The sequence below is a fragment of the Oryzias latipes genome, chromosome 10 (assembly GCF_002234675.1).
Source record: "Oryzias latipes chromosome 10, ASM223467v1".
NCBI classification, from domain to species: Eukaryota; Metazoa; Chordata; class Actinopteri; order Beloniformes; family Adrianichthyidae; genus Oryzias; species Oryzias latipes.
This window is the reverse complement of record NC_019868.2, coordinates 14,351,651-14,411,192: the sequence shown is the minus strand read 5'-3', so window position 1 is coordinate 14,411,192 and position 59,542 is coordinate 14,351,651. Positions and strand designations below refer to the sequence as shown.

Below are 59,542 nucleotides of genomic sequence, written 5' to 3'. Positions count from 1 at the left end.
ATATTCGTTCAAAAAAGGAACATGAAAAACAAAAATGATCACTTTATTACTGTCTTACAGAGCCCGTGTCCTGAATATTATTATTCCTATTCGACCCTAAACTACAATATCAGCTGTCTGACAACAGACCTGCCAGTTGCCCAAATGCCGGCATACATCAAAGAGCTCTGCGGCGGAGCTAGTAGTAGCCTAGCAGGAGCTATCGTATGACAAAGCAGCCTAGTTATCATAAATCTTTTGATATTTTTCTTATATTCATTGTGACGATAATAAAGTGATCATTTTTGTTTTTCATGTTCCTTTTTTGAACGAATATGGGTCACAGAGACACGGAAGTTACCGCTGAAAGCGGCTTTTGCCGGCGTACAGAGAGCATATCCGCGTGAATGACTTATGACGTGAATAATTACTGCGTTCGAAGGGATTAATTATTGCGTTCGAACGACATAATTATTGCGTTCGCACAAGTTAATCATTTCGAGGGAACGGAATAGTATTTTGAGGGAACGCAATAGTATCTTATGGGAACGGAATAGTATCTTGTGGGAACGGAATTGTATCTTATGGGAACGGAATTGTATTTCGTGCGAACGAGATAATAATCTGTGGGAACAAGATATTAATCTGTGGGAACAAGATATATATTTTATATTTTAATGTCAGGACACGGGCTCCGTAGTTGGTATAGCACAAAGTTAAAAAAAATAGATTTAAGAAAAGAATAAAGATGAGCAGCAAGATTCTAGGTGAAGCAGAAAACAATTGCAAATATTTTTCCTCAGTATGTGAGGGGGGGGCTAAAGGCAGCCAGGCATCTGCCTTTTTCAAGGAAATTCAGACTTTGCCCTCTAGCTGAAGGCTAAGCTTCCTTCTTGTTAAAATAAATAAATAAGTAAAAAACAAGGAAAACATATTTTATTTATATAATCATTTTCTTTTCATATCAGGTCAGGGGAGAAGTTAGCAAACCCTAACATCTTTGTTGTCTTTTCTGCCTATTCATTTTTCATTGCTGTAAATTGTTGTGCAGCTCAGCATGCCTATCTGGTTATACATTATATAACTGTGGAATTCATGGGTTTAAATTGTTTAATGTTTTTTCATGTTCTGCTAGAAAAAATGTTTTTTAAAAGAGGTGGTTTTTCATTTTTCCACGTGTCCTTGTTTTCAATCACGATTTTTTTCCACTCTAAAAGAATCATTGAAGCTAAAGTTAAATTTTTCTGTGCAGGAAATAGCTTTCTTTGAACCTTTATCTAGAGGTGACATTGAGTTCTGAAGCATAAATATATCATAATATCATATATCACTTTTTCATCTGTGGTCAGATGAAAAAGTTCTCTTCACATGTTGTCAAAGATAAACAGAAGCACAGTACTCCTGACCTGTCATAAGAAAAGAAAGAGCAGACAATTTTGAGACAAAATATGAAATATTGCAGACTTTTTCATTTTATGTTCTTCAAGCAGAAGTCAGAAATTACAACAGTAAAGCTGGTCATCTTTTTGCAAATGTATAGTAGACCTCATCAGTTAGGAAAATATCAAAAATGTATGAAAAACCAAGGGCTTGTTTGGTCTGCATACATAATCAAGTCGGATTTAGTGGAATCATTTGTTAGCACCACTTTTTTCCAGGTTTAAGCTTTTAAACAAGTCTTATAAGAATAAAGTCACAATCTTCTACTGTAACAATTTTGACAAGAAAATATAGCTTCTTGAAGTCACATGTTGTTTCTGTGATCTAAAACAGGAAAGTTAGATTTAATCATCTTGGCTGAGCCAGTTATTGAGTCTTTGTTTTCAGTTTATTCTTTCAGCACGACTTTGATTCGAGACAAAGGAAAAGTAACACTAATCTAGCTTTAAATTTAAGATGCTTCACCAGAAGCAAAACAAAAAATCTGGGGTCAGCATTTTTAGTTACTTGGATATATATAGCTTTTTTGCAGTTTTAGTTCTTACCATGACTGTATTAGAGAACTGGACTGAGTGAGTGTGGTCCCCCATAGAAATGGTTTGCTTCTGGCTCCACCAAAAGAAGTCAATTCCGTCACCATTTTTTAACAATTCGGACACTGAAGCCAGGCAAAAGCTGCTTGTTTCTAAATTGAAATATACAGGATTCTAGCTTCTTGGAGAACTTTGAAACACAACGTGAGAGGGGTCACTCAGTCCGGTTCTCATAATAAACCAAATGAATGGTTTATCCTATGGACATAGATGTACAAAATGAGAGCATAAAAAATACAATACTTTTGTCTGCTGCTCTGCATGTAATATCAGCGAACATTCACAAAAATGCAGCAAAAAATGGGGAGAAATTGTTAAATCTGGTAATTAGATTTTGATAAAAACAAGAGGGGAAAATGTATTCAGTATTTCTGTAACAACTCAAACGTGTTTCTGTGAGAGCTCAGCTGCATGCCAGCAGCAGATGGGTTATCAGTGTTTGCTCTGGATAGAGTTCAAAGAAGCAGTTGCAGAATGAACTATTTCATTTTCACGGCTATGGGTTTTTCAAGGCCAAGAATTAATTAAAGCCTTCTTTCAATTACATTTTCATTACAAGTCTAAATCTATTTGTTTTTGTCTTGATTTGCAGCCAATGGCTTTTGTTGTCAACATCCAAATTCAGGTTCTGACTTTAATAAGTTTGATGGCTTCAGACCAAGGTTGGCAAGTGTTTCATTATGAAAACATTCAGGAACAACATTTAAGAAACCAATTTACTCAAAATGAAATTAAATGAGTCATGGTTCTTCCATAACTTACTAGTGACAATTTGTTATTCATAGTATAACTACAAACATTGATTTTTGACTCTGATTAAAATATTTAAAAAAAAGACTCAAATGCAATTAGTTGTAAAATATAAAAATCTATTTTATTTCTAAAATAAATATTTGTCAAAAATTTGAAACACTACTAGGGCTGCACAATATGAGGAAAACTCGCGATTTGCGACATTAATGATCAATATTGCAATACATTAACAAATAGCAAAACATAATTTGCATTTCACTGTTACAGTTTAATTAAAATAAGAGTCAACATACCTTAAATGATGCTCCAAATTACCGTCGTCTACATAGGAGGCGAGCATCTAACATAAAAGGGATCCATCCAGTGATGTAAATGGGTCCATCCGATTGGTCAAATGCATAAAGGATTTATTTGATTGGTTAAATACTTCAAGCTGCCATGAGCTTGTTTTAGTACATTTAAGGTAACCATGTATCACAATCTTTGCCATCTTTTGCAATATGTGTATTGCACAGTTTGATATCGGAATAACAACAAATTTGGGATTTATTTTGCAGGCCTACACTCTACTAACATTTGCCTCTAATAATTAGACTTACCTTCTAGCGTAACCCTTTTGCTATCTTAGATGACCCCACCCTTACATTGACGTGTTCTCCCTACCATGACAAAGGTGGATAAAGGTGGAAAGATTTCATGTAATCCATGGACACCAGTGAAGATCACAAATCATTGAAGAAAAAAGGTTCAGCGCACTGTCTAGTGGGTCTAGATGACCCAACTCCCAATGTTACATTGTCTAGGATAGCACAAGGGTTAATATGATCAAAGTTAGATTGCAAGCCCACCTTTATACCCATGAGTGTAAACTTTTACACATTTGATTATGACAAAAATAGTTGAGAGCAAATGAATGACTTTCTGCAGAAAGAGTAAGGAAACCACTATTAGCTGAGTCTAAGAGCACATTAAAAGTCACAATTGTTTTAGAGATGTTCTGAAATGGTATGATTTATTTATTTCATTTATAATAGCTGTTTCATAGGATTGATTAACCCTTGTGCTATCCTAGGGACTGGTTACCCGTTTAGCCAGAAACCTTTTTTGCTATTTTTACTCTCAACACTGTGATCGTACGCAAAACTCACTCAGTCCTGATGTTCTTCACTTCCGGTCGGATCTCGTCAAGCCACCACTGGCAGTTGAGGGTTAGACCAATGAGTTATATCACTAGAGGAGACACGCCCGCTTTAGAAGCCTGGCCGACGGTGGCGGAGCGCGACGCCATCTTGCTGAGGTCTACGACGCCCCCATGACAATGATTTCTATAGCCTTTGGTGGCATCTAAGTAGCTTTAATATAATTTATATATATTCATATTTCTATATACATTTAAATAAATATATAATATATGTATATAATTTTATATATATATATATATATATATATATATATATATATATATATATATATATATATATATATATATATATATATATATATATATATATATATATATATATATATATATATATACATCATTTGTTGCTGTTAAATAAGAGAAACAGTCAGCCTTATAAGCTCAAACTTTAATGAAAAATGCATTGTTGCAGGACTTCTTGTAAATAAACAAAAATTACAAAGAATTTTTGAAAATAATTTTTAAACATTTCAAAGCTTTAGACCTCTTTGACATGTAATTTAAATTATTTAGAAAAGCCCAACAATGCGTCAATAATAATAAATAATAACAATACATAAATAATAAGTCAATAATAATATTAAATGATAACAACATATAAAAATATGTCAATAATAATAAATTATAATAATAAGTCAACAATAAGTCCAAAAGTCAAAACAGATTTTCCCCTTTAAAAAAAAACAAAAAACAAAAGAAAAACAATTGATTTACCCCACTGATTCATGTGAGTGAACAATTTGAGTAACATAGATGCTTTGGTGTCGGGTTTCAAGCGAACAGTCTGGCCATTCTTATCAAAATCTGTTTCCCCGAAATCTTTTGAACATAGCCAGACTGTATTTCTAGTTGGTAACCACAGTGATCCATCTGGGTTAGCTCTTTTTATTGCTAAGGCCCACTTTTTCCTTAAGTCTGAATCCATTGGAAACATGCAAGAAAAGTTCGGTCACTGAGTCAGAAATGTATAAATCTATATAACTATATTAGCCTACTCCTAGTATACTATTTATAGGTTTAACTAAATAAAGTTTACATTTATGTCGACAGCAAATTATACGTACATCATGCAGCATGTTGATAATAGCCCTGCAGCGTCATGCACTTCAACATGTGTTCTACTAATAAAGCCCCTCCAGCAGTAAAAGAAAAAAATATAGTTCTTACCTGTGAAATGTTCTGCCTTCCTCTTTTGTGGACTCTGATTTTGGCAGTTGAAACTTGCACAATGAACTGGCATTTTGCAAAAAATGAGTTCACATGCATGCACTGCAGCAGGAACTTGACCTCACCAAGATGGCGGTTCTCTTCTCCCATGAGGAATCACGTGATGTCTCCTCTAGGGATATAACTCATTGGGTTAGCCCGGTAACGCTGGCCCGGCGAAGAATTCACCTCCCCGGACTTTCTTCTGGACTGCCTATATTGTCCGGGCGTGCACGGCTTCAGCACGTCATCCTCAGTCCACCACTTTAAAAATTATGGCACTTTTTAAAGTTTTCAAAAACGGTGATGAAAAACCTACATGATTTCGAAATATTTCACAAAGCTAAATTTTTTTGGTATTTTGTCTTAACAAGAAAACATAAATAATTTGTATTCAAACAGCTGTAGTTGAGACATTTTTCAGGGTAAATAAAATGATACACAGTTTTTATTTTGACGCTGTCAATGACTTTTATGTGATGTTTGGTAGTATAAAGTAAGTAGTACAAAATAGTGGGATACATTTCAATTAAATCTAACGTATTCCCTTGAAGATTACCATACAAATTTAGTTTAAGAAACTAAATTTTAAAGTGACGTGACTCAAAATGTTGACTAACCTAACTGTATTTCTCATCTTTTGTCACTAGGTGTCAGTACAAGCATTGAAAATGATTTCTTCAGTGAACAAGCAAGTAAAAAGAAGCGACTTCTAGAGCCATGGAGGTGCTGGGTTGTCTCTTTCAGAAGAAAAAACTAAAAGCAAACTTCTGATGGATAAACTTAATGGATAAACACTTGAAAGTCTAATTCTTTTGGGATTATCAGAGCAAAAAGATAACAAGGAGTTTGGAAAAGCTAAAGCCTGGAGAATGTAATGCAAAGAAGATCTATGTTTCAAAACTTTCACTGAATATCTCACAGAAAATATGAACAAGCTAGAGCGTCAGTTTTTTTATAAAGTAAACATCTTTCAACTAATTAAAAAAGTCACAATGCCACCAGTGAAAAACCACTAATAATGTTGTCAAAAGTGGTGCTGGGTGTCATTCTGTCTCTCCTCATCCTCCTGACTGTGGGTGGTAATGTGCTGGTGTGTCTGGCTGTCTGTGCCTCTCGACGCCTCCGCTGCCTCACCAACTGCTTCATCGTGTCGCTGGCTGTGACAGACCTGCTGCTCGGCCTCCTAGTCCTCCCCTTCTCTGCCCTCATCCTCATCAGTGACGACTGGCCCCTGGGTCCTGTCTTCTGCAACTTCTACATCTCTATGGATGTCATGCTGTGCACTGCCTCCATTCTCACATTGCTGGCCATAAGTGTGGACCGCTACCTGGCAGTGACCATGCCTCTGAGGTATGGCTCCATAGTGGTGCCATGGAGAGTTGGAGTAGCCATGATGAGTGTTTGGATAGTGTCTGTGGCCTTGTCTTTCTTGCCCATCCAAATGGGCTGGAACACGGTTAACGGGACCGTGCAGAACCAAGGACCGTGGGCTTCAGAAAGGAGGTGTCGCTTTGAGCTGAACAGACCTTATGTCCTCACAGACTCCCTTCTCACATTTTACCTGCCGCTGGTTGCCATGTGCTGGACCTATCTCCAAATACTACGCATTGCACGGGTGCAGGCCAAACGCATCATCAACACCAGACCAACTTGCGTTACCAGCTACGACTGCAGGAGTAATCCTCCCACCAGCACCACTCTTGCTTGCAGTGTTACAGCCGTGGCACTGCGGGAGCACAAAGCCACAGTGACTCTGGCAGCTGTGATTGGCGCATTTGTGGTGTGTTGGTTACCCTATTTCATTCTATTCACAGTGTTGGGACTGAGGGAGCATCCAGACCCTGCCATTGTCCCGGCATACCCTGTTGTGCTGTGGCTTGGATATGCCAACTCAGCCCTCAATCCTTTCCTGTACGGCGTTCTGAACAGGGACTTTAGGGCAGCATACACCCATCTACTGATATGCCACTTCCATTCTTACAGTGGCTGTAGGATCAAAAAGTCATCGCCTACCACAGGAGCAGGTGATGGAGTTTAGTTAAACCTCATTAGAAGTAGCAGTACTGCTACCTGTTGTGCAGAAATATACTGTATATCTACTATAACACGGTTCTCTAATATTTTCCTTTCCTTCTTCTCATCTCAGCCAGAGAGCATCTCACTGAGATGATACTGCTGTGTGGCCAAACCCCTGCCACCTGCAGGGCAGCTATAACAGATCAAAATGTCATGCATGAGGGAAAAAACAGCAGGACAGCAACAACAGCTATCCACTTTGCAAATGGCACTGCTGTCACAGATGTCACTGGTAATGACAGGGAAACTGCTCTACAGTGTGTATTTATGCTACACTTCACTTACACAAACGGAAAATGTTGCAGAGTGTGCCCCAGTGGAAACATGAAGAACCACAACTTGGAGTAGGGAAATAGAAATTTCATTACCAATGGATGTTTAGTGTGAATCATTGGGTGAATGCCAGTTAGGAATAAAGCACAAGTTGGAGGTGAATCAACCTGAGTCCTTGGAGTGTGAAGCATGCAACGCTGCTGTAGTTTTGTGTCAACACCGAAGGATACAACCACACTTACGTACGTCTTCATGTTGTAGTGTGAAGCTGAGAAATGTATATAGATTCATTATGTAACTAAGGATTGAATGTATGGCATGCAACGTTCATTAAACAGAATTTTAAAAATTCACAACAATACTAATAAAAGCAGCTGAAGAAATAACTGGCGATAACACCATTCTTATGGGCTGTTAAGTGAGGATTTGTGTTACCACAGTACAGCGCAAACAATTCATCATGGCTGTCAACAAACACCGCTTTGCATTTCTGCCACATTAACACCTCACCCTTTCAGATTCCACTCTGCTTCCTTAGAGAACAAATGAAAGAGCCCACTTATACATATTTATGGTAAATGTTTCACAAGTCATTTGGCCTTGTGGTAGCCGTCCGTTTATGATATATGGGTCTATATTCACTCATTTTAAATATCAGGGAACATTGCTGGCATTGAAGTCAAAGGCAAACGCCTAACGTTTCCTAATTTTATTTTTGTGGTCACACCTCAGATGTTAGACTTTGAACAAAAAAGAATAATCTTAAGTATGACTCAAAAATAGGTGAAATAAATTACACTCCCAAGAAAATGCAAACATGGCACTGCTTTTATAGAGAAAGGAAAGGATCATCTCTTGCCCATTTGGTTCTGATACCAAGAGGACGGTGACATGCTGCAGGATCAGGCCTAAACTTCCATGGATCCTGATTAGTCACTTCACTCAGTGTATATAGACGATGAAGGGTAAGTTAATGTGGCGAGGTGTGAGAAAAACCTTCGGTTTCATCTATGTGGATTTTTCTAGGGAGCAAAAAGATTCCTGTCAAGAGGAGGTGTCCTTGGACTTCAGCGACAATCAGTGCCACTTGAACAATGCCAGGACCAAAGATTCCCCTGCAGAATGTATCATCTTCTTCATTCAGCAGTATCATGTCACAAAATAAACTACAAGTCCCAAATTGTACCAAAAAAAAGTACCACTTGACCGGTGTAAAAATGTTTTTGTTTTTTTAAATCCACTGTCATCCTCAGGATTCAGATTTATTTTTTAGGTTGCTTTCCATTCTGCCTTCCTTTCTTTCTTGCTTTCTTTTACTCATTTCTGTTTAAAAACCCCGGTCTACTGGAATTCTACAACTACTAGAAGTACCACAGCAGTCATTTTGTTTGCTTATTTGTATATAATTTGGAAAAAATAGATAATATCAAAAAGTATTTCGGAGAATTGGTAAAAACACACCAGGACACTAAATAAAAGCTGTAAAGATTGAATATATTATTGTTTTAAATGAAAAGTTCAGCCTCCTCCAACTACACCAAGAAGCAATGAATGCTGTCAAAAAGGCCAAACAATGAGAAACATAATGTGCTGATATATTTTTCTTTTTATCCTTATTCATAGATAAAGAGGAGAATGTGCTGCATTCAGGGTTGAAATTACTTCCAGGCTAAAAATAAATCACTAATTCTGAAGGGAATTCGGGTTTACGTTTTGCCAAATTTAGGAGTTACAAAAAAAGGCATGTTTCTGCTTAAAGTGGCACTAAACAAAAACAGCTACTTATTCCGTTGGACTCTGCAAAAACTGAATCTTAACAAAGTAAAAAGAACCTTTGTTTTAGAGAAACTGTCATATTTAGAAAGTTTTTAACAGCAAGATGGTTTGAGAAAACATGTCCTAGTAAAAATATGTTTTTCCTAAAATAATAATTCTTGATAAAAACTGCAGATTTTTTTGTTTATTTAAAGATTTTTTTCTTCATATTTTAAGAACTTTTGACTTATTTCTAGCGAGCATGTTTTTGCAGTAAAATAGTTCAAGTTTAAGCACAACGTCTCTGAAATGCATCATTACGATGTAAACTGCTCAATATTAATGTTAATAAATTGAGAAAACTGTGAAAAAAGGAGAAACATTCAATGGTAACATAACTTTTTTGAGACCAATAAGCCTGCAACAACTATAAATCTGTTATTAAAAACCTGTAAAATATACTAAAATGTGTTCACATTTGCGCTAGAATTCAGGATTTCTCCCCTCACTGATGTGGTGCTTTTAGGAGACATCATGAAGACTGATTGCGCTGCACAACTATTTTAGAATTGTATTAATAACAAAACAAACAAAAAGGCAGGCAGCAACATCACAGGAGCCTTTAAAAGCACATCTAATTATTTTCTGCAGAGTTTGAACAACTCAAGCATTTGCAGAAATTGCTAAAGTTGTTTATCCAGTCTTATCCGTGCTCGCCCTGTGTGGCTTCAATTGATTGAGCTCTTTTCATCCTCCCCGGAGTCCCTCCATTCCAACATAAAAATCATGTGTCCCCTGATAATCCTGGTCACTTGTTTCCCATCTTTATCTCCTCTTCAGTTTTTTCTTTTTTTTCTCAAAGTGACCGCTGACAGCCGAAGGCACATGAAAGCCATTCATCATTGTTTCTTTTACATCGGATTAATGTGGGGAAAACAAAACAGCACAGCCATGCACACACATAGACAGGCATACAGCACATGTACCCAACCAGCTCTGGATAAGCTATCAATCATGAATATTGTCATTATTCTGTGTCATCGACGAGGCCCTTTTCTCCTCTCTATCTTCTGTCTTTCTCCTGATCCTTTTTTCCTTTCTCTTGATTCTCCTTCTTGCACGCACACACACACATACAGTCAAAGACAGAGAGAACCATGAATCATAAATCTTATGAATGCCATCTAAAGACTGCTCAGCGCTATGAGAAAGACAGATGATTGATCGACGAGTGTGATGGTGGCAAAAGCGAAGAAGATGGACAGAAGGTTGAGGCTGGCGACAGAAATGTCTGAAAGCGCAGTTCAGAGGTCAAACGCATCAGCGTGCAATATGGCCTAGAGAGGAGAAGATGTTGAAGAGAAGGCGGGGGGGTAAGAGAAGAAGGGGAGGGAGTAAACGGTTGAAGAGGAAGGGAGAGAGGAGGGGATGGGGGATGCTGCCACAGTGAGGCTAAAGCCATAACTCATCTTTTATTAAAAATAATGAAAAAAACTTAATGAGTTAATAATATCTGGAGAAAGAGATAGGGAGTGAGACAGAAATGGAGAAAGGGACAGGAGGATGGAGGAGAGGAAGCAAAAGAAGATAGGGAATGAGGAGGGGAAAAAAATGACACTTAAGAGGGAGAGGAGGGTCAGTGCGTGTCTTATTTCTCTCTTCAGTCGTTTATTGCACTTTTTAAAGTTCACTGAGTATTCATTAGACAAAAAAAGGGGGGACGGTCGCACGGAAACCCCTCGTTCTGCAAATCTAAATCCCAAAGCCTGCTTGGTAATTAAAGGCACTTAACAACCAATTAACAATGATGAGGTAAATTAGCAGGATATTGTTTGCTTTGACTCAGCTCCTGCTTTATCACTGTACTGAAACAGTGGTGAACAAACCTCAGTGGCCTGCGTTTTTCATGTAGGCAAATGACTGATTAATTACTATTAAAACATCAGCATCTTAATGAGCTTGGAAACAATTAGAGCGGTCGTTAGCATGTGGGGAATGGTGGAGAAGAGAAAATGGGAGGGAGCGCAAAAAACAAGAGAGAAATCTTCATTGGGAGGCAATACTGATTAAATGGACGTACGGTCGCACTCATCGTCCAATATCCAAGGACTTATTAAATACATGACATCATCATTTGTCTTTTCCACCATCAAGCTACTTTTCTCCTGCCATTATCTTTCCCCCTTCTTCTCTCCGACTTCCCCAACAATGCCTCTGTTCCATCTCTCATAAAATGCCTTTTTCTTGCTCCTCCATTCCTTTCTCCACTTTCGGCTTTTTTAACTCCCATTTTCTTCCATCCCTCCTTCACGCTTAGGGGGCACAGTCCTGTGAAGGAATTTAATATGCAACTTTTATATGAGAAACCAATCGCATACGTCTGGGTCTATTGGGCTCGCAATCTATCGGCCCGGACGACTAATGCAATAGAGAGAGCCGGGGCTATTTATCACGCGGGGAGCCATCTTTTCCTCTATCTCTCCCACTCTGCCCTCGCTCTCTCTGTCTTTATTCAAGCCCAGATTCCTGGCTGCCACTAAATCAGGCCAACTATGAGCTATGGCTGCCCAGAGGGCATCTCCTCTTTTATAGGAGGATTTGGATTTTGTATCTACTGGTTCCTCAGTGGTCGTTGAGGCAGAGCTAACGGAAGCTATAAACATTCAACAAACAAAGGCAACAACTTAAATGTCCCTCCATCCCCACAGTAATGATTGAGCATGTGGAGAAATATGAAAGTAGGAGGATGAATAAACCTGATGAATAAGATATCAAAGGCATTTACAGTGATGCAGCAAGGACTACAGACAGAAACGGGAAAAAAAAGAGGTTACACGCGCACAGAGACGTTTACATTCAGTCATTAGGAGTTTGAATGTCAAAGCAATACCACGCTTTCAATTATGTTTTTCAACTGCTCAATTCCTCCCACAGAATCACTGGAAACATGCCTTTATTATAAGCTTAGGATGAGAAAAACACTCAGCAAAGCATAAAAATGCATAGCTTTTAATTGAGTGTCACTCTGCAAACTGTGACACATTCAAAATGAAATTTTGATGACATTTATTTGCAGAAATAAAACAAATGTCCGACATTTGCTTGTTCTCCATGTAGAGCTGGGATTCAACCTCTTAAGACCTGGCGTTCACACGTTTGGACATCACGTTTTTGGTTATGTCACCACAGTACTTAATTCTGCTCAGATAGGGCACTGTGACTACAATGTAAAAAAGAAATATCAAACAGGAGCATGGCTTTTAAGAGGTTAAAAGGTCTTATTTGAAGTTATTTTGAGTAAAATCCACAATTCCCACTATCTATCTACAGTATGAACAGGAATAGGAATAGGAAAAAAAGGACCCAAATCATGTTTTTGTCTTTCCACAGTGGTGCTTCAGTTGTAGTTTTTTGTTAATTCTTATAATGTTTTTGTTTGTGCCATCCACCTTCATATTTATTTTAGCAAATTTCTACCAAATCATGGTTTCTTTCAGGAAGTTTCTAGATCATCAAAATCCTTTTTAACCCTTGTGCTATCTTAGATGACCCCACGCTTGCATTGACGTGTTCTCCCTACCATGACAAAGGTGGATAAAGGTGGAAAGATTTCATGTAATCCATGGACACCAGTGAAGATCACAAATCATTGAAGAAAAAAGGTTCAGCGCACTGTCTAGTGGGTTTAGATGACCCAACTCCCAATGTTAACGTGCCTAGGATAGCACAAGGGTTAAGGAAAAGGGCAAATCGTATTTCTATGGCTTCAGTTGTTTATTTTTCCACATGGAGACATTTCAGATGACATTTGGACCCCAGATCATTTAGGAAACTCCATGGATCACTTTAAGGTCATGATGACCTCAGACATTACTGCAAAATATTCAACTTGTGTGCAATTTACGAACACTTAAACCCAGGAAAAGAGCTCTAGCATTGATGTGATGAGTTGTTTATTCAGCTCAGTTGAGCTGTAAGTACACATTTTGTACTACGACAATATTATTTAACTAATATGTATTATCTAAACCGCTACTTCAAAAGTTTCCTGGTAAAAATCAGAAGTGACGGTGTGTGGAGGAGGATGCCCACCTGCAGCAATTAAAATGCCTCAGAAAACCAAATTCATTTCAACAAATTAGCCACATTACTGGCCACTGTGTAATCGCTGATGGCAATTAATAAGAAATTAGTCAAAATCAGCCCTATATTAACATCTCACCCAGGGGCCGCGGCTGGAAATTAATAACCAGAGATTCATCTCTCTTAATGTCTTTCTGGCTCTCCCTCTCTCTTAACACACACGCACACGTGCACACACACACACCTTCACTCACCTATATTATTCATGAACCACCTCTAAGACACCAATTTTCTCTATGTGGATTGTCTCATATGATCCACAATCTGCTCATGTAAGCTAGCCAGCTTCCTCTTTACCAGGGTGTGAAAACCCCCTGAAAGACAGACGTGTGTGTGTGCTTGCATGCGCATATGTGTGCGCATATGTGTGCTTGTGCTGTGACACCAATCAACACATGAGGTCCGGGCACCATAAATGTCAACATACAGATCACAGGACTTTCTTTAGATTTGCTGTATATCTGTGAGAGCTGTACTTTGCATGAGTGTGTTTTAGGTGACACACACACTCATGGGGAGAGGGGACCAAGCCCGCCTCAAGGGGTCCTCACACCAATCAGCAAAGCGCACTAAGAATCAATTAACACCAGTGGGAGGGGGCAGAGGCTATGGCGGTGCACTCGCACAGGAGTGCGGTGCCCGGCGCACGCTGCCACACACATGGCATTGTCTGAGGAGATATCCATCAGATCGCTCTCTGCACAGTATGTGCATGCTTGTGTGTATCTTTGAGCCCCGTCCCAGTGAGCCCCGGTCTCTCATGGTGTGAGGTAGGGGAACAGATTGGGGGTCAGCAGGGGGGTCAGGCCAGGGTCACCCCCCCCCCAAGTCGGAGCTCTGTGGACGTGTGTGTGGAAGAGAATCTGACCACCAGTTTTTTCAGAGCTCACAAGCTGGCAGAAGTGAACAAGATTGATGGTGTTGATTCAAACTACAAATTCATAGTTGCGGCACAATCCACAGAGTAGAAATACATCCACCGGAATTATGAAAGAAGGGACCGAAATGAGTATCTCCCATTTCATACTTCTCTCTTTCGTTGTGTGGCTCTCTGTGGTGTGGGGACAGCTGCTGGCTACATGAAAACCATTCATCACCACATCTTTACAGGAAAACATTGACAGACAGGAGGATGGGGAGGTTTATTGGCTGCCCTGTTTATGGTTTGACAGAGAAAAGTCTCAATTGTGAGAACAGACTGAAAAAAATTGATCAAAAATGGGATTTAAATCTTTGTTTTCCCTCAAGGTAGAATGGAAATCAAAGATATTTCCACAAAGACAAAGATTCGAGGCCAAATAAAGTGATCAAAGAGTGTCTACAATTTCCTCTTCCTCCTTTCTGCATGTTGTCGTCTCCATCTGTTGGCCCCTTGCACTCGTCCGTACAGCTCCCCTCCCGTACTCGTTTCCTCTCCTCCTCGGCTCTTCTCTGGCCTTTCTACCCTGAGGGAGGTAAGGTGATCTCACCGTACTGCTGTAAGTGACTGGTATTAGTCTCCTTCTCTGTCTGTCTGTTTGATCCCGGCACTAATGACTCCACAGGGACTAAGAGCCTGATAATGGGAAATCAATATAGAGAATAGCCCTCTGGATTGGCCTCACTTAGCTCCTGCTCTTTCACGCCTCTCAGCAAAGTGCCTCTGAGTATTCCGGTGCGTGCGAGTGAGGATGGGCGCAGCGCGTGTGGAGAACATCTCTTTAAATATTTACCTGCTCAGAATGGGGTATTTTGTGGCTTGGTTTTGCCGTTTGGAGCCTTGCCGTTTTTAAATGCATGCATGGCTGTGTATATATCTGTGTCTAATCGGTCTCAACACGCCTGGGGCAAGACAGGTGGAGCTGGTGGCATGAGGCTGGTGACCCCCCTCCACCCTGAGGGGCCAGAAGGCCCAGCAAAGCAGGAGGCTGGAGTTGGAGTCTCTGCCAGGCTGCAGAGTACTATGCTGGTGGCAGCTGGTCTTCTGTCACTCCCTCCCTTTGCTCCCCTGCTGGAGCATCCCGCAGGCAGGCAACAGGAGGGGTGAGGAGGTCAAGAGGCAGGGGAGTGCGGATGACACGCACTATAATCTGCTTTTATGAAGTGCAGAGAACACAGACAGAAGGAGACGGGAAACTCAACTCTGACACAATGCAGCTGACTACAAGCAGTAATGAATTAACGCATTAGTGCTACGACCAGGGGCGTTCAAGAGCACTCAGCTGCTCCTAGACATACCCCCACCCCTGTGCTCTCCTGTGCTCCCCATAATCAGTCATATTCACTAAAACAATAAGAAACTAATTAATTGCATCAGTCATTATGTCAACTGGGATCCTTTTTAAAGCTGTACCATCAGCAACTAAAAGCTAAAGAACTTTTACTTAGCAGGATGCAATAGAGGGTAAATCTTACTTTTTAAAGAGGAGAACCAAACTTGCGTTCATTCATCATCATCCCCAAACGATCCCCATTAATGCTTAAACTCTTCCCCTCACGTCTCAGGCTTTCCTCCATCCCGGTTCTACTATATCATCTACATTTGGGCGATGCTGATTTCCCTTTCCCTGCCCCCCTCCTCCTCCTCCTCCTCCTCATCTCCTCCCTCAATTGCTGTCTTTTAACCAGCGTGAAGAAGCAGCCATGCGTTCAACCATCAGACAGCCGAACAAGGTCTGGCCTCACACACACAGAGCCAAAGCAAATTCTTCCTCAATGTTCAGTGAAACAAACGCACCTCAGGGAATCTTCAAATGTCAACATTAGCAAAGGAGGGAAAAAAGTAATAAAAAGAAAGCATGACTTATGCAAGGAGCAGAAAGACAGACTATTTAGGCTTTTTGTGAGAGAAAAAAAGTGCCAACACTTTCTGCAGTCAAACTTTTGCAGTCATCTGTCTTTTGAGTGGATGGCTTCCTATCATGCAAAGCTCATCTGCCTTTTATCCGTCGATCAGATGAATTGTTTCCACACAGAGTCAGAGAACTAATGCTCCAGAGACGGCCCCAGTGAGGATGATGGTCCTGTCCAGTCCCTGATGTGGGATCCCATTGCTCTCTTCTCATCCAACAATCCCACCGAGCATGTCAATAAGAAACTCAATCCCACCCCCTTCCACTCCAGACTCCAGACTCAGACAATGCCACGCAGTGAACATAGTGGAAAAAAAGCACATAAGTGTAAATTAGAATAATCAAGTCAACATGATTTGACTATAATGTGCTCAATAGCTGGATTTACAGCACGCCTTTTGTTGTATGTGGGCTGAGCAGGGAGCAGGCCCTAAAGCTTTGTTTACCCAACTTTAAAATATCCCCAGCCTTGTAAATGCTGTCAGATGGCCCATGCAAGTGTCTTTCAGCTTAATACCACCTATATTAAATAGTTTAAATATTTCATAAGGGCGGGTTTTTAGAGATGGAGGGGAAATCGTTAGCTGCGGTAAAGTTTCATTAACTGGTCCCCGTTTCGCTGCGAGGCAAACTCATCTCTTCTCATTGTAATAAAACAATCTCTGTCTTTCTCTGGGTGCTGCTCTCCACTCATCTGCTTCTCCCTCCTTCTCTTTTACATCATAATAATACACTACATCCCCTTTAAATGCACTATTACTTACCGCTGCCTTTTCATATTGTAACATCACGGGCACTTTAGCGACAATATAAAAGCGTGTCATTCATTATTCAGAGGCAGCCGGCCTCGTCCCCCCTTTTAAAAAGTCAGGCGCGCTGCTGAAATTGATAACAGCGAGGAGACGCGCAATAAAAACGCAGCCCCCGGGTACCGAGCTGCAGCCCAGAACCCCCCGATTATGCAGATCAAGTGGTAATTTCTCAAACAAATCGCACTCTTTCACTCTTTTGTTGTCGTTTCTTTTTGGACTTTTAGAATCATGGTGTCAGCTTTTTTATTGCATATGGAGAGGGTGAAAAAAGGAGGATTGATGTTCTTCTATTGTTCACGCGGGGCTATTGGATTTTTCTGAAACGAAATATTTTGATCTAAACGACATGACCTCCAGGCTTTTGGTATCAATTATGCTGTTTTTTTTCCTCTTGAATGAAAAGGTCCTGCTCTGTCCCCACACCTTCAATAAACCCGCAAAAGTCTTGCGCGTTTGCAGGTAAATTGATGCGTCATAATCGCTCATAATCATTGGATTACAGCGGATTAGTAACGCCCAAACTTTGTGTGTGGCCCCTTCTCCTGACAGAAACAGTCTCACTTTCCGTTTTACCAGACTTTTTTTGTTTTAAACAAACTCCTTGTCACTTATTTCCCCCCTTTTTTTATTTTGTTTTGGGAGAAAAAATAGGAATTTAACTAAAGTGTACTTCTTTTTTTTCCACGACAACAGTTCCAGCATGAGGGAAATGTTACTTGTAAGTGTCAGTAAGAGAATCACAGAAATGTCTGACATGATGACAGCTATAACAGACCAATTCTCCCCCATCAAAAGCCACCGGTGCGCTCACATATGGCAGCGCAAAGCGGCCAACACTCGGACTCTGTCCATATTGCCAAACAAACACCTCAGGCCTTGTCCCATCTCATATTGCTTCATAACATTTTATTGTGAAAGGAAAGGTGTTATTTTTTCTCCCCTTTTAAAAATATATAATAACTTTTATCAAAGTCTCCATGTATTTTTTGGGCGTGAGCAAATGCGCAATTTTTTTATCACCGATTTTTTCCCCCTTATGTCAAAATAAAGTCACATGGTTTTTTAAAAGAAAGAAATTCAAACTATGAACAAATATTCAGCTAATGAAAATGCAATTTTAAGAAAACCTCTTCGTAATAAATTGCTTAAAATATTTCAAAAGCTACCCTGTGTCAATACAAATTAATACGCAAGGAACTAGTTTGGTAAAGTACTGTAATGTGATAGCCCAGAAAGCCACCTGCCGCATCCTAGGCCGACGCTCATTTGTCTGTCCATGAGACAAGTTAGTGGAAATGAGATTACTTGGTCACTTTGGGCACTGCTTACATTGAATCTGAGCGGTTAGCAGTTCCAGAGCCCGGACACTTTATCTGAAGTAGCCCGTGGCTTTCCCTTGTCAGGTCATTTAATGTGGCACTGGCTACCAGAAACAAATAAGGCCACGCAAAGGGTTTGCCAAGCTCAATAGGTGTTGGTGACTCTGCCAGTGCTCAACGCAGCTGCAGTCCTTATAGGACTGTTATGGTTGTCACGTAAGGCACTTTCTGTGCGCAATTACGCAACTAATTGTCGTCTTTAGACCTAATGAAAATATGCTTAATTTAAATACTTTTCCACATCTCAGTTGGTCTAATCGTCTGTTCAAGTGTTTAACAAAAATTACTATAATTATTGGAGCCTTTATTTCAAGAGGCTGACATTTATGCTGCGGAATTTTAAAATGCTCGCAGTTTAAATGAACGAATAAAATCGAAAAATATGTTTACATGTTAAATCCCAAAGCTAAAATGAATAAGATCGACTTCCAAAAAGAAATGTAACCAACATTTTGCTCTCTTTTGCTTCTTTTACTCCTTTTTCAGTCAATTTCCCTTTGAATTTCGTGTCAGACATTACAAACTCAAATGTTTGAGACACTGCATCTGTACCCGGAAAATTCAGAATTAGAAAGGGCATTAATTAAAACTGGTGGTTGTGGGTTTTTTTTTCATCTGAAGCCTTTTTCACATGATAAAAAAAAACCTCATCAAAGTGTGTGCGTAACATATTGTCAGAGCTGCTAAAGCGCCGTTTGGCTCTAACGAGAACAATCACGGCTGAGCAGCAAGGAGAATTGCTCTTTCTCTCCATGTGTCATGTAAATGTCCTCTGAGTTAAAGCACGCTCCTCACTCTCTATTAGACTTACAAGAAAACATTAAATGAAGCACTGACTCACTCGAACGGCCTGAAGATGCCATATCTTACCATATATATAACTTGCTGACACCCGTAGTTATGGGAAATCTTGATTATTGTGCCTAATCGTGGGCCTACCCCCACCAACATTCAATCAGTCACTCCTGTGCCAGCCAATGAAACGTGGAGAGGGATGGAGGAAGGAAGGAGCTGCTAGACGGAGCGTTTTGACGCGCTGAGGGGAGGACAGAGCGTCACATCTCTCCAAACGCCCATCAAACTTTCAGCACAGCCTGTGGAGAGGACCCAGTCCCCACGAAGAGGCCCGACAGAGACAACGGGGACGCGCTGATTCAGGACCTCACGGGTGGACAGCAATGGAGGTTCTTCTAATGATGACTTTTCGTTCAGTTTGACTCTCCTGTCAGTCCTCCTTAAAATATCCCGTACAATTTTCGCATCCTTGTGTCTATAAATCGAAGGATGGAGCAAGAACCGAGTGCACCGAGCCCCCCTCCAAAACCAGTCCACCACGAGCCCATTAGCTTCGGCATCGACCAGATTCTGGGAGGCGGAACGGAGCCGGAGAGCGGGCGCACGCCGAGAAGACTCAGTGGATCCGATCTGAGCAGCGGAGACGTTTATTACAGTTTAGGAAGCCCGGCGGGGGCCAACGCGCCCTCATACACTGCGCTGTCAATCTCCCTGTCCGGCATAATGCCTCAAGTGGAAGCTTCAGATTCATACGGAGAGGGCAGGAGTCTGGGCAGCCGGGGAGTCATAAGAGTACCAGCCCACAGACCCGTGACAGCGCCGGGACCCCCAGCTCCCGTCCAGAACGCTGTTCCTGGCTTTGGAGGGCTGTGCTTCCCCTGGATAGGAAACAGGTTCGCAAAAGACAGGATATCAGGTAGGCCAGGTGGGAGAGCAAGAAAAGTTCTCTCGTGAATATTTTAGAGCATCATGCCGATTATAACTTTTTTTTTCAATAGCAACGGAAAGAAAAAAAAAACCTGCCAGCCTTTTTACAGTCGGGTGAAACTTGGTTGGATCTACTTTGAGCTCAAATTAATTTTTAAGACACACAAAACACTACTTTACATCTTCAGGTAATCACTTATTTCTCAGAATATAACCAAACTCCAGTCTTCTTCTCATCTTTTGGGACTTGTGTTTTTCAATTCTGAATAAACGAATAAAAAACCATCATGTTGGAAAGACTCCACTGCTCAGCTAAACGCTTTCTGCTTGAATTTATTGCCGTGGTGGAAATATTTTAAAAATATGACTCAATATTAAACGAAATGAAAAATACGAACAGCAGTTCCTGGTAAATTATTTTTTTTACAAGTGAAAGAGAAAAATAATTTGAAGTGATTTAATGAAAATTTGAATGAAAAGTATCAAAGTTAAAAATATATTTTCAGACCTGTAATACATTTTATGGATATTAATAATAATGTGTATTAAGAGCTTAAAAGGCCTGCTGTCACCTTATTACCTGAGTTAGAAATGTAAAGTTCAAACCCCCAAGATTGTTTTCTTTCTTCTCACTGATATTGTTTCTCTCTCTGGCCAAATTTATTTGGAAAATTCTCTCAACTGTGTTTTATGTGTGTAAAAGTGTCAGATCCTCAAATTTGACCTTCATGGTCAAACTTTAATCTTAATGAGAAATGTTTTCAGACCTGACTTGCCTCCCTCTTATTCTTTTTTCCCCTGCAGCGGCTCTGGTACCGTTTGCCGTTACGCGTCGGATAGGACACCCGTATCAGAACCGGACTCCTCCCAAACGGAAAAAGCCTAGAACCTCTTTTTCCCGAGTCCAGATCTGCGAGCTGGAGAAACGTTTTCACCGGCAGAAGTACCTGGCCAGCGCCGAGCGGGCAGCTCTGGCTAAGAGTCTGAAGATGACAGACGCGCAGGTCAAGACCTGGTTTCAGAACCGGAGGACCAAATGGAGGTCGGTACAGATTCAGAACGTTATATTTGTAGGACATCTGGGTTTCAGAATACTTTGCTTAGGCAATCTATAGAATTTTACTTTTGAACGTCTTGATTATAAAAATTATGGAGACGCACGGTTACTATTGAGCAGATCATCCTCACGAAACAGAAAAAGATGAAATATATGTCTTAATTTAAAACAAACATAAACATTTTGCATGCAGATTTTGTTTGAGGCCATTTGTCTTATTTTTCAGCTACACCTCATGCGTAAAATACTATAAAATGTTTGTTGTTAATGAATCTATTCGTATTTGAAATGACAACAATTTTTACTCAAACAAATATTTTTGAAGCTGAAATTATATTATAATTAAACACTTCTGTCTTCATATTTATTTTTCTTGTATACGTCTTTTAACTTTTGAGCTTAGAATCAAAATTGAGAGTATTTACGCACAAGCTTCCACTTTTACGCGCATTGGTTTTATTAAATTTCTGTTCGTTTTGCTTGATATGAAGCCACATTTAATGAATTTCTAAAAGTTTCATTTTCATCATCGCACCGTCTTTCAGGAGACAGACAGCAGAGGAAAGGGAGGCGGAGCGTCAGCAGGCCAATCGCCTCATCCTGCAGCTGCAGCAGTCCGCCCTCCAGAAATCCCTTAGCGAATCAGCGGTGTCGGACCCGCTGTGCGCGCACAACTCCTCCCTGTACGCGCTGCAGAACCTCCAACCGTGGGCCGAAGACAGGGAATGAGGAGCACACGCTTTGACTGCATGGAGGGCATATAAATGCAAAGAGGACAGTGGGACTTGGTTTCATTGTTGCTGTAATGATGTGGCCACAAATGGTCACTCCCATTTAAGTGGGTTCGTGAGATGGACGTGAATTGTTGGTGAGTGTGACAGAAAATTGTTCTGTCCTTCAGAACAATTTCCCATCTTAAAAATGGATCTCAGACAAACTTGTTATTAAATTCCATGTGATCCTTTAAATGTCCTCTGCTTGTTCTTATTCTTTTTATTAGAATAAGAGGACAGGTTGTTCTTCAACTGAGTGTTGCGATTAATTCTTCACTAATACAAAATCTTTTATTCTGTGAAAGCTACAGTTGGAGCTGGAAACAATACTGATGAAAACCATCTTCACAGCAGAGTACATGCTTTGGTGTGTGTTCATTATATTTTATATGAATACTGAAGAAATTATCTGGATCTTTTTCATTAGTTTGGTGGTTATAAATGAAATCTAAATTCCACAAAAATATATTTAAGAGAAACCCTGAAATTCTCTTGCACATGTTTCCACAAAACCCCTCTCAAATGATAGCCAGAGTAATGCATTACGTGAAAAAAATGTTATTTTGAGCAGTAAAAGAAATGAATAATAAGATGAAAATAAGGAAGGCTATGATGGGATTGATGCATGTTACTTAAATTATTGGTTTTTACATCAAGGCACAAACTCTTTTTGTAAAATCTCTGTACATTTGTAAATAGAAGTTCAAGAAGTTGTTGTGATTCTTTTATGCTCATCCTCTTTCCGATGTGCAAAAAAAATAAAAGTTTTTAAGTTATGAGGCACAAATGAAAAAGTGTATGACGTAACAATGTTTGAAAGTAGCCAGCATGAGTTAATTTCTTGAAAAGTTTATTGATAAATATAATGATTTTATACAATATTTCAATACACACATACTTTTAATTCTGATGGTTTTAAGTGTCTGTCTGTATGTCTGTCTACCCATCTGTCTTTCTGACTGTTGGCTTGTCTGGGTACAATTAAGAAGAGCTGCAACACAGTTTTTTTTTACTATTATTATCATTATTATTGGTATAACACAGTGAATGACAGCATCAATTTTAGTTTTGCCCAATCCTTAGAATGGCTCTCTTTGAAAACATGGCTTCCTTTCCTCCAAATTCAGTGATAAGGTCTTCTCTCCAGTTTTCATTCATCGCCTCCCAGCATCTGGCTCTCACAGTGAAATGTTGGTTGCTCTGAGTCGAATCCCTTTTAGCAGACAGAGATGAAGTCAGAACTCTGGGTCAAAATGCAGTCCTCCCTGACCTCATGGACAAACTGCAAAACTACACAACATTTTGAGACTAAACATAGCCTTCTGTCATCTGGACACACATATAAACTCATGCACATGCCTGCGTTAATTCCCTGTATTCTCCCTCTTTCTTTTAAATAAAAAAAAAAAATCAACATTTAGGGTCACTTTAAGTGATTACAGCGTTAAATCTAATCAGAGAGGACAGTCAGAAACAGAAACACACAGACAGACACAAGTGATCGAAGACAAGAGGAGAAGAAGCCACAAAAGCAACAGTTAAATATCTTCAGTCGGGTTCTTTACAACATTCACAGATTAACACAGAAACACAGCAGGAGTCAAGAACACTTAGAAACTGGCTGAGCTCATTTCTGCAAACCTTTACAGCTTTGTGTTTGTGTAAAACATTTCGCACTCAGATCCAGATTCGCTGATGTAATCTGATGTCTTGCAGAAACAAGCCGTGGGATTTCATCCAAAATGATCCACGGTATTCTTTTTGCGCATCATTTATCACAGAGGATTTGTAATGGATTTTTTTCAGCAGTTAATGAGCAAAGAGTGCAAAGAGTTCCATTTGTGCGTTACACGTTAGAATGTCAGTCCTGCTTGATGACAGTTGACCCAACAGAGACAGAGAATTTAGTTACGCATCGCCATAAGGGCTCACACAGTTCTGGACAGCAGGAAACGGCCACAACACCAACAAACAAAGGAGATAGGGACGAGGTAGACAGTCACGGAAAGATCATCTGAAGTCTAAAGGAAATTTTCCAAAGCCTTTAAAAAACCTTTAATCATTGATTTGTAACCGATAGATGCTATCTGTACGGTTATCTGAGCAGGTGCTTGTCTCGGTTCTCTTGATTTCGTTTGTCACAAGTTGTTCCTTTTTTGCAGTTTGGTTTTCTCTCATTTCATCTTCTTCTATTCCTCGTCTCTTCCCAGTGTGCTTTCATCTATCTGTCCATATCAGCCATGTTTGTTCTCTAGATGACATTTTCAAAGAGTTGTAGAGATCTCATGATGTTTTCATCCTGTGCAAAGAAGAAATGAGAGCTGGTTATCAGAGATGTTTGATGCCATTATTTTACTGTCCACTAGGGGGCAGTAGAAGCCAATATTGTCTTAGCCTTTTAGACTAATGGCAACACATTCTAAAGATCTAATTAACAGCTGAAATAATGAGACATATGAAGACAGAAGGGTATTAACATGGAGAGAGTAAAAGAGTTTTGATTGATTGTCTTGATTGTGCCAGTTTTTAAATACACACTCTTGAATTTGTCAAAGCATGTCAGTGATGCCAAAGGCATCAACAACCTTTTTTCTGATTCGTGGAAGGAACAGTCCTTTTTAATAGCAATGCAGACCTATTGGTTTAACTATAACAAATAAAAACAATTGTACCTCTTGACATGAAAGGATGAATTCATCAAGTGTGACAACACCATCTCTGTTTTTGTCCATTTTCTGCAATTAGAGGCACATGTGGCAACACTGACATATTTCCTTTGAAAGAATACACACACACCATTCCTAACAATATATTTGATTCAACTTCAATGACTGAAGGACATGAAAATAAAACTGGTACCTGAAAGAAAGCGTCCACATGCTGTTTGGGAGCATCCGTCTTCAAGACAGGGTAGGTAAACTTCCCCATCATGTCATATATTGCTCGAACAATGTCCATCATTTCCTGTGAAACGGCAGATGTACAATAGTAGAAACACAATGTCAAGCTGACTAAAAAGAATAATAAAAAAATAAAAAAATGGTGAAACTCACCTCTTTGTTAATATAACCATCTCTGTTAATGTCATAGAGGTTGAAAGTCCACTGGAGCTTTTCTGTGACGGAGCCCCTCAGCAGGATGGACAGAGCTGTCACAAAGTCCTGATGAAGGAAGAATCAAACGGTAGGAAACCAGACGAAACAGCAGGTAAATGTGTTTGGGGGCAGACAGTACAAAGAAAATTGACCTAACCTCAAACTTTATGGATCCTGTGTGTCCTGTATCAAATGCATTGAACAGGTAGTGCGCATAAGTGCTGGCATCTGCAGTAACAGAGAAAAGAATCAAGTTCTCCTTGTTCTCCATGTTAAATGTACTTTTTTTTGTCCGATACGTGGAAGGATAAAGATGCATTTTATCTCAACATTTTTCAACTGCTGTCCTGCAGTCTTCCTCAGAAAAGTTAGCAACTTTCATCAGGTCGCTATCAGCAGTTTGTAATGGGTGTGTCCAAGTGACCAAACCTTCAAACCACCTTCAGCAAAATGCTCTCAAGCGTCCACTTCCAATTAAAAGTCTCCGAAAACGGATGTTAACATGAGTTTGTAGGATCATTTTTAGGCTCAATGTACAAAACGAACGTCCATTAAACGGACAGATATGCCCATTTTCATAGACTTTTCCTTGAAAGAGGTCACTTGAACGTGCGTTCCAGATGGCGGTGTGAACATTACTTCACAGTTTATTGTGGCGCATCTTGGCAGATGTTCTGAGGAAGACTACAGGTCAGAAGGTGAAACACGTGAAGGTTAACTACAGGATTTATCCGTCCACTTGTCTGACAAAAGAAAAAAAACAGAAAGGTTATATTGCAGGTCAAGGCAAAGACAAGAAAATCCCACTAACACATTATGTTTACCTCCATGTGGGAAGAACTGTGAGTATATTTGCTTGAAGGTGTCCTCATTCACAGCACCACTCGGACACTCCTGGAGAGACAGAAAACATAGAAAGACGATGAGGAAAAACAGCAAGAAGATCTGATGAAGAGTTCAGAAGATTACATTAGATTCAAACTATTGTAGTGGTGACTGTTACAAAATGTTATGCTTGTCACAAACTTTCATGAACATTTCTGACCAATTTTCTTTTAGTGTTTGTCTTGTCTTCACTTTGCCACATGACCTGTCAGGGGTTGCCTACAGTCAATCAGTTGAACTGATTTGCACACAGGGTTTGGTAGAGAGTTTTTACGCCCAGATTCCCTTCCTGACACAACCCTGGTGGTGACCGGCATTATCGCGATTATTTCATGCAATTTCAATTGTGCGTGCTTACTTTAATTGAGGTTTCCGATTTTTTTAAATAAACCTACTTTAGTGGGTTTTTTTCCTTTCTTTTTCTTACTTTCTAAACCAGTTTGGATTGGGAAATCCGGATTTTGAAGTGAGAATGACAGACCAGATGTACCAAATATTTTCCGTTTTGCATCATGAATGAATAAAATTCACAACAAAGATAAAGTTTTAGCATCTATAACAGCAGCAATTGTTCCTTAAATGAGTAATTATTGCTGGATGAAGAAAAACATGTGGTATTACTATACTCACTTGAGGGACAATCCTGCAGAAAATAATAAACTGTTTCCTATACTTATATCCTTTAATATTTTTGGATTCTTGTTGTTTAGTTGTGTTTTTGTTTTCTTTATCTTCTCCTTCTGTTGCAGTAACTAACTAATTTATTTTTTGCTATAAGAGACTTGTGCCTGTTTACTGCTCAGTGTTGAAATGACTAACATCTTCTTATAAAAATTGTTGAAGGGATTGGAAGTTCATCCTGTTCTTTCCTTGTTGCAGTCACTAACATTTCTCTTTTATCTTTTAAACAAAAGTTTTTAAAAACAATTTTGTGTTTGCATGCTTCCTGTTTTCTCAAATCTGCAACTGATGTTCCAGATTTGAGTTTTTTTTTGTAACGTGTCTTTTTCCTTTCCTCTTACACTCCAATGGCAGATGGTCGCTGAGTCTCACTGACTGAATCTGATGGAAGTTTCTTCCTAATTTTCCATTTAGAAGGAGATTTCCTCTCCTCTGTCGCCCTTTACTTGCTCAGTGTGGGGATCATATCAAAAACTCTCTCTTATTGTTTACATATTTAGTCTAATACTACAGTCAAGACAAATTTAAAGTAAACGGCTCAACTGGATTAAAAAAATTGTAAATAATCTCTCAGTTTGAGTGCTCTCACTTTTTGCATCATGTTTTGAGACAACCTCAGCATTAAAACAGGTGTTTTAGAAATAAGATTAGATAATTCTGACTTGTACAGCTTTTATAGGTTAGTAAATAACAAATGAATAGTCTCTTACATTCTTGAAGCCTCTGTAGAGAACTTGGAGCTCCCTTTTATTAAAGTTGGTCTGCGCTTCCAGTTTGTCCAGGCCTTCTGGTCGATGGCAGACTACAGTCATCTCGAAGTCATCGTCAGCATTATCTAAAAAGAAAAAAAAAAGGGAAGAAAAATGTATTAAAATGAATGACATAAAAGATACACCAAAAAGTATAATGAACAAAATACTTTTTTTTAGTATAGCTTTTACGCCGTTTTAACGTGTCCACATGTTTAGCTTGATTTTATATATTTTATTAATTATTTATGTTGATTTTACTTATGGGGTGTGTATGTGTGTTGGGTTTTTATTTATTTTACACTATGTTTGCTTTTTTAACTACTGTGTTTTTAAATCTTACAATTATTTATTTTATTATGGAAAGCACCTTGAGATGCTTTGTAACAGCAAAAGTGCTATAGACAAATTAAGTTGAATTTGAATAAGAAAAGGGGGACAGATGAAGGTGTGGAGCGTTAGAGGTCGGATGAGCAGCTCCATCATTAACAAGGCATTCCTCTCATCGCTGCAGGGGAGGGGAAAAGGGACACATCCTTGACTCAGGCTCACACTTTCAGAACCTGGAGTGTGCATTAAACAGTGAAGTCAAACAGCCGCCATCTATTGAGCCATCCTTCCATCATTCAAGTGACATCATACTGTTAATTACCTGCACACAATTCAAACGAAGCACTGGTTTAAATTCAGAATATAATGAAGTGATTATCTTAAATAGTAACAAGCTGGAAGACAACAGATAAATAATGGTGTTTTATATTTATACAAGTATCAGACATATTTGCCAGCTGAGTTCCATTAAATTGGACTGCGTGATGGTCGACTGCAGTTTCCTCACTCTTCTCAACGTTGTTGTTCAAATTAATCTGAAAGTGAAACGATCAGCAACACGACACAAAGACCAGAGTGTAAAGTTCACACTGTCCTGTGCAATGGATACTTTGAAACATGAGCAATTTAAAAGGGAGACACTTTTATCTGTGTGGCAAAACCCATTAGTGCTTTGTTAGGCCTCATTACACCAGCGCCTCCTCGGTTCTGTCCTTTCAGTGAATCACCAGGTCAAACTTGATGTTTTACTGCGCAGCTTGACTTTGCTGTTATAATATTGGTCAGAATCTTTTTCAGGTTTAATGCAGTGTTTTATTGTACATTTTATTCTGAATAACAACATATAAAAATTATAATAATGTACAAAAAATGTGCTTGAATGTCTCTGCTTGTCTTCTGGTATGATTAAACTAACAGCTGCTTTAGAGTACAATCATGGAAATGCTTTCAAATTCTGTTTATACACACCAGTCAACAGTAAAAAATAAATAAATAAAACACACATTATGCATACATGGCAAACACACCAAACTACAAAAGGTGAGACTTATACTCCAGCAGTATCTGTGTGAAGTCTCTGAGGATACAGAGAAGCAGAAATCCTGATCACGGCTGAGTAGAAGGTCCTATATCAAAAACATCACACTTTTTAAAGACGTACAAGAAAGAATTTTCTCCAAGCAGCTTTTATTAAAAGGTACTCCAAAACACTTATAAATCAGAATAATTATTGTAAAATTTAGTCAGTCTGAGAAATGGAATTGAATGCATCTCAGAACAAGATGTCTTGTGCTCGAAGGGCTAACTTTACAAAATAAAATGATGGTGAATGGTCACTCTATTACTGGTCACTTTTAAAACTAACAGCTCTTTTCCCCACGCAGTTCATTATTTTGTAGACTGAAATGATAAAGACTCACCCTTAACAGTGATGACTCCCAGCAGGTGCAGCATTTTGACAGCCAAACAGCCCAACAAAACAATGACTATAGTCTGCAAAGTGTTCTCGCTCTGCTCCTCTCCCTCCATAGCAGTTGTTTCTTCTATTACTCTGGATTAGTTGTCCTTCTGGTCACCTTTTCTGCCTATTTTAAATATTATACTGCTTTCAAAAGCAGACCTTTGTCAAAACACAGTCAGTGATCGTCTCCTCAAACAGCTCCCCTCTTTCATGGTTCTAAACACTGAACGTCCTGCTTCTTCCAAATGTGAGACCTGCACCCATCTGTGCTTCTTCATCTCTTTTTATCCCCCCATCTCATCACCCCCTCAGGCATGTCTCTTGTGTCCTGACCTCTTCCTGATCCCACTAACTCATTTGTGTCTTTCTCTGCATCCTTCACAACCTTGTTGGGTTACAATCTCTGTCTGGGACAGGGGTTCAGTTCAATGGCCTCCTCCAAGAACTCTGCAATATGATAAACTCACCTTCTTTTTGTTCAAAAGTATACATTTGGGAGCGTTTATCAGCACTTAATAGGCTCACATATATGCAATGCACTCACCTCTAAAACCAGAAAGTTAAATTCAAGCCTTTTGATGAAACTTTACATCATAAACATCACTTTTATGTATATTCATAGCTGCAGCTATGAAACATTTTGAAAAGTAATTACAATCACTATAAACTGAGGTGTAAATGTAGCACATTAATGTTTACAAAAAAACTCGTGTTGGTTTAAGCTTGAAGACATCATTTCCAGCAGGTGGCAGCAGAAACCAGCACAGACAGGTGATTACTAACAACATGTCCCCAACAAAAGACAGTAACCTGTTGACCAAATGTAAACCAATCCCTTCATTTATAGATATATGGGTCTAAGCTTGTAACCTTGGAAACAGAACAAAGGAGGAAAATAATCATAAAAAACAATTTATAAGCAGATTATTAAGTAAAATTTTTCTAAAAGTGACAAAAAAGCAGGAACATTAACAAGATCATTAAAATACCAAAAAGAGCATGGAACATCTTAATTAGCTATTCATTTCTAGAAGACTGTCTTAAAGCCTTTCAGTTATGAGGTGAGATGAGAATTATTTGACTAATTTATGAGTAGCCTCGGGGGAGAAGCGACTGTTCCTCTGTAAACTCGATAGTAGAACGTAAAAAAGACAAGCAGATCATTAACAGGTCCACCTTGCCCATTGATAATAAGGAACGGAGAAACTACAGTCAAGCATGCTTCTGCACAGACATGCTTCATAAATGCTGCAAGTTTCATCTCCAGTGCTGATTTCTACAAGTATCATTCAGATGTTGTTTTTTTCCTCTTTGCTTTCCTGTTAGGACCAAGCTTAAGATGTGCATGGATAAGTTCTGTTCCTTTAAAAAAAATCAAGGGATGCTTTAAAGACTGGAAATCTGGAATATGTACGGTGCAGAGTAAAACCTTCACAAGAGATTTATGTTCAATGTTTCCTCAAGTCATTTGCTCTTTTTTCCATTATTGCTCATAAGGGGATGAAGATATCTCACACATCTGTCTACTACCATAAAAGAAACACCCTCTATCAGCATTGACAATAACAACAGATTTTTGGAGATGTATTGTAGTAGCAGTGGAAAATGATATTACAATAAAACGAATAATCTTCCTCTTGCTAATAGTGCTGCCACACGCGTGAAGCTTTAATACAAAGAGAGCTGTGATTGCCAAGCAAACTCCAGTGCATCCCCTGAACTACAGACTACAGGGGGCTCCGTTGCATCATGAGGTTTCCCACAGAGATGTAAATTGCAAGTCTGTTTTATTTACCGTTGTGGAATTAAGCAGCGGTGCTGAGGACAATTTAATTTAGGGAAGAGTAGCATGTAATCTAATTTCCCAGATATTTATAAGAGGCTCATTTGTGTAAATGTCACTTGATGAGGTTGATTAAGTATTTATATGTAGCGTTTATTCAAGTGAGCAGCTGTACTTACTTAGTTTCAGTTTTGATAACTCGCACAATATTCCTGGAGTTGCTGGTCAAAGTAAACCTCTTTTGTCTTTGTCATAGGCCCAGTATTAAGATTTACAGTATGCGACAGCCATACTTATATGAATCATTAATCAGATATTTCTGCATCATATCCTTAATTTAATTTACTTCTGATCGAATTCATTATTAACGCCCATAGTAAAAATATACAGCTTTAAAATTGATGTGTTTTATATCTTAGAAGCTTAATCAAACCAGCCGTTGTTGTTTAATACAGATCCTTCTCCTTTTGTTTATTCTATTTGAGAGGTTTAATTTGTTTTTACTTAGCCACAAGATGGAGCTGCAACGTGTTTATCAAGGTGAAACGTGACTGGTTTCTTTATGATGGATAGAGGTATTCCACAAAATGACTAATGCAATGCTTGACAGCATCTGAAATGGGTGGATTTGACAGTGCACACTTGACATGATCTATGCTGGGCTTGAAGCTGCAGACTTGCTAGAGATCTTGTTTGAGCCCTCAGAGAAATGTAGGCCCTGTGGTTGCTTTCCTCATGGAGAGAACAACATATTTGACCTGATTTACTTTAAAAAAGACGTGAGATATTAAATGTAATAAGTCTGCTTAATATTGTTGTTAAAGTTTTAAAAATGTTCTATTTGCATCATCATAAAGTAAAGGCATTTCTGACAGTGCAGTCAGAATTCCCTTTAATTAGTTCCGGTCTGATCTGGAATGATCCGTTTTCGCTTTGCAGGAGAAGACAAATTTAAGGCACCACCAAACCCCCCCTGGGTTATTACATTTAAGATGAATTATTATGGCAAAAATGAAGATGAATAAAAGATGCAAAGAAATCAGTAATGTGGTGCAGATGTTGGCCTAACAGATTCTGTCTGAACTCAAAATGTGTTTGCATCTTCTAAAACAAACCGCAACAACAAAAAATACCCTCTTGGACAAGACAAGTGATGAAACAAGAGTGAAAATCCAAAAAGGCGTTTGAAATGAGGAGACTGTTACAGAGGATTTTAAAACATCCACTAATCTATTTTCTAAACCTGCTGCATCCCTACTATCTGTCCCAGCTGCTGTTGGGCAATGGCAGGGTACAGAAGTTACTCTGTCGCAGTCACCAGGACTTTGCAGTAAGGCAAGAACGCTAAACACTATGCCACCATGAAACCCAGTTTCAAAACCCTTGATGGTTATTAACTAAATTAATACACATCATAAACAAGTATTTTTAATTTTACATTTCTGTTAGCATGGATAAATTTGATATTTAGGCAACAACTAATACTACTAAACCTGTGTTGTTTGACCACATTTCTATTATATATTCTAGTTTTTTAGTCATCAGGGAATACAACTTCTATGAAAGTTAATACTTCTGGTTAACAAGCCATGTTATGTTTTAAAACAGTACACTATTACAAAACTAACCTGACTTAAAATTATTCTTGTTCTTGAATGACACTGTGGTAGAGCTTCTGTGTGTAAAAAATTAGAATGATGATGTCACAGAAAGCAGGGATGAAGAAGGAGGAGAATTTGAAGCTCGTAGGACCAAAAGTCCACAACTACAGAGTGTGATGGAAAGTGGTCATGAGGAGAAGGTGAAGGAAGGTTTCGGATGAGATGTGTAACTAAAAAGTATCAGCAAGAATGAAAGGAAGGTGTGGAAAACTGTGGTGAGAGCAGTCATCTTGTTGGTTTAGAGAGACAGTGAAGCTGAGAAAGAAACATGAGGCAGCGCTGGAGTTAGCAGAGGTGAGTGATGATGATGGATAGGATCATAAATGAATACATCAGAGGAACAGATCATGTTAGATGTTTTGGAAATAAATGCAGGGAAGGAAACTGAGATGGGTTGGACACTTTAAGAGGAGGAACAGAAATTGTGTGCATAAAAGGTAAGGTGGGATCTATCAAAAAAAGAGGCTTAGGAAGGCCAAAAATAGGTTCATGGTTGTAGAGAAGGAAGAAATGAGGTTAGCAGGTGGGAACAAGTAGGATTTAGAGAATAGAGTTAGATGGAGGCAAACGATTTTCGGTGGTGACCTCCAAAGCAAACCCTGGTCTTCCAGAGCCACCACCCTGCTTGTTTTCCAGCTCTGCCATCCCAGTTTGCTCCTGATTAGCTGGCTGAGGCAATCCCACATCCTTACTGACTGAACACACCTAAACTAGGTATTCAGCATCAAGCAGTTGAACGGAGAGCTGGAAAAAAAAAAAGCAGGGTTGTGGCTCTGTAGGACCAAGGTCGGCCAGACCTGCCCTAAAGAAAGCAGACAAAAAACAAAGAAAACTGCTGCAGATTTTGCACAAATGCTGGCTTCTTGCACACAAACAAATATTTGTTAGCTCACACTAGAAGCTGGGGGATTACTTTGTTGGCAGAAGAAGGAAACTGGGAGCACAGCGCTGAACATTTTTATTTTTCTATTTCCTGTTTTTTCTCACAGCAATTTTGCAAACCATTAGCAGCTGGATCTAATAGTTTTACATTCTCTAATTTGCCTTTAAATTAGCTTTTGTGTGACACTTTGGGCCTTGAGCAGTTGCAGTCTAAACAAATCATCTCAGCTCCTTGAAAGTAACCGCTCCATGACTGATGAATGGCGAGACTGGAGTCCCAAGACTGCCTCTACCTTTGAAAAGAGAGTGGCTCACTGTAGTGTGACAGCTGGCTGCATTAAAGGAGATGAAATGAACTGTTTGTCTGTTTTCATGGCTCAAGGCCCAAATAGTTGCACAAAGGCTTAATGGAAAAGGCAAATTAGAAAGAGTAAACCATTAGGAAAAGCCTAATTGCAAATAGGATTTGAATATAGCGAGGAAAAGAAATTGAAAACAAACAGAAAACCCTAAACATGCATTTCTTTTGGACAATGTCAATTTCCAGTACTTATTCCTCTTTAAAAAATGTTTTTCCTAATAGTTTAAAAAAAACATGCAATATTTTTATAACTGGTAAATATGAAAGAAAACTTTGTGGTAAGCATTTTCATCTTTACCACAAAAAGATAAGTCAGTAGATGTTTTGCTTTTCTTAGTAAGCGTGATTCTTCACAACTCCAATGCTTCTTACTATTGGTTTGGATGGCAGGAAGAAATCTGGAGATTTCTCTTTTTAGCCTCTCCTCATTTTATCTGTTGTATTGTAAAATTTAATAGCTTAGAATTTTCAGTGTTTTTTACCACTTCTCTTCATCTTCACCATATTTTCCCTTCTTCTGTTTCCAGCTTAATCCTCCTTCCTGTCTCAATTTCATATCTTCTTTTTTTTCCACTGCCAAACTCCCAAGTGAACCACTCAACACTCCCGCTTTTCCTCTTCATACTGTGTCTTGTAATCCTTGCCCAAGAGTAGAATTTGCATAATCTGAATTATCATAAACTCATCCTGGCAGCAATGGAGCGGGGTCTGTCTTCCAGCTCACTCTTGTAGAAAAATTGCTGCTTCACTGGCCTAGAGTTTGAAGCAGCCCCTACGATGAATAAAAGTTCAAAGTTTCTACAGAAAATAAATGTTTGTTGTAAATTAGGTACATCCTGGACGTTTAAAATCCCATTCTAATCATCTTTTGATCTGTTGTAACAGCATTCCCAGTGATCTTTTAATTATGATTATGATTATGCCATTTTTAGGCAAAATAAAAAATTTGTGTCATTTTCTAGGACAAAGTTTGTGCAGAGTAGAAGAAGTTCATCAGAAATTCACCTCCGAGTTGTGGGCAGGACTGCTGGTGCCCACTAAACCTGCCCTGACATCCCATCATCCCTTTGTTCACACTAACTCTCACTAGCTTACAGCCCCTCACAACCCCAGTCAAACATTACAGGCGCAACAACAATGATAAGCAATGTCGAAGCTATCTAGTCGTACAGTTTTGAGTCAGATGCCAGCTCGGATAAGGAAAATAAAGATCTACGTGGATCTATCTGTTTGCAGGTTGATTCATCCGATTGGAGCAGAGCTGAGAGCTTGTGGCCTGCCAATTGTAGCTCCTACGTCACATTTACAAGCTTTTATCAATGGCATTTTTTATCTGCTCCAGATTTATAACAATTTAATTAAAGAAATATTCAAATACATAATTTTAAGCTAAATCATTTTATATATGTTCTCCATCACGACAAATGTCACAAGAACATGTTAAAAACACCAAAAACAGGAAGAGTTTTTAAGCACTGTGCTGTGAAGCTCCCATTCCTGACATATAGTCAAAGGCAGTGATCAGTTCATTAGTGGTTCACTGAAAGGCCTGTCATACCGTCATCTTGCGTACTACACATCCACAACCCGTGGAGGATAAATAAAGAGCTGAGGTCGTTTCTGAGCATTTCTTAGCACTTCTGTGTGTTAGGACTGTATGTGTGATGTTTGAGCACTCGAGCACAGATTATTTATTCCCAGAGCAGCGTACCAACACAGATTTTTGAGTAAATATATGTCTGGAATCTGCACAAAAGCAAACACACAAACTGAAGAACACACTATTGGATGATGATGACAGATAAAAGCAGCCAATGAGCGAAAGAACCAGAGGCATCAAAGAACCAGAGGAGAGGAGTTTTTGTGAGGAGGCCTCCAGGAGCAGACACAGGGGGCAACATGTGAAGGAGAAAGTGGAGGAAGTAAGATGAAGAAAAAACAAGCGTGAAGAACAGACAGAAAGGGAGGGGGGTGGAGAGAAGCTAGAGGCAGAAGAGAAAGAAACACTGGAGAGTAGAGAAGATCGAAAAAAAAGTGTTGAAAACATGACTTTAAAGAAGCTGAGGGAGGAAAGCAGAGTGACAGATAAGAAAAAGAGGGAAAATAAGGATTGCAGCAACATGGCTATAAGGACTTAAGCAAGGAAGGCAATGGAAGAGACGAAAAATTCATCAGGGAGTGAATGTGGAGGCCCCCACCGCCACTCCTGTCTGGAAATAGACATGAGTGGATCAACAGAAAGAAAATCTAGCAAATAAGTCAACAAGTGGAAGCAAATAACAAACAAAGTGAACTAGCAAGAGGGCTATCATGGACAGAAAATTTTAAGAGAATGGCGGACTATCCTCCTTTCTGTGCACGGCGCTTCTATGCCCGTGCTCCGAGGATCAGTTGTGTAGGAATTTAATCTCCAAAATACTACAGCCAAGCACTGTATCTCTGTCAGCGCCGCTGTCAGTGCCGGCAAGTTATCGGCAACGCTGCAAAAATACTGCTTACATTTACAGCCGCACTAATCCAGCATGCACCCAATGCAACGGAGGAGAGTCTGACACGATGGCAGAATCCTAAACAATTGCCATATAGCTTGAGCTTTGCTCCATTCCTCTCATTGTATCACGGGACAATTGTAAGTCTGAAAATAAATCCTGTTTTCTGTGTAAGTCATCTATGAAACCTCGTTTATATTGAACAGGAACACATTTACACCTTGCTAGCTCAGTGCTTTGGTGAACTGAGGAGCTCATAGAATGAGGACTGGGAGGAGCCCATAAAGAATGAGAAATATGTTCTTCCTCTGGGTGTCATTTAGACTGAATGCTGACAACATTCAGCCTCGAGACAAAAGTGACAGTACACTATTAATAGCAAATGTTTTCACACTGTTCTTCATCTTAGTGCACCCTTTCAGTTAAGCAGCCACTTCACTTATTTTTATAATTAGGGATGAAGCAGGAAGAAAATCCCCTAAAGCAACAGGTTTTCCAAACCAAACAGCACTCCGTCACTCCTCCAGACACGCCTGTCTCCCGCTTAGTCTGTCTCCTCCATGTTGCTTTGACTTACTTAGGAATACCCCGATCTCATCAAAACTCCCACCGACCCCTCCCACCCCAAATCAGACATCTTTTGTTGCCATGGCTACCATGCTTCCAAGGTAACAGCAAAACAGAAAAACCAGTGTGTGAGCAGAGTGACAAATACCTTCAACATGTGTGTGTTTACCACGCTTACGTCTCTACGCACGACCAGACAGACAGAGCGCCTCACACAAGCACACACAGCCCTGTTTCTGTGCATCCGTGGGGACTGGGATTCAAAGATGGCAGGCACGTGTACAGGCACACACAGACATGGATAGAAAGGTTCTATCTCTCACTTTCTTTCAGAAAAACAAACAAAAAAATAGGGTCAGATGGATTTCTGTGCTACAACTTTGTGGTGAAGAAACAGTTGCACTTTATTCTGCTTTGGAAACACCTGTTGGTTGTTTTGTCTTTAAACCAGATTTTTTATTATTATTTTAAAGCAGAAACACTAGCAATTATTAATCTTTCTCTGAAGTTTGCATGCGTTGTCCGAGGTGTGAGTTGTCGTATCTCTCAAAACACATAAGTTTCTGTCTGCACATATATAGGCATGCATGCATGTGGCAAACGCATGGTGTTTATCGTTGTATGTTTGTGTGTGTGAGCAATCCCTCACCCCTGGATGGCCTCCTCTGCTTGGTCTGCAATGTCAGCGTGCCCACCACAGCCCCCATGTTTGCCACTGTCGTCGTGGAAACAAGTGTGTCTGGATGCTGAAGTCTGTCTGTCTATGTCACACGCGATGACGACTAGAACGTGCACACACTCTCCTCTGCCCTCTTTCCTTCTCTCATCCTCTTCTCCTTTCTGTCAATGGCTGCTCTCGCCAGAAACTCTCTCGTTCACTCTCCCTTTCATGCTTTCTCACTATGTTTTTTTGCAGAGCTCCTCCTTCCTTTCTCACTCCCTCCCTATCTCTCTCTGCCTCTTTTTTCCCCACACCCCTCCACTCTGCGACTCCCCTCCCTCTCCGTTCTTTGTTTTTTCATCGAGGCTCATTCCCTGCCTCCTTCTTTCCCTTTTTTTCATCACTCTCTGTATATCCATCACCTTTCCAACTGCACAAATAGCTGGAGCAAACCATCATTGAATCAGGGCGAAACTGGCACCACGCTGAATCACTTAAGTATAAATTATCATGCGTGTGAAGAATCAGGAAGACCGCAGCAACACACGTGTCTTGTCATATTTCCAGAATTACACTATTTCCTGTGATGGAGCAGAATAAGAAGAGCAAACATGTGAATGAAAAACTTTTCATTCAGGCAATTAGTACTGCAAAACAAAGATATTTTTCAATAAAAATTCCAAATCAAGCTCATAGAAAATCACGTAAAATATCAAAAAATTACAGATTTACTTAGGGCATATTCAACACGTGTCGCTACATTCACACTGCCCGTGTGCTCAAGCAGCCACTTCCAATGTAAAGTATATGTAAAACCACGAATATGCGTTTTTCTGGCTTCCATGTTCCAAATTCTTGCGTTTACATGTCTTTACACACATTTTGAGACCTTTTTCTGGCTCTACATACAAAATGCACGGCCATTGAATGTGCATTGAAAGTTATCAGGTCAAACGTTGGACTTGGATTTTGAAGTGACGTATGAATGGCGACCCTTTTAATTCAAGGAAATGCCAACCGTTTGATAATTGATCAGGCAGGACGAATTAATAATTGCAGTTTGTCCTGGTCTGGAATAATATGACTCCACGTCTTTCATTTATCGGAATGGAGCTGTGAAAGAAAAAATCTGGAGCAAGGTTCGCCAGATTGGCTTCATATCAACATTTTGCACCAAGCCTCTTCCAGCTGTAGGTGGCGCTAGTAAACAGTAGAAAAAGAGGAAAGAAGAAGCCCTTCCCTGCTCATCCAGTGTGAAGACCTTGGGCTAATTGCACATTTAAAAATGCGTGTTCTCGGATGCTTGTCACATGCCAGTTGTGCAGTTGTGTTCGTGGCTTGATGTGTTACATGATTAGAGGATATCTGAGGCTTTTAATTATGTGGTTTTGTTTCTGTAAACTGTGTGCCTTTTTCCCAAATAACCATCTGTTTTAAACCATCGCCCATCTGTAAATGTGGCAACCACTCCACCAGTGGAGCACTTTCTGTCAGCCAATAACTGCGAACAATGAACAAAGTGTAATTGTTGGGCCACCATACGGAAAGCATCAGCAGAAAAGATGGCGTTTGGCAAGTTAAATATGTGCAGTCTGCTCCTGTGAAAACGTGCTCATGAGCTCTCAAATGTTTTTTTGTTTTTTTTCTCACAACAGCTAGGGAGACAGAATGGACACCAGTAGGGAGTCATCTTTCCACCCTGCCTACACACTTACACAGAGGGAGGAGCACATGTATCAACACATTCAAATTTTGTACATTCACCAACAGGGCAGAGAGAGCGCTTAATCACAGGCTGAGGTGCCTGCGGATGCCAGTGGCATCCAAACAAGGAGATGCCTCATTCTTAGACACACAGCTCAGGGACTTTATGGATATACAGTATAACAAACTTTGACTATTTTCAGCTCACTTCTGCCCTGTTTACCCTCAAATAACATCTACCTATCATTCCATAACTGTGTCTTCAAACATGAAGCCTACGCCAAATACCCTTTCATCATCCCCTGTAAAGTCTCTGTGCTCATATCAGTGCAGCGTTTCCTGCTTGTCCCGTACAAAAACCTCTGAAAAAAATCTTTCTCCATCATTTCAATAACTGTAAAGCACAGAAGAAAATGTTGCTCCGACTGTGTTCTTGTCATTGTAGAATATTGGGACTGACGACTAAAAATTCGCTGCAGGGATGTGAGTGAATGACTGCATGACCCCGGTCACACTTTAAAAGCAGAGAAAGATGAGATTACACATACAAGAAGAGGAAGCAAAAGAAGTGGCACCATAGTGTGGAACGATCTTTTTTAAATGCTGTATTCCACTGCTGCCTTGTAGCTAAAAAGAAATGAGAAAGCTGTAAAGGTGGAGATGGGAACACATTTGGCTGCAAAGAGTGGAGGAGGAGGAGGAGGAAATACACCAGAAAAGCTTCCAGCGGGAGATTAGAGTGCGATGGAGGGAGCGAGGATGAGAGAAAAAAGTGGGTAAGAGCCAGGAGAGTGGGCGAGTGGTACACTGCAAGAAAGAAAATGCAGAGGAAGAGCGAGCAGGACACCTCCTCATCAGCAAACTGGATGAAAGAACAAAGGCACCAAGGCGAACAGACTGGAGAAAAATCCACATCCAAGGATGATGATTAAGATTTGGGTGCAGGGCTGATGATTGAGAGAATCTGCTATGAAAAGTTAAAAGTGCAGATTCAAATGAAAAACAGCTGACATGCAACCCAGAGGCATTACATCCTTTTCTTTTCCCTTTAAAGAAAAAAGAGCATACCTAATAGCGTACATACTTGTCAGTATACAGGAATTCTGCAAGTCCTTAGCTAACAGGTTAACATGTATTTAAAAAAATGGATATCATTCACTGCTCTCTAAGCTATAGGAAGCACATGCTTTGGGTTAACATCCACACTGCATCTCTGTCCCCTTTAACCAAAAATGGAGTAATTAAAAGAGCCCAGCTACAGATTTGTCATAAACTTGAAAAGAATGAAACTGCAAAAGATGAAGTGGCCTGAGAAAATAAGTAGCAAAACCCAAAGATAAATGACTGAATGGAAGAGAAAAAAATAGTATTATTGTAGATCTATTTGTGTGTTGTTTTTACAGATGTACTGCAATAATCTTTATAGTCGCCTGCTAGAATTGTTTACTTGTGTCCATTTTCAGCTTTAACATAAATCCACGAACTCCAGGATACAGCTTATGTCTTAGTCACAACTAGCCTTACAAGTGGATACAGCTTGTCTGCGGGGGAAAAATGGGCACATAGGTGGCCCGGAAAAATTTTTAAGATCGAAGATCACTCAGCGAGCCAGAATAGCGAAAATGTTCATGCACATTTTTTTTCTAAGAGCATGCTGTTGGCGACAAGTTGTAGACAAACCCTCTACAGCATGCAAAGGTAAGTAAGGGTGTGTGTTGTATGGACCTTTCATTTGAAAGGCTTGAGCATATTTGTTTAATTGATTTATGTTGCCATGTCCACGAGTGGCCATGATAGGTTCCAGCAGCCCCGTGACCCCGAAAAGGGACAAAACGGGTTAAGAAAATGAATTAATGTTTCTATGAGGCACAACTCAAATTAATAAATCTTCCAAGAGAAAAAAGAGAAGATAGCTTATGTGCCAAGGGGAGGCAAAGAAATTGAAACTGAATGCATCAGTGACTCAGTTATGATCTCTAATGGCAGCAAAGATGGTCTTGTGTTTAATATGCAAAATTGTATTAAACAAGTCTGATAATGTCCTCACATTTTCTGTTTTTTCCCTCATTTGACCATCCTTTTCTCCTTTTTTCATCCATTGTAACGTGAAAACATATCTCAAAGTATAGAAATACAGGAAGATACATAAAATTTTGGTTTTTTATTTGTGCAGCAGATAATCCTGAACAGACGTTGGACAGGTTCTAATGGCAGTGAGAAGACAATTGCAGAACTATTGTCGACAACATTTTTAAATGGTTCATACGGAGCCCGCCGGGTGCCAGTGGCTAAAAATAAAAAAAATCTGATAAACTGTGCGCACGGAATACTAAACCGTGCGCACGGAATACTAAATTGAGCGCACAGATTAGTAAACCATGCGCTCCATTTAGTATTCCGTGCGCACGGAATACTAAATGGAGCGCACGGATTAATCAATTGTGCTCGTTCTGTTACGCAATCGTGCGCGCATGCAAAGTTATTGCATGTGCATGCCTCTGAGCATAGAAGATAAACTCTTAGCTTCGTGTTTTCAGGGATGTGAGGGTGCTTTGGTACAGTGTGCGCAACGGAGGAAACTTCAGACCGCACTCCGTTTCCCTGTTCTGCTGCGCCGACTCCAGAACCGTGTCCCCCGGGAGATTTGTACTATCTCCAGACCGAGGACGGGCGGAGGAGGCTTTTGGGGGACCAGTCCTGACAAACCGTGCACACAATCATGTGAATTTGTGTTACCATTCAGGTGACAGGTCCAGACAAAATAAAGGCTGAGGGTTATTCCAGTTTAAATCGATCCACGGCTAAATCGCTCATCAGCACGGCTAATGTTGTTAGCATGAATGTTGTATTAACCTATTAACTTAATCGTAAACCTTCTTCCGGGTCGGTTCAGACAGAAAAAGCCCCGGGCGCACGGATTTAAAAAAACTATAAGCGAACATGCACTTAGTAATAATCATAATAATAAAAGCATGTTTAAATGGTCATGTCCCTGTGTCTATCGGAGCTTAGCATTGTTTACATGAAGACTTCTCTTCCTCAATGGATTATCCAGACCAATCACTACCGTAGACGTCATTGGAGAAACGTACAGCCAATCAAATAGTCTGACGTCATCATTAGTCACTTCTATTGTTCGATGGTCTGCGTGCGCACGGAATACTAAATGGTGCGCTTGGTTTACTAATCCGTGCGCTCAATTTAGTATTCCGTGCGCACAGTTTATCAGATTTTTTTTTTATTTTTAACAACTGGCACCCGGCGGGCTCCGTAGGTTCATGTTCTTTAGCCCTGAAAAAAGTTCTCAATCTGCTAGTAAATTAGTGAATAAAGCCCTTTGGAGATCAGCTTACTACTAAGCTTTCAGACAAAAAACAGAAGGACTGCCAAAGGATGTAGCTCAATAAAAATAGCACAGTAATGAGAATGAGCTAATTTACTTAAGAACTGCCAGGTTGCAATTTTGCATCTAAGTTATGTTGTCAGCAACTATAACAAAAGTAAGAATTTTCTTTACTCTTGGAATACTAATATTTTTGGTTTTAATTGTTTCAAAACCATCTCACAAGTTAAACAGATGTATTTTCCATCCATGTCCCCTCAATTATTGTGTAAACATTGATGTTTGTATTCGACGGGTGAATCTTAAGGTATCTTTGTCAATATTCTTTGGACCTGTCTACTGCTTATCTTTGTGATACGAGCTGTTCCCTGCTGCTCTCTGTGGCAACAATGATTTAGCTTTACCAGTTGATTGCAGTGATAATATGGGGAGAGGTATTTGTAACTATTAAACTATTAAAATGCATGTTTTTTTTGTTTTATTGGTTTTTTGCAAAGGACATTTGATTTCCAAAAATAAGAAACTCTAACTGGGAAAAATGGCAAATTCAAAAATTTTAAAACAAGGCACTTTTTTTTTTACAACAGACACCAAATAAATCGTCTTCTAACAATGAACTGACCCCCCTTTTTCCAAAAGGGGGGCACCATCCAGTATGCCAGTCCCAAGTCTGGGTGCACACAGAGGGTTGCGTCAGGAGGAGCATCCAACGTTAAACCAAACCAAATCAGCCATGCACCTGAACCTCCATACTGAATTGGTCATTGACCTGTGTTAAGATGGAGGCAAATGATCTGCTGTTGTAACCCCTAAGGAAGCAGTCAAAAAAGAGAAAACATCCAACCCTTATTTAAATAATTACTTGTTTGTTATGAATATTTTTATGATAAACGTGGAGTTTAAAACCAACTATTCAGGTCAGTGTAAACCAGTTTAAAAATCTAAAAAAAACGTTGTTTTTAGCATGCCTGTGTTGAGAAACTCAAGGCATAAATTCATAATTACTTCTATTGAAGTGTTCATAAAAATTTTAATACATGCAGCCCCTCTGACTTGGATAATTAGAGTAACTAACAGGAATGCTCATTGCTGAATTCTTGCCTAATTTTCCAATTGACATCCAAAGAAAGAACACTTTGACCTAAATCAAAGCAGTTTTCAGAGTTGCATTGCTGCAGAAATGCCTGTTTGTCAACATAAATGTCATTTTAACTGTCAGATTGGTTTCCTCCAGTGATGTGCTGTTGTCATAACTATCACACAGCCAGAACTATATAGCTATCCATATTCATCATTTGCAATTTACACTTGGGCTCCTGTGTTCCAAAGGCCTGAGGGTATGCACACAGATGAACTGTCCATGGAGAAAAATAGCAAGGACAAGGTTTTGTGTCCTTGACAAAAGGAGTGAAGCTTTTTCATGCAGATATACTGAAAATATGTATTTTCTAAGGAAAGTGTACAATAAGTGTACCTAATTTCGAACAAATGCCAGAACGTAGGGTTAAAACAACACCAACTGATAAAACAGTGATAGTGGGTTTTAACCTAGGGGCTTTTATTTGAAAATGGGATTTCTGCTTCCTGTGAGCATCTCCAGGGTTCAAACGATAGTTTTTTGAAGATTTGAAGTAAAAGATTATAAATCTCACAATTACACGATGATGCATGCCACACATGCTTCTGGCACAAGATTACCCGGAAACCTGTTTCATGTCAGCAATTGGCTAATAAAGCAGTTTTACAGTCCTAATTGGCCCATCTGGTGCATTTCTTTTGATGTGTGGGAATAAGGGGGAAGTGAGGAAACTGCAAAGTTCATCAAAGAAACAGGGATCCTCTTTTTTTATCTTTTCAGCCCCGCAGAAGATGGAAAACTGAGTCAAATTCATTCCTATCATTACAAGTGCTGAACCCAACCTGAAATTCAAAATGAATTCAAACAGTTGAATAATTGAAACTGACTCAGCCTGGGCTAAGACCAGACTGGAATCCACCAGGTCTTACTTTAGGCTTTCAGTCTTGATTCATAAAATCTTATTTAAACAAACGATACATTTTTGTAAAAAAAAAAAAAAAAAAAAAAGAGGTGGTTACACTTAAATGAACAAAAGCTCTCTATTATAAGTTTCAATGTTGAGTGGAAACATACTGAAGGGTAGTGTAGAGGTGATAAAACATCATTTTTTTTTAAACAACCAAAGCATCAGAAGTAAAGACACTTTTTACTTGATGGCAGAAAAGGAAGTCAAAAAAAGGCAGCAAAAGCTGAAATGAATGGAGCGAACAAACAGGGAGAAGAACTTCTCTGAAAGCTGCAGGCTTTTTTAGTTTATGACCACCGGGAAATATTTCATAGAAGCAGAGTAGTTTCTATAAAGACAGCGGACAAATGTCTTTTTCTTGCCCCAGGGGAAGAGAGACTTACAGATAAATGCCTTACCACCAACTTTCAGCAATATGAACTGTTGGGCAGTTGACTAATAACTCTGCCTTGTCGCTCTGGCTGTGACTTATCTGGGCCAAGGCATCAGTTTGGCTTCATTTTAGGTGTCACAGATATAAAAAAGGTGAAAACTTTAGATGAAACTTAAAAATCAGTTGCTAAGTAATTCGATTTTGTTTGTTTTTTTGCTAAAAGAAAATAATCCAGTCACAAGCTGACAGCCAGCTTGGTGCAGATGCATTGTTTTTTTGTGTCTAAGGGGCTGCCTGTTGAAGAAGCTTGGAGTTGATATAAAATGTAAAATCTGCAGCTCATAAGAGGAAACTGTGCTAAATTGATGCAGCTGACACTTGAGTAATAATCTGTCTTCATATGAAGTTCCTGCCTTGAGAAATTTTTACTACACTTTCCACTTTGACTTTTGATTTCAAACAGTAGCTCCCTAAACAAAGTGGGTTACTGCTGTTCTTTCAATGACACACTTTTAACCAGAGAAACATCCACAAAGTCCGGCTGTGCTGGTCTTTCCATGTGACCTAAAGGCCCACTCCAATGAAAATTGTTTTTTTAATTTGTACTTGTGGCATTTTTCTCATGATGGTCATATACTAAGATTAAAATTCCTTCCTCTGAGTATTTCTTCATTCAAATCATTGTGAATTAGGCACAGACAAAAGCCTAGGTGCTACAATCGGCAGCCCTGGAGCTCCCTGCTCTGCTCCATTCTGATGCATCCAGTTGTAGACAACCAGATCCATGTGAGTGTTTGTTTTCCTCGTCTGAGCTGATATCTGGCTCAAAACTGTGTCGCTGGATAGCTCCAATATAGCTCGCCATTTGTGTTGTACCCATAATCTTAGGTTGAGGGTGTAAGGGGCTATAAGCTAGTGGGATAGAGTGTGAACAAAGGGATGATGGAAAGGGGGCAAGTGTACTCTGCGCCAACAGTCCCTCCCAGAGGTTTTATGATTAACGTCTTTCACTTTACTGAAACTACGTCCCAGAAAACCACTTGGTATAGCTAAAAACAGCACAATCATAATTAAAAGACCACTTGGAACGCTTTAAAAATAGATCAAAAGATGATCTGAGAGGGACTTTGACTCAGAGTCCTCTAAAAAGCAGAATAATGTCTCACTGATTGTAAAATATCTTAGGTAATTATGTGTTTATCATTGCAATAGCAAACTGAGTCAGCTGGATTGATTTTGGTCCTTTCCTACAGATCACTGTGAAGAAATTTGCTTGGTCACTTTTCCTATTCACAATATCTGCAATTAGACTTTTAATTAAACAGAGGAAAAAGAAAACCTGCCAAAGTTCTCTAAAGGTACTAAGGTTGATGCGTAATTAAGAATGATTAGATTTAGACATGGTGTCCACTTGATGTGAACAGTACTGGGCCTCTATTATCTTCTGAACAGAGTCATATTTTTGATACAGCAAAGCAGTAGAATGATGCATCTGCTGCAGATTTGTTGACCACATATTTCCAATGGGTATCTCATTTGATCACATCCCAAATGTGTTCTGTTGGACTGAGATTTGCTGATTGTGAGAAGGCCGTTGTAGCTCAATAGATTAATCATGGCTGTGACATGTAAATGAAGCTCAGTTGTTACCAAAGAGCCTGAACATCCTCCACTCCCTCCATGCCTCGTGGTGTTCAGAGGCTGGGGCCAATCTGCCTCATGGTTTGATGTGTTGGATCATCTGAGAGGGCCTCGTCCTTAACAAGTCTTTATTTAAATCACTGTTGCCCGTCATTGATGCCGCACTGCTTTGATATCAGATATTTTCTGGGACACAACTTGATATTTTCTTTCCGTTGGACTATTCTGTAAACACTGAGGATAGATCCCAGTGGAGCAACAGTTTTTGAAGTACTCAGACCGACCCATCTGGCGCTATTGGCATGCTGTTCTGATGCTCAGTTTGAACTTCTTTTACAGTGAAGATGTAGGGTGAATCCTCATTTAAACTTTCAGGAGAGAAAAAAGGGCTTTAGGTTTCTGTGTATAAGATTAGAAAGACCAGCCATACTTTTATAAGCAAAATACTAAAGAAAAGTTACACTGAGGCCCTTTCCTTCAAAAGAGCTGTGGGATTTTTTTTTTAAATTAAATGTAAAGCTCTTACATGACAGTTCACTCATTTCTCTTTCTAATACAGATTCTTAGTTTTTAAACTGTTAAATAATGAATAATTAATAAGGCTGATGTTTCAGAATGCTAAGTGAGTCTCCAACAGTTTCAGATGTGTTGGGATTCTGGTCATTTTTAAAATGTTGGTAAACTTTTTAACTCTTTTTTTTTTTTAAATGGTTTAAGATGCACCTTGGAAAGGACAAGGGGTGGGGAGGAGAATCCGGCACCAAAACAAAGGTTTGGGTTTTTTAAAGGCGTTCTTTCCTTTATCCTCACTTTCTTTTAAAATACAAGACAAATTACCCCAGCTTTTTAAGGTGTTTGCCTTTTTTATATGCAAACTATTTTTTTACATTAGTCTGCAACTTAAAGCCAGTTGTTACTCTGCTTACAGTGTAACCTACTCCAAAAAGCACACCCATGATCCCAAGGAATTTGCCTAACAAACAAGCATTGAAGTCCAACTCTGACTATCATTTGATATATTTTTAAAACATTCTGAGTGGTCTTTTAATTGTGATGATGCCGTTTCAAGGCAAAAATGTAAAAATCTGTGTCGTTTTCTAGGACATAGTTTCTACAGAGCGGCAGGAGTTCATTTGAAATTCACCTCTTAATTGTGGTCGGGACTGTTGGTGTGGAGCAAGCCCGCCTTCTTCCCATCATCCATCTGTTTACACGCTCTTTCGCCAGCTTACAGCCCCTCACAACTCCAACTTAACAGGGTTAACTCAAATAGCAAGTACTATAGGACCTATACAGCCATATAGTTATGAGCCAGATGGCAGCTTGAAAGAGGAAAACAAAGGCCAACATGGATCTATTTGTCTCCAAGTGGATCAAAATGGAGCTTGTGGCTTACAATAGAACCTGCTACGTCACAACTACAGGCTTTTTCTAACTGCATTTTTTGTCTGCTCCTAATTCACAACAATTTGAATCAAGAAATACTCAGAAAATGCAATTTTAAGCTTAATTTGCTTTAAATGTGTCCTCCATAAAGATGCCACAAGAACATGTTAAAAACACAATTTTCATTGGAGTGGGTCCGTAACTACAAAGCACACTATTCTTTGATTATTTGAAGCCTAGTGTGTCAGTAAAGGTAACCCTTTTAGCAAGTTACTTTTTTTTCTGCATCATAGCACAAAATAATCCCAGATCAGCCACACTTCCATAAAGAAATGACTCCTTCCTGCTTGCATGGGTCACTTTTGATAACACTGCAGCAGATGGTGAAACACTCCTCCACTGATAGACATATGCCCCCCACCCCCTGCCAGTCTTTTCTCACCGTTTTTCTTAATTTTCCTGCCTCTTTCTTTATCAATCTTTCCCTCCCCTCATGTATCACTTCAATGACTGGTGAATAAGTTGTTCTGCAAAGGGAGGAAGACACCATGACCCACTGGAGTTCCTAATGTGTGGCATTTTAAGAGAAGACATTCACCTTAAAATCCTCCCTCAAGTATTTGATCAGCAATCATCTAAAATGCCTGGTGAGAGCTGCTGCCCTGCAGGTCAGGAAAGAAAGAAAACACCCCACGAAGGAGGCTATATATGCTGTGGAATATCAACAAAGTGTTTACAGGGTCACTAAAGTGTTTTCACAGCTATTTGTTCTGCGCCACACTGTTGGATGGGTACAGCACAGAAAATATGGACGGCTGAGAGGCATTTTCCTGAGGGACTTACTTAACATTCATTGCATGTGATCTACACTACTTATATTGCCTCCACAGTTTGTGTCACACCATATGCAGCTCGTCTGACATGATCTCACTGTGCTTAATGGCCTAATTATGCATGCAAGGATATTCTCTTTTCAGTTAAAGCTGACGATAAAGCATGATCTTGATTGTTTCTTGCAGGTTTTTTTACTGGGCTGCTTCTCTCTCACAGTTGATATTTAAAGCAAATCGATGCAAGATGCACCATGACCAAAAGGCTGCCAAAATACACCACCCTCCTTCACAGACCACTCAACCTCAGCCTCCACAGAGTATACATACACCGATCCATTGCTCAGCGTCATAGTTTGGCAATGATGTTAAGCTGCTGAGAGCAGAGGGTATTTGCAAGTACAAATCCAAATATGTGTCAAGCAACAGCAGGATATACAATAAGGGTGCTGGTATAAAGAGCAGGCAGGGATAAATAACATTACCTATTATAGACATGCTCAGTGGCACAGATTTAAACACACACAATTATGCCCAACTTCTCAGCTCACACAGATGACAGGTGGTCCTGGAATTGTATCATAAAAAATCTCCAACCTTCGTTTTTTACTACCAACTTGTTAAGCATAATTTCACTCATTCCCATGATGCACTTCTTTTACGATGCATTGTGAGCAAACATGCATGACTTCCTATCCCCGTGCTTTGTTTCTCTTAACTGCATGCAAACTAAATCACAAACCTACAACTGTTTAGTTTAAAAAATAAAAATGAAAAAAAAAGATCAGTTTGGGTTGTTAATTCTTACCTTTGTGGAAGTTCACTGGTTTGGACTGTACAGAAAAGGTTCCCACCACAAGACCCATGCTGGCTGGCAGAGTGTGAGTGTTGCAGGTAGAGAGCACACCTTGACAGGGCTGGAAGTGTGCTTGTAGTTTTGGATGAAGTTGGTCTGTCAGCCGGCTGCATGTGTAGAAGTACAGATTTCACTTCTCATGCAGCCTCACACCCACACAGCTCGGCTGCTCCTGCTTGGGGGTGTGTGAGTGAGAAAGAGAGTGTGTGTGAATGAAATGGACGGCATGAGCGCTCTCTGGAGCTACCTTTGTCTGCACTGTCACTGAAGCTGTCTACTTTACATTCCTTCCATCTCTTTCTCCCGACCCACCCTCTCCCTTCTATCATTGTGTTCCTACCACCATCATTTCACCAATTCCTCTGTGTCTCTTTTATGCATTTGCTTTTCTCTTTCTGGTCCCTCTTCCTCTCCACTTTGTATCAGTTGCTCCATCTGTGTGTGTCTGTCTGGCATGGATCAAGGAGGTGCATACTGTTGCACAGAGAAATACAGAAAAGAAGGAAGACCAAGAGTACGAGACTCCAGGACAGAAAAGCAGAAAAATTAAAAATTTAAAATATGAAAGCAAAAAGGCTGCGTAAGAGGAGAGACAAAATCAAAAGTTAAGAAAAGCTGTGTGGGAGGGAAAAGTGTGAGTAAAAGAGATGTATTGAGATGATGAGAGAGTGGAGATAAGCACGAGCCAGACTGATGTGTCCCTCTTTACAATTCAGCAGGAAAACAGTCTGACTGCTGAGAGGGCATTCACCGCCTTATCTCGACATGCACAGTCTGACAGATGGTGTGGGTGTGTGTGTGGCAGTGTGTGTTTTATTTCTCTGCCCAAGGGTGGGTCACTGATAAAACCCTGTTATCTGCCATCGCTAGTTACGCCGACATACCTCCCACCCGCTGGAATCTTCCTCTAAAAACGACATCAGACAGGTTTGTACCAGAGTCCAAGAATCCGAGCTCACCCTCATTTGCGATGCATCACAAACCGCAGCTTTCCCGTGGGAATAAGCCATCCAATCATGGCGCAGTTTTGTGTTTTGATGTAGTCTTTCCAAAAGTACAAAGTTGCAAAGAGGAATGCTTGAAGCAAAAACCCAGAGATTTCTTTTAATTATAAAAAGTTTGAAGGTTGCTCCAAAAACACCCTGATATATTCTTGCAGCAAAATCACTATGGAAAAAAACAGCCGGAATTGCAGGGGATGAAGGTTAGGTTTGTTTTTTGGATGGTATTTTTCAGCCTATTTCTAAATATTTTGATTGGTATCAGATTTATGTTTTCTAAAAACCTTGCAAAGTGAAAACTTTGATTTATTTTTAAAGAATGTTTTTGCAATATTTACTTTTCCTCTTACCAGTTTCTAAATTTTCATTGATTCCTATTCTATTTTATTAATAGATGTCTGATGTCTGATGTCTGTAGTATTTACAAAGAACTGAAGCTATGATCAGCATTTGGGTTCCTTGAAAGGCGCCTAACAAACAAAATGTATAATTATTTATTATTATATGTTGCTTTATATTTATTACTCAGAACTAAGTTTTTTTGGACAATTTCCGGCTCTCCATGAAATTATTGTGTAACATAATCAAAAGCATATCTGTAAAATAAAAAATTTGGGGTCGTACTAAAAAGATGGATGTCAAGCATTACCACCAAAAGACAGTTTTAACGGTAGAATAAATAGAGAAAAATGTAAAAAAAAAAAAGTCAGAAAAGCCCTAAATTTGGCTTAATATTTGCAGCACATGGAGCTGTTCTTATTTGTGGCTGCCCAAACTTGGTCCTCAAGATCTAAAACCTTTGAATAATTCCAGATATCTCTGCACTTATTTCTGCTGATTAGTGGACTCCTGTGTTTTCTCATTTTTGACTGGCTAAACTCACCGGATTCAGGTAATCCGCAAGAAATACAGGGAGAGCAGGAAAACAGGATTGGGCAGCCCTAATAGTTCAAATCAGTAAAATGAGAAATAGTCACCTGTATCCCCCCCCCACCACCACCACCACCACCACCACAACCACCACACACACACACACACACACATACACCCCTTAAAGGTAAAAAATAAATTAATTAATGGTATTGATGGTAACTCCCATCTAAATTCCTCACAAGGTTGTGGTAGAGAAAACAGTTTGGACCGAAAACATCATTTTGGCTCAGTCAGGCCATCAGGACCTTTGATAAATCCATTAAGCCTTGCCATTCATTTGAAGTCTCCAGCAGCAGAAGCCTTTGGCCTTTGGATAATACAGAGTCAAAACACGAGCGGAGTACGCTGTAGAAAGAAAAAAATAAGATAAAAGAAGAAGCATAAAAAGTAAAAAAAGAAAACAGGATAAAAAAGAACGGCATTTTTTGAGCTGTGTAAAATGTCAAACAAATGTAAATAATTCTCTTCTTTTCTTATTTCTCATTTCATCACGAACAGCATTTCCACACCGCCTTGCATTAGCAATCCCTTGTTCCAACAAACAGCAGCAGCAATACATCAACGGAGAGACAGGTCTTTGAAAATACACCACAACAGTGAAACACAGACGTCCTGATTAAACACAGAGCGCCTGCCTGAACAGGCCAGATAAATAGGTTCAGTATGCTGTAACAACAGTGGAAGGGTTAGATACATCCATACATATCTAGCGATGATGAGAAAATGTTGTTTGATCAAATACTCTTAAAGCCGCTAGATAGACCGGAACAAAAAAAAAAAAAAAAAACACATCGCATAAGCTGCAAAGCAAGCATTGGCAGACAGAGTGACCTGAAAACAAACAGTGATTGCAAAATGTAAGAAACCAGCCGAAAACTGGATATGAAATGTTCAAAAGGGATGGAGAAATGTCGATTTTGCAACATTCCTTTGTCTTTTAGTTACAAACATCGACTCGCTGGAACTTAGTGATTACTTTCGAAGCAAAAAAGACAATGCTTTGAACATGTAAATCCATTTTCCTGGCATTACTACTTCATAAATCTTTGAGAAACAGTAACTAAATAACAAAACAAAAAAAAAAGAAAAAGAAAGGAAAAATGGACGGCAAATTAAATAAAACACTTGGCTTTGTCTGTCTTTCAAAAGCATTTTGTATTTGTAACATGATGTTCAGACGGGTAATGAAGTTTCAGTTGCATGGAGCAACAAGACTAAGACAACAGGTTGATCTAGTACAGCCTCAATGAAAAATGATGAAGCCATTGCGTAAAATGGATCTATTATTCATGCTGCTGTTAACACACTGAACAGCAGCACCGGTAATCTTAGATTTTTGAAACCACTTTTTTTCATTGTGTTAACGGTTTACCAGCGATGCCACATGACTGTTTCAAGATGAGCTGTCAGCTAGACTGCAATGACATAATAATTTAATAACTATTACACAACACAGCTTCAGCAGATCAAAGGATAGCTATCGGTGCGCATGAATGGAAGCAAAAGTAAAAAAAGATGGGATCTGGCTGTTGGGTTGAAAGGTAAGAAGGCAATTTAATGCAGAATTTGACAGGCGTAGAAAGTAGTGAACGGTCTCTGAATAATAAATCGACTGGTTAGTTGCTGTCCTGTCTTATTAGATGAAGGTTGGATGGAATCTGTCACCGTGATGACCACTTGGAGGAGGGGAGGCGATAACGGAGAGAGCAAAAGGCATAGAGGGGAGGAGAGACAGAGTGAGTGAACAAAATGAGACAGGACAGCAATAACAGCCAGAAGTGGGAAGAAGAGACACGGGGAAACAAGATGAGAAAGATGGATGGGTTATGGAGGGAAAGGAGATATCAGAGCTAAGACCTAAGAAGGGAGGATGGAGCAGGTCAGATACAGAGACAGAGCAGTTACTACAAGAGAAAAGTGAAAACTGCATGTGGCTTCCAACTAACAGATTGATTTACTGACACAGAGAGCAAAGGAGACAAATGCAACAATCCTGCCAAGGATGGGAATGAGTTGTTCCATCACTGACATCAGTCAGTGTTTGCCGCTTGGTTTTTCCTCTAACAAAGCCAAACTCGTGTCAGAATCTCCAACAACAGACTACAAAACATGCCGGGCAGCAAGATAATGAGCACAGTTTGAGCCAATTGCCCTCAAGAGAAAACAATATTATCTTCTATTGAATGATACTTTTAAATTCCACAGGAAATTCAGAACAATGACATGAAAAACTGTATTTTGTTTTGTTGTATTTTAAGTAATACAAATATTTAATCATCTTTCTGACAGAACTAAACAGCATGTGAACTTATCGTATACTTGAAAAAACTTAACAGACACACTGCATGCTAAGCGAGGAGGCTAATGTTCGCTCATCAATCATAGCTTTTCTATTCCAAGTTCTAGACTGGTTTCATAATAATTCCTGTTCTTTGTATTTTGGTTTCATTGTGTCCGGATTTTGAACCTAATCACTGAAATTTACTCGACTGCTTTCCTGTTTGATTTTCCAAAGCTAATGAAATAGCAAAACAATTTTTTACCAGTCTAGATGCTGCAAAATGCCACACGTTTCCAAAAGGAAATCCCTCACCCTTTTGTCTACTGTCAGCAGTTACTGGTGCTGCTTGCCTGATCTTTGTTTGTGTTCTTCTGCTTTGCATTCAGTGATTTCTTATTAGTTTCCAGATTAACAACGTTCAAAAACAAATTTACAATTTATAGCTGTAGGATCTGTTCACCAGAGAACCAAAGATTTATCCCTGTGCCGGTCCCCAGCCAGCATAAAATACAGGGTTGTGTCAGGAAGGACATCTGGTGTAAAATCTCTGCCAAAACCACATGTGTGGATCAGTGAAAGCTGTTTCGCTGTGGCCACCCCTTAAGGGATAGGCCGAAAGGTGAAAAACAACATTCCAAAATACTAGCAGACACACAACATTCTCACAATTACCTCCTGATGAGACAGAAGAATATATACTTTAATATTTTCCTGAACTTTACAATATTTACCATCCTCATTTGATATGCACATTCACTCCTCTGGTTCCCATAATGCCTCAGTCTTAGACCTTCATTGTTCTTTGAGTCAATTTATATCAGAACAAAACATAAAAAAGTCATTTTTGGATATTTCAAAATTCTCAGTGGTTTATGTTATATTATGTTGACTATGTAGACTACATTAGATTTCTTTTGAGCAGGGTGTGTAGCTTGTTTTACAACCTGCTATATGCAGTACATTGGATTTAATTTAATTCAATTAAGCATCAGTTTCAGAAATCCCACAAAACATTTTATTTTCAGGTACTCTCCTCAAACACAGACTTTTGACAAAGTACAAAGTAACAGATTCAATACATTATGAGAAATAATCAAAAACACATAGGTAAATTGCTAAAATAAAAAAAACAGAACCAAATTATGGAGCAGCAGACCCACAGCGGTAGTTGTGGAGACATCAAACAACAGCGGTTTGTGTTTGTCGGTCTGTTTAGCCTCGAGTTTCTCTCCATGACAACAGAGATCTCTCCTCAAGGTCACAGTGTCTGATTTTTTTCTGCCTCACAGCTCTCCTCCCAGAGCGATCTGCCAGCCACCCACAATTTTATACTGTCTGTCATAGGATGAAGAACAGCACTGCAGCACCTCCATGCAACCTGGGCCCCTTAGGTCCATGCACCGATGACACATTCAGCAGGGTTGTTTAATCTTCTGTCCACTCTGGGTGAAATCATGAGACACTTTTTACTGTTGAAGTTTTACTCCTTTGCTCAAACAGCTGTTCTTTTAGTACAGAACCACCCTCTACTTTGGAGGCTGTGCCTGAATTCATACGATAGTGTTTGTTCATGTAAAAATTCAGTTCTTGTTAACATTCTGTTAACTGCAGCTAATCTTCTTCTTTAAATAGCACTTGTGCGGTTTGTGTGAACTCGTTTCAATTGCCTTCAGGGATTTTTGTCCTGTTGTTTTCTCTTGTCTTCTCCTTTCTTCAGATTGAAGTGTTAATTGTCTGCAGATGCTGACAGATTGCCTTTGCCGTTTGGAGAATGGCACCTCCTCCCTGGCGAGTCCTCTCTGTATGAAATCTTATGAACTGCATTTTGCATTGCATATTTGCTGTGTCCCCTGTGGGGAATTCAAAGTGACAGCCTTTTTGTGCTCAGTAGCACACACTCAAACAAAAACCCCACAACAGCTTTTGCATCAGCCATCACAGGCTGAGTTGTCTTTCTGGGAAAACCTTCTGAGACTCCTTCTTTTCTTTACTTTATTTAGTTAAGTCTTAAATTTTGACCAGTTTTGCTCCAAGAGAGCATAAATGTACGAGTGCCTTTCAACACAAAAGAGAAAGGTAAACTGATGCCCTCTGCTGTGCAAAGTAGACATTACAGATTGAAATAGACAACTGGCAATGTTCCACAATTTCCTTAAATGTCTTCCTTCCATCAATAAAGAAAATGGATAACGTGACTAATTTTTAAAGATTGCTGTCATTTCTGATCTGCTTTTTTCTCTAAACCATTGCTTTCTCTTAAGGTTCTAGAGGAAGCAGGTAATTTTCAAATCAAATTTACCTTCTGTCTCCAAAAAAAAAAAAAGAAATGCTTTGAAACACAGAGAAGCTTTTTTTTCTTGTAAATTGGGAGTTTCCTTGGCAGAGATAAGAAGGTATGCTGCAGCTTTTTGACTGACTGGGTTTTTGTTGGCTGAAGATTGTCATCAGGTTGCCATCAAGTGTGCCCAAAAACTGCAGGTTGGCAGCAGAAAGCGCCAGAGGGCAAGCTGCAGGGAAATGATAAGTGAAAACATCCATGCTGTGTGCAGCCTGGTGACGCTTGACCAGATGTTTATGGGGTTTTCAAAGATGGAGTAAAGCTCAGGAGGAATCCACGACTGAAGCAGCAAAGAAAATAAAAGATGACATGAGGAAAAAAAAATTACTCAATCTGCTTGCAGCTGAAAGAAAGAAGCAAAGCTCAAAAAAAGGCAAGAAGTCTTGAAAACTATTTTTTTTTCCTTCTTTTTAAACCCACAGCATGGGTTTATATGGAAACTTTAAAGAAAAAGAAAATAGCGAGCAAAAATATTTCTGGTAACAGTAAGGAGAAATGCACAAATGTGCCCCTGCATGTCCACAAGTGTAATTTTTCAAAGGTGCTTCATTAAAATTACAACAACAAAAAATAATATACTAACATTCAGTGATTTTTTTTACAGCTGATTTGTAATATCTTATAGCTACCAGCAGAGGTCACTGTTACTTCAATAGATGTTTGCAGAAAATTGGTACATTTTTTTAATGGAACAAAAATATTTTTACTGTTATCTGGCAAAAGTTATCTAATAGTACCAGTAATTCAAGAATATTGGCTACAAAAGAGACCATAATTTAAGACATATAAAATTATGAAAGTAAAGACAAGTAGTTTGAAAAAGTAGAAATGTATAACTGTCAGTAGTGTTATTTAATACATATACTTTATACTTTAAGATACTTTCCTAAAGTTCAAAATTATAAATAAAAAATAAGGCAATTAAAAAGAACAGTATTTTTTTATTTGTGATGCTGTTATTTAAAAGCAGAAATAAAAAAAGTATTTAAAATGCATTTCTATTTTTCAAAGGGAAGGATTACACTGACATTTTAAAAGGTAATGCAGTTTATGTTTCAACTTTCATACTTATCTGGAAATGTACATTAAAAAAAACAAAAACATGAGATTATCAGATACCATTAGAAAGCATCAGATCAGTTTAACTTTCCATTTATTTCAAATGGTCTCATAAACAAATTTCAAATGTTCTATTTTTGTTCCGTAAATTGTGTGAAAGCGGAAAAAGAGGAGCCAGGCACTCTGTGAGAACTCTACAAAAACAGCTTAACTTTTCAACAAGGTCAGTCAAGCATGCTTAGAACTGTGAAGCAATTATTGTGATATTATACTGCCCAAAAGTCAGAAAGCAGCAGAAAAAGATGCGTTTTCTCTTCAGATTTTGAACCCCTTGCACAGAACTGCAGACCTGTAATTGTCTGTACGGAGCTGGCATCTTTGTGTTTCTGCATTGGACTTCGGCTTTATGACCGGTGTTTATTCACATGTAGCTCTGAGCAGTGCTCTGAAAAAGAGCAGACGCAAAGATGTGTGTGTGTGTGTGTGTGTGTGTGGATGTACGTGTGTGCTATTGTGTTTGCAGAGCTTTTATTTTGCACAAGCAGATCTCAGTCCTGCAGCTCATTTACAGCCTGTGTGGGCGTTTTAATGACTTTATTTAACGCATCTTTTTTTTTTCTTCCTGCATGTGTATCATGAGCACTGTTTAGCATATGTGAATTTTGTTTTATTGAAAGAAAGAAACTATCCATGTGCCTCAGATGATCCAGTAAAGAGTCATTTGTTACATAAGTGAACCCTCAGCAGGAGCTCGGTCATGACGTTAAAGTGTGTTAGACCTTTAGGGCAGAACTACTCATAGCTGTATCCTGGAGAGGTTTAGTTGTATTTCATTGTGCGTCGACCGTATGTGTGTGACTAAGATCTTTGATGTATCCCATCCCTCTGGACAAAATGACAGCTGGTCCCATGTGTGTGTGTGTGTGTTGCATGTTCCACAGCATACGGAGGCTCTGTCTGTTTCCATTCACGTACAATAACCAGAATGCGATTTCAAATGTACCACGTTACCCATGCATGCTCACACATGAGCAGTTAACACATACCCCCAGACTTACAACTAATGCATCACGATATTAAAATGCTCCTCTTCCTCCGAGGACCGTGTGTGTGCAGCTTCATTTTCCTGCTGCCACGGCGACATGTTTTATTGCTGACATTCATCACGAGAGCACGGTCCCACACTTTTCCCTGGATTAAGCACATCTTTGCTCTCTATTAGCTGCTCACTCCCTTCATTGCTGTCTCCTTCACTCCGTCCGCTTGGAAAACATATAAAACAGAACTAAGTAGAAGGCAGACACTAGCATAGATGGAGGGAAGTGAAGAGACAAGTTGCAGCAACTAAAGTTAATATTTCAAACCAACTAAACTTGGGCTTTTTTTCTACATTAGGTATAATCTAATGAGCTTTAAACAATATTCTTCCCAGCAACACACTTAAGACACTTTTTGACACTTACAACTTTAGAAACTTGGAAAAACTTGTTTGCAGATGCACAAAGTTTACCCAACATCCAGCCCTCACATACCTTTACTGAGGGTTCCAGTGAGCAGTTTGTGAAGAGTCAAGGCAAACTTGATAAGTCCCTGTTTGCAGCGCCTGGTACAACCAGTCATCCTGACTCAGATAGCTGGCAGGCCCCGATCAGGACAGATGTCTCCAAAGCAAAGTTCACACCAGCAGCAGCACTGAATCAAATCTGACAGATGCAAAAACTTCTCCTCATGTAGAGTATGGACCCAACACTGCCGAAGAAAACAGAGCCATCAGGTCCTTTCACTCCTGTGGGCTTTGTCCTGGATGGCTGGAAAGGGAGCAGAGGAAGCTGTGATCTCCCTCTGCTCCCCCAACATTCCCTCCCCCAGTCCTGCTCCACCTCGGAGTGAGTCCAAAGCAGAGTGAGCCGTGAGTGAAAGGAGAGTGAGGATGTGAGAAACAGAGGGGGGAGTTAAAGAGTTAAATTCATTATCCAAGAGAGACAGTTACAGTGTGTCAGAGGTGTTCTTACCCCCCAAGTTTCCAAGAAACTTCTCCTCAGTGTGTTGCCAGCCTGTGGGAACGAACTAATGAAGCAATCTCATGAACTCCTCTTGGTTTTCTCTCTCCTCTTTATCCTCCTCCTTTTTCTTCTTTTTCCCTCCTCCTG

At 39.5% G+C, this 59,542-nt stretch overlaps 3 protein-coding genes across 5 annotated transcripts in view; 2 read left to right on the top strand and 1 right to left on the bottom strand.

The window, feature by feature from the left end:
- The window catches only part of LOC101168628 (histamine H2 receptor-like), a 14,183-nt gene extending 5,613 nt beyond the window's left edge, over positions 1-8,570 (top strand). The window contains exons 2-3 of the mRNA XM_020706557.2: positions 5,823-7,199; positions 7,322-8,570. Coding sequence (XP_020562216.1) covers positions 6,194-7,199; positions 7,322-7,599 — 1,284 coding nt within the window. The 5' untranslated portion in view covers positions 5,823-6,193 and the 3' untranslated portion in view covers positions 7,600-8,570. The remainder of the gene's footprint in view (positions 1-5,822; positions 7,200-7,321) is intronic.
- A 10,739-nt stretch (positions 8,571-19,309) lies between these two features.
- On the top strand, positions 19,310-23,214 carry tlx3 (T cell leukemia homeobox 3). The gene is made up of 3 exons (XM_020706555.2): positions 19,310-20,155; positions 20,971-21,208; positions 21,769-23,214. Exons 1-3 carry the CDS (start codon positions 19,729-19,731, stop codon positions 21,950-21,952), a joined length of 849 nt encoding a protein of 282 aa, XP_020562214.1. The 5' UTR covers positions 19,310-19,728; the 3' UTR covers positions 21,953-23,214.
- Positions 22,830-59,260, bottom strand: kcnip1 (potassium voltage-gated channel interacting protein 1). 3 transcript variants are annotated; one of them, XM_020706556.2, is made up of 8 exons: positions 58,925-59,260; positions 27,368-27,492; positions 25,916-25,985; positions 25,249-25,319; positions 25,050-25,157; positions 24,856-24,960; positions 24,669-24,731; positions 22,830-24,295 (listed from the first exon to the last, which is right to left on the bottom strand). In XM_020706556.2, exons 1-8 carry the CDS (start codon positions 59,010-59,012, stop codon positions 24,248-24,250), a joined length of 678 nt encoding a protein of 225 aa, XP_020562215.1. In that variant the 5' UTR covers positions 59,013-59,260; the 3' UTR covers positions 22,830-24,247. The 3 variants fall into 3 exon arrangements, with proteins under 3 accessions (XP_020562215.1, XP_004073298.1, XP_011478426.1); XM_004073250.3 differs by lacking the exon at positions 58,925-59,260 and adding an exon at positions 49,733-50,505; XM_011480124.3 differs by lacking the exon at positions 58,925-59,260 and adding an exon at positions 37,591-37,854.
- Between the last annotated feature and the right edge of the window lie 282 nt (positions 59,261-59,542).

Bases quoted from the DNA above. Each gene is read 5' to 3' on its own strand.
- tlx3 (XM_020706555.2), top strand. From the start codon at position 19,729: ATGGAGCAAGAACCGAGTGCACCGAGCCCCCCTCCAAAACCAGTCCAC. The intron at 20,156-20,970 runs GTAGGCCAGGTG...TTTCCCCTGCAG, and splicing joins CGCAAAAGACAGGATATCAG to CGGCTCTGGTACCGTTTGCC. The intron at 21,209-21,768 runs GTCGGTACAGAT...ACCGTCTTTCAG, and splicing joins AACCGGAGGACCAAATGGAG to GAGACAGACAGCAGAGGAAA.
- kcnip1 (XM_020706556.2), bottom strand. From the start codon at position 59,012: ATGACTGGTTGTACCAGGCGCTGCAAACAGGGACTTATCAAGTTTGCC. The intron at 24,961-25,049 runs GTGAGTTTCACC...GCCGTTTCACAG, and splicing joins ATGGTTATATTAACAAAGAG to GAAATGATGGACATTGTTCG. The intron at 24,296-24,668 runs GTACAATTGTTT...TTCTTTGCACAG, and splicing joins TCATCCTTTCATGTCAAGAG to GATGAAAACATCATGAGATC.